This window comes from Strigops habroptila, chromosome 1 (assembly GCF_004027225.2).
Source record: "Strigops habroptila isolate Jane chromosome 1, bStrHab1.2.pri, whole genome shotgun sequence".
In the NCBI taxonomy this organism is placed as follows: domain Eukaryota; kingdom Metazoa; phylum Chordata; class Aves; order Psittaciformes; family Psittacidae; genus Strigops; species Strigops habroptila.
In genome coordinates this window covers 122,851,913-122,924,001 of record NC_044277.2, presented here as the reverse complement: position 1 = coordinate 122,924,001, position 72,089 = coordinate 122,851,913, and the positions used below count along the sequence as shown (strand labels likewise).

Below are 72,089 nucleotides of genomic sequence, written 5' to 3'. Positions count from 1 at the left end.
ATGACCATTGTCATAAATTGTGACCACAACGGATCATAATCCAATTAAAATTTTATTAATTATAGCAAGTAGAATATGAGCAAAAACAGCGCTGGACGACAGGGGAGTCTGCGCTCCGCCACTGCCGTGCTGAGCAGTTCAAACAGTCCCTTTTTATACATCTTTACTTCCGTGTTCATGAAGTAGTGGAGGTACTCTGCGCATGCTTCAGTTGTTGTTAGGGGGTCGTTTTCTACCTCCTGGTGGTCGTTGAGGCCGAAATAAGAAGTCTTTCTCCTTTATCCCATAGTTGACCCCTCATTCACATGTCCTTATCTGGGGTTGTTTGTCCTGTTTCTGTCGGTTCCTGGAAGTCTGGCGGTTATCTCGCGATTGTGGTTATCTTATCTTACTCAAGCAGTGTCCGAGTTTCTGTCTGCATAAGCGATTTCACATCTTTGTTGCCTAACCTTTACATTGAGCTTAACATAAATCTTAATAAACAATATCCTAGTCCATAGTTTTTCACAATCCCCCCTTTTTCTTTTTATCCTATTATTGTTTATTAGACGTTACTTTCATTTTCGGCACTGCGAACAAACCTTTTTCCACAATCCCAATATTTATCATAACACTCACAAGGTAATACCTCACAATTACAAAAGGCATAGTTCTCACGTGGCATAATGTATTCACAGCAATCTTCATCTTCATTAATAGATACACTCTTATATTTTGCCCCAGACCTCGTAGTTAAAATAAGCAGTTTAGCTATGTCAAACCATTCTTTAATAAAGTGTATTTTATGTTTGTTATTGTCTAGTTCATAGGTTTATGAGGGTTTCCATTTGCTTGGGTTATTATCAATAACAAAACTAACGGTATACCAGAAAAAAAAAAGGGTGTCTGTTAATTTTGCCAATTTAAGTATATTTTTACCAGTCCTGGGGAAGTTCGGCCATTGCTGCTTTTGTGTCCCATCGTTCTGGTTCTTTTCTCCACAGTTTGTTCCTCCTCTGCCTCGCCCGTCGACTCGGTTGCTTCGAGCCACGGGGTGTACCATCTTCTCGGCAGCAAGGGAATTCTTCAGGAGAACAGCTGTTTCGGGCTTTCTGCCTGTTTATATAGGCTTCCCACTTTGCAGCTTTAACTAATGGGGCAAAGTAAGACACGGTCAGTACTTCCCTTCTGCATTTTATAACCAAAATTTCAGCTACAAAGGGGACTGGTTCGTTGGAGTGGTAGCAATAATATCGAGGGTTTATTCCTTTGGCAAAAATTTCCCACCACTCATGGGATTCCCGAATAATTTTTTTTGTTTAGACTCTAATTGTTTTAATTTCCACTCAGTGAGAGTTCTTTGGATTTTCCAACACTGTGTGCAAACTCCTATTGGAGGGTATCCACATTCACAATGTGTCTACCATTTATCCTGGCATACCTTACACCTAAAACAAGCAAATGGATAACAATTGCAGTTCAAATCATTACACCCACCTAATTCGTATATCTAGAGTGCATATATTATTTACATCAACATATCTTCTATATTTAATATTGTGAGGTTGCATAAGTTTAGCAATTTCCTTCAACACACTTTGTACGCTTCCATATATAATAGAAAAAAAGAGAAATAATTATAGCAAATATAAACAGCAATACACACTTTATACCGAAAGGTAATGCGGCAAAATAATCAAATAAAGTCTTTATCATTACGTTATCTTTTCAGGGTTATCTTGGTGTCACCTGGAGTACTGATTACTTTCCAGTGGGGTCTCGTCACTGGGCCTTTAATGCGACTGGCATGAGTCCATCCACGCTCCGCAGTTCGGACAGCTGTTTCTGTTGTAAGCAAAACAAGATAAGGTCCCTCCCAATTGGGTTTTAGGGTTTCTTCCTTCCACACTTTAATCAATATCCAATCCCCAGGTTTAACATTATGAATTTTTAAGTCCAACGGGGGTCGTTGTACAATCAGTCCATGTTCCCAAAGCTTGTTACGATGTTCTGCTAATTGTGAAACATATTCATTAATCACACGGTCTCGAATTAAAACATTTGTTTGTGGACTTTCAATTCTATAAGACATTCCATACACCATTTCAAACGCTGATATTCCTACATCTGCTCGGGGTCTGGTTCTGAGAATTAATAGTGCCATGGGTAGGCACTTAATCCATGATAATTTGGTTTCTATCATTAATTTAGTCAAAATAGTTTTGATTTCTCCATTTATCCTTTCAACTTTTCCCGAACTTTGTGGATGCCATGGTGTATGGTATTCCCACTTAATCCCCAAGCTTTCAGCTAGATCTTTAACAATTTTTGACACAAAGTGTCTTGTGCTAACAATCGATCAATTTCTGGTTTTAATCCCCTCCGTCCTTCTAGGGATATGGGATATTGCCTTACCCTCACAGGTATGTGGGGTTCGGAAAGTTGGATTTTAATCGGTGGGATTTTCAGTCTACTAATTGTGTCCGGAGAGTACCAGACATCGGGGTTAATTTGTTTTTGATCATCCACGGTTAAAGGATAAGCAGACACTGTTAGCTCCTGATTTTTCACTTTAATTTCTAATTGCAATTCAACAATTAAATCTCGTCCTAACAGATTAAATTCTGCTTCAGGGACGAGCAAGAGTTCACCCATTCCAAATTTATTTTCAGTTTCGAATACCACATTTTTGATTTTGCTTACTTTAAAGGGTTCTCCTTTTGCCCCAATTACTTGTACCTTTTCAGGGGAAACTTTACATCCCTCAGGTATTTGCTTAATAGTTGATTTCTCAGCCCCAGTGTCTACTAAAAAGGTGAACTCTTGTTTATGGGGACCTATTTTTAATTTTATCAAGGGCTCATGATGACTCCGGTCCCCTAAGATATAGAGCCCCTGACTCTCCTATTCCGTTTTCAATATTCCCTCATCCCTGATCCTTTCTCTGCAATTCTTCTTTATATGTCCCTTCTTTCCACAGTAAAAACAACATCTCTGCTCCTTCTTTACTATTACGTTCCCTTGTTTCGTTCCAGCAGATCTGTGTTCACCAGTTCGTCCTTTGCGATCCTCTCTGACCGCTGCTACCATCATTTTTACTTGTCGCTTGCTGCTCTCTTCTTCCCGCCTTACGTAGACTTTCTGAGCTTCCCTCAATAATTCATCCAACCCTCTATTCTGCCAGTCTTCTAACTTTTCAATCTTCTTTCTAATGTCTTCCCATGATTTTGCCACAAACTGAGTTTTGAGGAGCGCTTGCCCTAAAGGGTCGTCTGGATTTACCCCAGAGTACAGCTGAAGGGCTTTCCTCAGTCGTTCCAGCCACTCAGTAGGGCTTTCATCTTTCTTTTGCATTTCATTAAATGCTTTATTGATATTCTGGCCACGGGGTACTGCTTCTCTAATTCCCTGAATTACTATAGTTCTCAGGTCCTGCATATGAGTTCTATGCATCGGATCCTGATTATCCCAATTAGGTCTTTGAAGTGGCCATTTAATATCTGCTTGGGGTCCCTGGGCATGTTGAGCATCCCACAGTCTCATTCCTGCTCGTCTAATCATATCTCTTTCCTCGGTAGTAAATAATTGACCAAGGATAGATTGCATCTCATCCCAAGTATAAAGGTTTGGTCCCAAAAATTGATTTAATCTTTCTGCCACTCCCAGTGGGTCCTCAATTAAGTTTCCCATTTCAGTTCTTTTAAAATCTCGTAGGTCAGCCGAGTTTAGGGGTACGGAAATATATCCGATCACAGGTTGAGGTCCCCCCATGGGTATTTCCCTTAGGGGGTACATCTGAGCTGCCCCTTTTTGACTTCTAGTTACGCGTCTAGGAAGAGGGGGAGACCCTTGTTCCGACTCTGGTGGGGGAGTGGGCGCTCTGGGGACTTCTGTGGGAGCAGGAGGAGGAATGTAAGGAGGGGGGGTTAGAAGGGTTTCGTCTAACTCTTCCTTCTTTTTCTTTTGTTTAGTTTTTATTTCATTCAGCGGATAAAGTCTAGCTCTCGGTCTTTCTAGCCACACTTCCGCATATTGACTCTCCTCCGGGTTAAGGGGATTTTTATTATTAACCCAGAGGTTTAATTGCTGTCTTACCCAGTCTTCTTCTGACCCATAGACTGGCCAAAAGACATTTTTAGAAATCTTCTTCCCTCCCCATATCTTAGTACAATATTCTATCATTTTTTGCTTATCTTTCCCTAGGGTTCCAGGGGAATATCTCCAATTGTCTAAGATATATGCCAGAGGGGTATTTTTAGGTACAGTGTGTACCCTCCCCATGGGAGTCGAAGGCTTGCTGCCCTTCGCCCCCATCTTCTGGATTATCCACAAACACACACTCACTCGCTCCCCTTATTCCTGGCCCAGTCCCTCGCGGGAGGTGGGAAACGCAGTACTAAAGGGTCCACACTCGCTTGGTTCAGTATATCGAACCTCTCGTTCGTTATAATCCAGGATACCCAATCCCGCCCGAACGGCGAACCCGCGAACAACTTCGCAGTATACTTACGCGTCCTGCGTCTTCGTCCGGACTCCCGTGCACAGAATTTTATGGGATTTTACCGGTCCTTTTTTGCTCAATATCCTAGAATTTAGGTTCGTCGGTAAGGTTGGAGTGAGCTGTTGGTCGCGGGGCCGCGAAATGTCGCGGGGCGCCTCCCCGGAGGACCAAAGCCCACCGTTCCTTATCCGAGTCACGGCACCAGAAATTGTCATAAATTGTGACCACAACGGATCATAATCCAATTAAAATTTTATTAATTATAGCAAGTAGAATATGAGCAAAAACAGCGCTGGACGACAGGGGAGTCTGCGCTCCGCCACTGCCGTGCTGAGCAGTTCAAACAGTCCCTTTTTATACATCTTTACTTCCGTGTTCATGAAGTAGTGGAGGTACTCTGCGCATGCTTCAGTTGTTGTTAGGGGGTCGTTTTCTACCTCCTGGTGGTCGTTGAGGCCGAAATAAGAAGTCTTTCTCCTTTATCCCATAGTTGACCCCTCATTCACATGTCCTTATCTGGGGTTGTTTGTCCTGTTTCTGTCGGTTCCTGGAAGTCTGGCGGTTATCTCGCGATTGTGGTTATCTTATCTTACTCAAGCAGTGTCCGAGTTTCTGTCTGCATAAGCGATTTCACATCTTTGTTGCCTAACCTTTACATTGAGCTTAACATAAATCTTAATAAACAATATCCTAGTCCATAGTTTTTCACAATCCCCCCTTTTTCTTTTTATCCTATTATTGTTTATTAGACGTTACTTTCATTTCGGCACTGCGAACAAACCTTTTTCCACAATCCCAATATTTATCATAACACTCACAAGGTAATACCTCACAATTACAAAAGGCATAGTTCTCACGTGGCATAATGTATTCACAGCAATCTTCATCTTCATTAATAGATACACTCTTACATTTTGCCCCAGACCTCGTAGTTAAATAAGCAGTTTAGCTATGTCAAACCATTCTTTAATAAAGTGTATTTTATGTTTGTTATTGTCTAGTTCATAGGTTTATGAGGGTTTCCATTTGCTTGGGTTATTATCAATAACAAAACTAACGGTATACCAGAAAAAAAAAAAAAAAGGGTGTCTGTTAATTTTGCCAATTTAAGTATATTTTTACCAGTCCTGGGGAAGTTCGGCCATTGCTGCTTTTGTGTCCCATCGTTCTGGTTCTTTTCTCCACAGTTTGTTCCTCCTCTGCCTCGCCCGTCGACTCGGTTGCTTCGAGCCACGGGGTGTACCATCTTCTCGGCAGCAAGGGAATTCTTCAGGAGAACAGCTGTTTCGGGCTTTCTGCCTGTTTATATAGGCTTCCCACTTTGCAGCTTTAACTAATGGGGCAAAGTAAGACACGGTCAGTACTTCCCTTCTGCATTTTATAACCAAAATTTCAGCTACAAAGGGGACTGGTTCGTTGGAGTGGTAGCAATAATATCGAGGGTTTATTCCTTTGGCAAAAATTTCCCACCACTCATGGGATTCCCGAATAATTTTTTTTGTTTAGACTCTAATTGTTTTAATTTCCACTCAGTGAGAGTTCTTTGGATTTTCCAACACTGTGTGCAAACTCCTATTGGAGGGTATCCACATTCACAATGTGTCTACCATTTATCCTGGCATACCTTACACCTAAAACAAGCAAATGGATAACAATTGCAGTTCAAATCATTACACCCACCTAATTCGTATATCTAGAGTGCATATATTATTTACATCAACATATCTTCTATATTTAATATTGTGAGGTTGCATAAGTTTAGCAATTTCCTTCAACACACTTTGTACGCTTCCATATATAATAGAAAAAAAGAGAAATAATTATAGCAAATATAAACAGCAATACACACTTTATACCGAAAGGTAATGCGGCAAAATAATCAAATAAAGTCTTTATCATTACGTTATCTTTTCAGGGTTATCTTGGTGTCACCTGGAGTACTGATTACTTTCCAGTGGGGTCTCGTCACTGGGCCTTTAATGCGACTGGCATGAGTCCATCCACGCTCCGCAGTTCGGACAGCTGTTTCTGTTGTAAGCAAAACAAGATAAGGTCCCTCCCAATTGGGTTTTAGGGTTTCTTCCTTCCACACTTTAATCAATATCCAATCCCCAGGTTTAACATTATGAATTTTTAAGTCCAACGGGGGTCGTTGTACAATCAGTCCATGTTCCCAAAGCTTGTTACGATGTTCTGCTAATTGTGAAACATATTCATTAATCACACGGTCTCGAATTAAAACATTTGTTTGTGGACTTTCAATTCTATAAGACATTCCATACACCATTTCAAACGCTGATATTCCTACATCTGCTCGGGGTCTGGTTCTGAGAATTAATAGTGCCATGGGTAGGCACTTAATCCATGATAATTTGGTTTCTATCATTAATTTAGTCAAAATAGTTTTGATTTCTCCATTTATCCTTTCAACTTTTCCCGAACTTTGTGGATGCCATGGTGTATGGTATTCCCACTTAATCCCCAAGCTTTCAGCTAGATCTTTAACAATTTTTGACACAAAGTGTCTTGTGCTAACAATCGATCAATTTCTGGTTTTAATCCCCTCCGTCCTTCTAGGGATATGGGATATTGCCTTACCCTCACAGGTATGTGGGGTTCGGAAAGTTGGATTTTAATCGGTGGGATTTTCAGTCTACTAATTGTGTCCGGAGAGTACCAGACATCGGGGTTAATTTGTTTTTGATCATCCACGGTTAAAGGATAAGCAGACACTGTTAGCTCCTGATTTTTCACTTTAATTTCTAATTGCAATTCAACAATTAAATCTCGTCCTAACAGATTAAATTCTGCTTCAGGGACGAGCAAGAGTTCACCCATTCCAAATTTATTTTCAGTTTCGAATACCACATTTTTGATTTTGCTTACTTTAAAGGGTTCTCCTTTTGCCCCAATTACTTGTACCTTTTCAGGGGAAACTTTACATCCCTCAGGTATTTGCTTAATAGTTGATTTCTCAGCCCCAGTGTCTACTAAAAAGGTGAACTCTTGTTTATGGGGACCTATTTTTAATTTTATCAAGGGCTCATGATGACTCCGGTCCCCTAAGATATAGAGCCCCTGACTCTCCTATTCCGTTTTCAATATTCCCTCATCCCTGATCCTTTCTCTGCAATTCTTCTTTATATGTCCCTTCTTTCCACAGTAAAAACAACATCTCTGCTCCTTCTTTACTATTACGTTCCCTTGTTTCGTTCCAGCAGATCTGTGTTCACCAGTTCGTCCTTTGCGATCCTCTCTGACCGCTGCTACCATCATTTTTACTTGTCGCTTGCTGCTCTCTTCTTCCCGCCTTACGTAGACTTTCTGAGCTTCCCTCAATAATTCATCCAACCCTCTATTCTGCCAGTCTTCTAACTTTTCAATCTTCTTTCTAATGTCTTCCCATGATTTTGCCACAAACTGAGTTTTGAGGAGCGCTTGCCCTAAAGGGTCGTCTGGATTTACCCCAGAGTACAGCTGAAGGGCTTTCCTCAGTCGTTCCAGCCACTCAGTAGGGCTTTCATCTTTCTTTTGCATTTCATTAAATGCTTTATTGATATTCTGGCCACGGGGTACTGCTTCTCTAATTCCCTGAATTACTATAGTTCTCAGGTCCTGCATATGAGTTCTATGCATCGGATCCTGATTATCCCAATTAGGTCTTTGAAGTGGCCATTTAATATCTGCTTGGGGTCCCTGGGCATGTTGAGCATCCCACAGTCTCATTCCTGCTCGTCTAATCATATCTCTTTCCTCGGTAGTAAATAATTGACCAAGGATAGATTGCATCTCATCCCAAGTATAAAGGTTTGGTCCCAAAAATTGATTTAATCTTTCTGCCACTCCCAGTGGGTCCTCAATTAAGTTTCCCATTTCAGTTCTTTTAAAATCTCGTAGGTCAGCCGAGTTTAGGGGTACGGAAATATATCCGATCACAGGTTGAGGTCCCCCCATGGGTATTTCCCTTAGGGGGTACATCTGAGCTGCCCCTTTTTGACTTCTAGTTACGCGTCTAGGAAGAGGGGGAGACCCTTGTTCCGACTCTGGTGGGGGAGTGGGCGCTCTGGGGACTTCTGTGGGAGCAGGAGGAGGAATGTAAGGAGGGGGGGTTAGAAGGGTTTCGTCTAACTCTTCCTTCTTTTTCTTTTGTTTAGTTTTTATTTCATTCAGCGGATAAAGTCTAGCTCTCGGTCTTTCTAGCCACACTTCCGCATATTGACTCTCCTCCGGGTTAAGGGGATTTTTATTATTAACCCAGAGGTTTAATTGCTGTCTTACCCAGTCTTCTTCTGACCCATAGACTGGCCAAAAGACATTTTTAGAAATCTTCTTCCCTCCCCATATCTTAGTACAATATTCTATCATTTTTTGCTTATCTTTCCCTAGGGTTCCAGGGGAATATCTCCAATTGTCTAAGATATATGCCAGAGGGGTATTTTTAGGTACAGTGTGTACCCTCCCCATGGGAGTCGAAGGCTTGCTGCCCTTCGCCCCCATCTTCTGGATTATCCACAAACACACACTCACTCGCTCCCCTTATTCCTGGCCCAGTCCCTCGCGGGAGGTGGGAAACGCAGTACTAAAGGGTCCACACTCGCTTGGTTCAGTATATCGAACCTCTCGTTCGTTATAATCCAGGATACCCAATCCCGCCCGAACGGCGAACCCGCGAACAACTTCGCAGTATACTTACGCGTCCTGCGTCTTCGTCCGGACTCCCGTGCACAGAATTTTATGGGATTTTACCGGTCCTTTTTTGCTCAATATCCTAGAATTTAGGTTCGTCGGTAAGGTTGGAGTGAGCTGTTGGTCGCGGGGCCGCGAAATGTCGCGGGGCGCCTCCCCGGAGGACCAAAGCCCACCGTTCCTTATCCGAGTCACGGCACCAGAAATTGTCATAAATTGTGACCACAACGGATCATAATCCAATTAAAATTTTATTAATTATAGCAAGTAGAATATGAGCAAAAACAGCGCTGGACGACAGGGGAGTCTGCGCTCCGCCACTGCCGTGCTGAGCAGTTCAAACAGTCCCTTTTTATACATCTTTACTTCCGTGTTCATGAAGTAGTGGAGGTACTCTGCGCATGCTTCAGTTGTTGTTAGGGGGTCGTTTTCTACCTCCTGGTGGTCGTTGAGGCCGAAATAAGAAGTCTTTCTCCTTTATCCCATAGTTGACCCCTCATTCACATGTCCTTATCTGGGGTTGTTTGTCCTGTTTCTGTCGGTTCCTGGAAGTCTGGCGGTTATCTCGCGATTGTGGTTATCTTATCTTACTCAAGCAGTGTCCGAGTTTCTGTCTGCATAAGCGATTTCACATCTTTGTTGCCTAACCTTTACATTGAGCTTAACATAAATCTTAATAAACAATATCCTAGTCCATAGTTTTTCACAATCCCCCCTTTTTCTTTTTATCCTATTATTGTTTATTAGACGTTACTTTCATTTTCGGCACTGCGAACAAACCTTTTTCCACAATCCCAATATTTATCATAACACTCACAAGGTAATACCTCACAATTACAAAAGGCATAGTTCTCACGTGGCATAATGTATTCACAGCAATCTTCATCTTCATTAATAGATACACTCTTATATTTTGCCCCAGACCTCGTAGTTAAAATAAGCAGTTTAGCTATGTCAAACCATTCTTTAATAAAGTGTATTTTATGTTTGTTATTGTCTAGTTCATAGGTTTATGAGGGTTTCCATTTGCTTGGGTTATTATCAATAACAAAACTAACGGTATACCAGAAAAAAAAAAGGGTGTCTGTTAATTTTGCCAATTTAAGTATATTTTTACCAGTCCTGGGGAAGTTCGGCCATTGCTGCTTTTGTGTCCCATCGTTCTGGTTCTTTTCTCCACAGTTTGTTCCTCCTCTGCCTCGCCCGTCGACTCGGTTGCTTCGAGCCACGGGGTGTACCATCTTCTCGGCAGCAAGGGAATTCTTCAGGAGAACAGCTGTTTCGGGCTTTCTGCCTGTTTATATAGGCTTCCCACTTTGCAGCTTTAACTAATGGGGCAAAGTAAGACACGGTCAGTACTTCCCTTCTGCATTTTATAACCAAAATTTCAGCTACAAAGGGGACTGGTTCGTTGGAGTGGTAGCAATAATATCGAGGGTTTATTCCTTTGGCAAAAATTTCCCACCACTCATGGGATTCCCGAATAATTTTTTTTGTTTAGACTCTAATTGTTTTAATTTCCACTCAGTGAGAGTTCTTTGGATTTTCCAACACTGTGTGCAAACTCCTATTGGAGGGTATCCACATTCACAATGTGTCTACCATTTATCCTGGCATACCTTACACCTAAAACAAGCAAATGGATAACAATTGCAGTTCAAATCATTACACCCACCTAATTCGTATATCTAGAGTGCATATATTATTTACATCAACATATCTTCTATATTTAATATTGTGAGGTTGCATAAGTTTAGCAATTTCCTTCAACACACTTTGTACGCTTCCATATATAATAGAAAAAAAGAGAAATAATTATAGCAAATATAAACAGCAATACACACTTTATACCGAAAGGTAATGCGGCAAAATAATCAAATAAAGTCTTTATCATTACGTTATCTTTTCAGGGTTATCTTGGTGTCACCTGGAGTACTGATTACTTTCCAGTGGGGTCTCGTCACTGGGCCTTTAATGCGACTGGCATGAGTCCATCCACGCTCCGCAGTTCGGACAGCTGTTTCTGTTGTAAGCAAAACAAGATAAGGTCCCTCCCAATTGGGTTTTAGGGTTTCTTCCTTCCACACTTTAATCAATATCCAATCCCCAGGTTTAACATTATGAATTTTTAAGTCCAACGGGGGTCGTTGTACAATCAGTCCATGTTCCCAAAGCTTGTTACGATGTTCTGCTAATTGTGAAACATATTCATTAATCACACGGTCTCGAATTAAAACATTTGTTTGTGGACTTTCAATTCTATAAGACATTCCATACACCATTTCAAACGCTGATATTCCTACATCTGCTCGGGGTCTGGTTCTGAGAATTAATAGTGCCATGGGTAGGCACTTAATCCATGATAATTTGGTTTCTATCATTAATTTAGTCAAAATAGTTTTGATTTCTCCATTTATCCTTTCAACTTTTCCCGAACTTTGTGGATGCCATGGTGTATGGTATTCCCACTTAATCCCCAAGCTTTCAGCTAGATCTTTAACAATTTTTGACACAAAGTGTCTTGTGCTAACAATCGATCAATTTCTGGTTTTAATCCCCTCCGTCCTTCTAGGGATATGGGATATTGCCTTACCCTCACAGGTATGTGGGGTTCGGAAAGTTGGATTTTAATCGGTGGGATTTTCAGTCTACTAATTGTGTCCGGAGAGTACCAGACATCGGGGTTAATTTGTTTTTGATCATCCACGGTTAAAGGATAAGCAGACACTGTTAGCTCCTGATTTTTCACTTTAATTTCTAATTGCAATTCAACAATTAAATCTCGTCCTAACAGATTAAATTCTGCTTCAGGGACGAGCAAGAGTTCACCCATTCCAAATTTATTTTCAGTTTCGAATACCACATTTTTGATTTTGCTTACTTTAAAGGGTTCTCCTTTTGCCCCAATTACTTGTACCTTTTCAGGGGAAACTTTACATCCCTCAGGTATTTGCTTAATAGTTGATTTCTCAGCCCCAGTGTCTACTAAAAAGGTGAACTCTTGTTTATGGGGACCTATTTTTAATTTTATCAAGGGCTCATGATGACTCCGGTCCCCTAAGATATAGAGCCCCTGACTCTCCTATTCCGTTTTCAATATTCCCTCATCCCTGATCCTTTCTCTGCAATTCTTCTTTATATGTCCCTTCTTTCCACAGTAAAAACAACATCTCTGCTCCTTCTTTACTATTACGTTCCCTTGTTTCGTTCCAGCAGATCTGTGTTCACCAGTTCGTCCTTTGCGATCCTCTCTGACCGCTGCTACCATCATTTTTACTTGTCGCTTGCTGCTCTCTTCTTCCCGCCTTACGTAGACTTTCTGAGCTTCCCTCAATAATTCATCCAACCCTCTATTCTGCCAGTCTTCTAACTTTTCAATCTTCTTTCTAATGTCTTCCCATGATTTTGCCACAAACTGAGTTTTGAGGAGCGCTTGCCCTAAAGGGTCGTCTGGATTTACCCCAGAGTACAGCTGAAGGGCTTTCCTCAGTCGTTCCAGCCACTCAGTAGGGCTTTCATCTTTCTTTTGCATTTCATTAAATGCTTTATTGATATTCTGGCCACGGGGTACTGCTTCTCTAATTCCCTGAATTACTATAGTTCTCAGGTCCTGCATATGAGTTCTATGCATCGGATCCTGATTATCCCAATTAGGTCTTTGAAGTGGCCATTTAATATCTGCTTGGGGTCCCTGGGCATGTTGAGCATCCCACAGTCTCATTCCTGCTCGTCTAATCATATCTCTTTCCTCGGTAGTAAATAATTGACCAAGGATAGATTGCATCTCATCCCAAGTATAAAGGTTTGGTCCCAAAAATTGATTTAATCTTTCTGCCACTCCCAGTGGGTCCTCAATTAAGTTTCCCATTTCAGTTCTTTTAAAATCTCGTAGGTCAGCCGAGTTTAGGGGTACGGAAATATATCCGATCACAGGTTGAGGTCCCCCCATGGGTATTTCCCTTAGGGGGTACATCTGAGCTGCCCCTTTTTGACTTCTAGTTACGCGTCTAGGAAGAGGGGGAGACCCTTGTTCCGACTCTGGTGGGGGAGTGGGCGCTCTGGGGACTTCTGTGGGAGCAGGAGGAGGAATGTAAGGAGGGGGGGTTAGAAGGGTTTCGTCTAACTCTTCCTTCTTTTTCTTTTGTTTAGTTTTTATTTCATTCAGCGGATAAAGTCTAGCTCTCGGTCTTTCTAGCCACACTTCCGCATATTGACTCTCCTCCGGGTTAAGGGGATTTTTATTATTAACCCAGAGGTTTAATTGCTGTCTTACCCAATCTTCTTCTGACCCATAGACTGGCCAAAAGACATTTTTAGAAATCTTCTTCCCTCCCCATATCTTAGTACAATATTCTATCATTTTTTGCTTATCTTTCCCTAGGGTTCCAGGGGAATATCTCCAATTGTCTAAGATATATGCCAGAGGGGTATTTTTAGGTACAGTGTGTACCCTCCCCATGGGAGTCGAAGGCTTGCTGCCCTTCGCCCCCATCTTCTGGATTATCCACAAACACACACTCACTCGCTCCCCTTATTCCTGGCCCAGTCCCTCGCGGGAGGTGGGAAACGCAGTACTAAAGGGTCCACACTCGCTTGGTTCAGTATATCGAACCTCTCGTTCGTTATAATCCAGGATACCCAATCCCGCCCGAACGGCGAACCCGCGAACAACTTCGCAGTATACTTACGCGTCCTGCGTCTTCGTCCGGACTCCCGTGCACAGAATTTTATGGGATTTTACCGGTCCTTTTTTGCTCAATATCCTAGAATTTAGGTTCGTCGGTAAGGTTGGAGTGAGCTGTTGGTCGCGGGGCCGCGAAATGTCGCGGGGCGCCTCCCCGGAGGACCAAAGCCCACCGTTCCTTATCCGAGTCACGGCACCAGAAATTGTCATAAATTGTGACCACAACGGATCATAATCCAATTAAAATTTTATTAATTATAGCAAGTAGAATATGAGCAAAAACAGCGCTGGACGACAGGGGAGTCTGCGCTCCGCCACTGCCGTGCTGAGCAGTTCAAACAGTCCCTTTTTATACATCTTTACTTCCGTGTTCATGAAGTAGTGGAGGTACTCTGCGCATGCTTCAGTTGTTGTTAGGGGGTCGTTTTCTACCTCCTGGTGGTCGTTGAGGCCGAAATAAGAAGTCTTTCTCCTTTATCCCATAGTTGACCCCTCATTCACATGTCCTTATCTGGGGTTGTTTGTCCTGTTTCTGTCGGTTCCTGGAAGTCTGGCGGTTATCTCGCGATTGTGGTTATCTTATCTTACTCAAGCAGTGTCCGAGTTTCTGTCTGCATAAGCGATTTCACATCTTTGTTGCCTAACCTTTACATTGAGCTTAACATAAATCTTAATAAACAATATCCTAGTCCATAGTTTTTCACACCATCTATAAATAAGCAAACACAAAACTCAAAAAAGGTGCTCAAGTGTGTCTTCGCATAAATATGGGAAATAAACAGCGAGCAGTCGTCTCTCGTTTTCATTTCACCATCCATTAATTTGCCTGTCATCCAGAAAACACTATTCTGAAAGATCTGCAAATCACTGAATTTGATTATTCATTTAAAGATACATGAAAAAAAAAAAAATCACGGGAAAAAAAAGGGAAACATTTGAAACAAAACAAGGAAGTCTAAACACTACAAGCAAAGCTTTATTTTCAAATATCTGAAAACCATAAGAACTTAAGGCATTATGCAAATGTAATGTACATACAAAATTTGAGTTCTTCTATTGTGCACTGTTACTAAATATTCGATGTATATTCCATTTTCACCCAACCAATGTCTTTACTATCTGCCAACATATAATCTGTATTTTTTTCTATTCAAGTTAGTCTGTTAATTCATTCACTTTCTCAGCAATGTTTTTAAATAATAAAAACACTTTACGGTTTTTAAGCGTTCGGCTTATTCTCTCAGGGAGGGAAGGAAAAAAGATACCAGGTAAATTCCCAATTGTTACAGATTTGTAGTTACTGGGTTATTTTTATCTCCTCCCCTCACCCCCCAACATAATCAAACCAAAACAACAAGAACAAGAAAACCCGAAGAAACATCCCCCCCCCCCCCCCCCCCCCAGCTGGTCATAATATGGATTCTTTTAGCCCATAAATGAAAAATTCCCATTCATGTCTTACCTTTTGGTCACAAAAGTCATACAAAAAGTCAATAATTTTCAAAGCCTTCTTACTGTGAACAAGCTTTACTATTTGTTAAAATATTCCTGTTAGTGCTTAGCTTGCTTTGTCCTTATTTCACATGTGTTCAAGTGACGGCTGCAAGATTTTACACTTTAAGAAACAACTTAAACAATAACAGCTTCTCTGATGGAAAGTATTCACGACAATATATTTTGTAGCTTTTTGCATTGTTGCTCATTCATGATTCTGAGCAGTGTTATGAAATGTCTCTTTCCTGCAGTCATTGGGGAGCACGGATAGTATCCATGAACGAGTAAGACTTTTCATCCAACCCAAACATATTTACTTCATCCTGGCTCATACTGCAATATAACTGTGTTAAGTTTGCAGGCTGTGTTGCAAGTTTGCAAGGTGAATTTATGGCTGTGAGTCTAGCACCTCAAAACTTGCCCTAATTAATGCTGTTACTATAAGCTGTGCAGATGCAGAAAGCATGGAGTTCAGCTCGAGCTCCCAGAGTGTTGACTCAGCTTCTGTTAGGTGCAATGCTTGAACAGGGAAATTTAACTTTTTCTCTCAAAAAGAATGCAGCTCTCTAGTGTAAGGTCTCTCTGGAGAATTTCAGGGGTCATCATTTAAATCAGCTTCTTCCTATGAAAGAACAACAGAAATTAAAAAGTTACCAAAACAACCATATTATAGATATCTCAGAAAATGACAACATCCAGAAATACTTAATTCATCTCACAGCCTTCAGAGGGCTCTTTCAAATCTGTTGCCTACCACTGGAAGTTCCTGGGCAGTCCTCATTTGCCATGAAGCACTAATATTGGCTTTCAGTGATGCCTGAAAGCGCCATGTGCGGATTACATCTCTGTTATTTTAGGACTGTGCAAACACATACTGATCTTGTTGCAAGTTGAATATCTTAATAAGAACAATCCATCTGTGTATATTAAATATTTACATGGATATGAGCAAGGCATCTGCTTTTGCTTCATCGCTCCTTTGGAGACATTGCTCAGGTGTTCAACAAGAGAGATCTCTCTCAGCTCAGTCAGAAGCTTTTGGCTGAAGTGCCATAAGTTAGGAAGTGGTTTGCATGCATGCAGTCTTGCTTCTTACAGACAACTCCTTGTTTTTCGCAGGCTAACTGAACTTGGCATCATATACCTAAGTAACTCACACCAAAGCCACTATCTATAACAGAGCTCATGTAAAAGGCTGATTAGGGATTGCGAAGTACCCTATGGAACCAGCTCCAGACAGAACTACTATTAGCTGGAAGCAGCTTTGTAAATAATATGCCTAACCTATTTTCCTGTCTGCTGGTAAATTCAGAGAGCTGGAAGTAAACAAGAAGTCTGGCAGCTCTTCTCATCTGTCAAACCTCAGCTTTTGGTTTGCAAATGCTAAAGCTTCACATTGTCTTTCTGCTTGCTCTGCTGGAAGCACCAAAGGTTGTCAGTGGGACGGGAACACCTACAGCAGCCACAGAGAGAAGACCCAGCAAACAGAGAAGCAGTTCCTTTGGGAGGCAGAGGAGATATAACATTACTGTTTGCATAGGATAACATCTGTGAATATTAAGAGTGAAAAGCATCAGGAGGCATTTGACATTTCTATTTTCTACAGACATAGCCTTGGCTTAACTGAGTGCACTGTTTTCATAAAAGTGTGGTGTTGCGTATGGTCAGTAATGACAGAAGCTATAAAGGTTACTGTGGGTTTTGGCTGCACTATTTCCCATATGTGTCAATATAACAAAGCAGTCAGGAAAGGTAGGGTTCATCTCTGTCGTGGTTTGAGCCCAGCCGGTAACTCAGAACTATGCAGCCGCTTGCTCACTCCCCCCCTTCTTCCTCCCCCCGCTCCCGGAGGGATGGGGAGGAGAATCGAAAGAATGTAACTCCCACGGGTTGAGATAAGAGCAGTCCCGCAACTAAGGTATAACACAAAACCACTACTGCTACCACCAATGATAATAATGATTAGTGAAATAACAAGGGGAGAGGATACAATTGCTCACCACCCGCCGACCGGTACCGAGCCCGACCCGAGCAGTGATCTGGGCCTTCCGGGTAACTCCCCCCAGTTATATACTGGGCATGACGTGCTGTGGTATGGAATACCCCTTTGGCTAGTTTGGGTCAGATGTCCTGTCTCTGCTTCCTCCCGGCTTCCCCTCCTCCCTGGCAGAGCATGAGACTGAGAAAGTCCTTGGTCAGAGTAAACATTACTTAGCAACAACTAAAAACATCAGTGTTATCAGCGTTGTTCCCAGGCTGAAAGTTAAAAAACACAGCACTGCACCAGCTACTAAGAAGGAGAAAAATGACTGCTATAGCTGAACCCAGGACAATCTCACATAACTCCACCACTTACAGGGAACCAATCTATTTTAAAGTAATCATTGATCTGCCTCTGTAGAATTGGTGCAAGTAAGGTGCCAGTAATTTACTCATTAAGTTAGAATTAAGGTGGATGACTTACCATCAGGAATGGTGACTGTTGAATTTAGATATTAAGTTTAAAGTGGACAGATGCTACTTACACAGGCCTAATTTAAGTGAGAGAATTCTTCCTCTACTGCTTCTTGACTTTGATTGGCAGGCTCACTGTAAATAGAAGGACAGCTTTGTGCTGTGGATGAAACCTGGCTCACACATACGAGTTTGCTGATCAGCTTAGTTCACAGTAGATCCCCCTCTCTTGATTTTCCTGTTTTCAGCATTACAGCCACGCGTAGCTTCTGGAGTTAGATCTATTGTCTTCAGTCAAAGGTACAAGGCAATCCCAAGGACTACCATGTAGGAACAGATAAAGTGACTACTACAGTATAAAGTCAGAGAAATTATATTTAAACAGTCTCAGTCAATAGAATACTAGGGCATTCTCATGTGATGTTTTTCCTTTAGAGTTTTTATATCCATATAGGAGTGGAATTAATTTTTCACAAGTACATCTAGCAAGGAATAAAGGCAACAGAGCTGCAAGAAAAATTATGGCTTACTTCTAATCTGTAAATTTCATAAGGAAAATGTTCATATGTTTATAAGGAACATACTGCTTGTTACATACTAACTGGAATATTCCCTACTTTATGTTAGAGGTGAAGTGTTGGACAATTAATCAGTATTAACTGCCATATCCCAAACCATGTCACATCCTAATTTAATTTGTGCAGCATTGTCAGATTGCTCTGGTCGTATCGTAATTCCAGAAATAAAGCTGTGTCTCCAACAGATTCCTGGGCAGAGTAATATTCTCAGCAGTGCAGCTTTTGCTTCAGCAGCCTTTGTGTACTTGCCAAATGATGGCATCAAGCATTTTAATTGCTGAGTTTTCAGCCTTATGGGGGTAAGCAACCCATAAGCATCAAGTTTCCATGCGTTGTGTGCATGCACGGTAACCGTCTATTGCAAATATTTGATTGCATTAATGGATGCAGATGGAGTACAGAGAGTAAGAAGATTTTTTCTCAGAGGACCTGTTCAATCAAGCAGTGTACCCTGAGTACTGCCTCAGTTAAATAATGAAACTGATATGCCACCAAACCTGTAAGATCTTGGGAATTCTAACACAAATTACTGCTTTTGTAATTTTGTAACAATTATAAAAACAGTCCCTCAATAGTCTGTACTAAAATCAGGCCGATATTAAGTGAAGTAGCTTTACAATCACATCTACACAGGGTATATTTAGCTTTATCAGTAAGAGATAAATACATCTGTGGTTCTATAACATGCGTCTTACTACTGTTTTCATTTCAGGTTTCTGTGGATCTAAAATAGAGGTGGATTGGAGGAATGGAGACAGGGAAGGGAAATAGACAGATTACAAATGTTTAAGTCATCCATCCTCTTCCATTAAGGACAGTGGAGAGGCTGCACCATTCGGCATCATGGGGTATAGTCAACATGATACAGTTATGCAGTCTTGAGTCCAGACTGGGTCTCTGCATGGCTCATTGATGCAAATCTTTTTTTTTTTTTTGCTTAGATTCTTACCCTCAAAGTTTCATATTCATCAATGTAATGGGTGAAGAATTTTCTATTTAGATGAGTTTCTTAGCGTGCGGGTACTATTTTTTTTCTATTTCTTCTCTCTCTTTTTTTGAGTCCTACTTGAGAGAAAATGGCAGTCATGGTTAGTTCTTTGCCAAATTGAGTTACTCTTTTTTCATCAACATTTGTTTTCACATTGTTCCTCTTCCTGGTTCCCCCTTATGCTCCCAGATGCATCTCTTTAAAATTCAGAATACTTTATGGGACAGTCTTTGGAAGCCTACACAGCCACTGCCCGAGCTGTGTCATGTTCATGGAGCATTAGAAGCCTTCTCTAATACATATCTCATCCTGTAGTTATCATGTTTGTAAAACAGAGAGAGAGGGAGTGTAATTTCCATTTTTATCAGTGTGATGTCTAGTAAAAATCATTAATTGTAATCATCACTAACATTCTGTGTTAGTAGTCTGTCTGTCTGATACCGGTCTTGAGTTCAGAAAGTCCTACATCAAAATCTCAGGCAGCTTATGCTTAGTGTGCAGCTAAAACACATTCTGCTTCAATGGTCACCTTTGTCACATTTGTTAGGTAGGTGTACTCTGATAAAAAGGCCAGGTACCTGTGTGAGTAAGAGTTGATTTTCATTTATTCATTACCTATTTTCATTTATTAATTACCCTGACATGAAGCTAAGAAGCAAGGAAGTTCCAGGAAGAACTTCAGAGAAAACACTTCTCAGGAAATATAGAAAATGAACTAAACCAATGTAATAGAAGATTGAATGAAAGAAATACATGGGCGGAATAGTTTTAATAGGTGTAACAGAAGGAATAACAACTTAGTACTTATTCTTTCTACATTTTAGAATGTTAAAGAACATTAGCTAAAGAAATGTTAAAAAAATACAAGTAGGTGGTCCAACCGGTAAGGATTCAGTGCACCTTGAAGTGCAACCACCTGAACAAGCATGGGATTCACCCCAGAGGAGCAGTGTCTGAGTGCACATCCCTCCTAGGGGTTACTATCAAATCACTAGTATAAAGCTGCATTACTACAAATCTAACATGAAAATACAACTGGATTTTCATTCTGTCTAGAGGCTAACTAGATTCAGTCTTTAGCCTAATTTTTATACTTTGTGCTACTGAAACTAATCTGGTCTTTTCTTGTGCTCAAATTCCACACTGCTTTGTTTCTCTTTCCCATGATACCATCTGGAAATAGCTTAGGCCTAAAGATGTAGTTTTTGAAACATGACTTATAAGATATTAGAACTCCTATTTAAAGCTCTTTAAAAGTCTTTTCACACAGCTACTTGTCTGCTAGCACTGCTTGGACAGGCTTCGCTTTTTTCTGCTCTAGGAGGAATCTTTTTGCTCTGTGCTTGCACAGCACCTACTCTTTCAGCTTTGTTCGTGACTTGTGCCTGTTGATGCTGTTCAGTTTTCAAAGCCTTGAGTCTGTAATGGGGTCAGCAATCAATGTAGAGCAAAACACAGCCAGGGAAAAAAACAAAGCAGGCAGAACCTTGAGAATGATCAAAAGAACATCACAAAGAGGCTCAGATAATGAGGAAAGTTGGATTTCCTTGCAAAAGAGTGTTCACAAGAATGAAAGCAGTATAAGGAAGGAGTGACATTTTGAGAATTGAAGGTGGGTAAAAATTAGAACAAGAAGGCAAAGCTTTTCTGTTAGAAAAGAAGGTGGGAAGTGAAGCAGCCATTACTGCCTGCAGTAATGCTTGAAACACTGGGATAGGATAGTCCTTGAGACTGGACAGAAGCAAACTTCAATGTCAAGAAGGACATTTGGCTAAATAAAAAATAAGGACAATATAAGTATGAATGGTGAATAAAGTGACATCTCCTACCGCCTATGAGAAATTGGAAGAATGTTCTGCTGCGTTTCAGACCCCAAAGCTCACCAGCATGTTTTCACTTATGTATAATTGACACTATTTTTGTGCAGTTTAGTGTTTCAGAACCTCTCCAAAATAGGAAGTAAAATATTAAATATACATATGTCAATTGGCAAATACTTGACTAGGCTATTTAATACTGCTGGGGGTTGGATGCACAGCAATTCCTTCATTTGGCCACTGAGAATACTCCAGCTCTGCAGAGCGATTTTTAAGCTGTCCTCATTCAGCAGCCTTCCCTTCATTTTCTCAGCTGCTGTTGCTTATTCAGCAGTATTTCAGGCGGTTGAAACTGGGTGATTGTAAAAGCGGCACGTATTTCACTGTGGAACCGGCTATGAACAACCTCTGGAATTTAGAACTTAAAAAGCAAATAAAAAAATGGGAAAGTGTGACTAGTTTATGGGACAAAAGCTAAAATGGAATAGTCAAAGCATGAGAAGCTTTATTTGTGAATGAAGAATTGTAACCGACTGTTAGGGGTGCCTGTGCAAAAATACACTTTTTAGAAATTGTTAAATGTCAGCTCTGATTTTTTCAGGCAACTGATATTTATATACTTGATACTATAATATTCTTTTAGGAGTGAAACTCAAGCTATATTAGAAATGGAATAAGACAGCTTTTATAAAGATATCTCCAGAAGGTCATTTCTCACTGAGCTTGATATAATTCTGGCTCTTTTGAGTTATGACTATTTCCCAGCTTCCTTTGAATGAGTTTGAAATTTGGTGGAACTGAGCATGCAGGAGTGAGGAAAATATCCCTATCTGTTGATTTTGATAGTGAGAGATCAAGCCTTTGGAGGAGGGCTTTTTTCTCCATTCTAACAGGAAAAACTTGCCACCCAATATAATTTCTCCAAAAATAACATTTATTTTCCATTGTATTTTCTTGAGGGCATTTGCAAGGTGCAGCTGAGTACTTTTTGCATTTGAGCACTGAATTACTCAGATCCTATATGAAATAACCAACTACAATGAAACATTGTATTTTAAGGTTTTTTTCAGCTTGAAAAGTACAGCAGGATTTAGTGCAGCGTATCTCGGGTACTCCGAATCGATGTTTTTAGGAAGACAATTTTATTTTAGGAAGGAACATTGTTTTTTATTACGAAGATAATTGGAAGCATGGAGTCTCTGTGGCGCAATCGGTTAGCGCGTTTGGCTGTTAACCAAAAGGTTGGTGGTTCGAGCCCACCCGGAGACGGTTGTTCCCTTTCCCTCTGTGCATGGCAGGGGGAGGTTGGAACTAGATGATCTTTAAAGTCACTTCCAACCGAAAAGATTGTACAGAACCTTGGAAAACAAATTCTGTGGTAGCCTCAGGCTCACTGAAACACGAGTTTGCTGAAGTATCAGCAATGAGTTTAACAGACTTGAAGTATTTCCATGCATCATTATTTAAAGATGAAATTGCATAGAAATAGTTTAATTTAAGCAGAATGTCACAGAGTGTTTTTAGGCTTCACACTGTTCTGTCCTTTGGTTTTGTCTGTATGGTGCTCTGTTGTGTTTCTGTGAGCTCTAATGGGTCTGTGTAATTTTATGATGTTGAAACGTAGATATGCAAAATATCAACATGGGCTACTGTGCACCTCAGGCTTAGCAAAGATTTGTCATTTAGGAATGAACAGATAGCTGAGTAGTTGTGCCATTTGCAGAAATGTTGTGTAAAAGCCTGGTGAGTTGGAATCTGCAGAACAGCTGTTATTGTTTGCTTCTAGCTTTAAATTTCCTGTGTATGGCACACTTTAATAATTGCCTCTAACGACAGGCATATGGATCTAATTCTTTGATGTGATGTTTTTGCTTATGCTTTTAAAAACACTTACACTGAGAGGCTTAACTAAAAGAATATTACTTTCTCTAGAGACCAAAACCAGAACAAAGCTACATGCAATGAAACCACTGAAGCCCATATCCTTCAACAGCTTTCTCTTGTTATCAATTTATGAGTCAGCCCTTGTTTCTGTCATGGTTTCAAGCCCACAGTCTCACAGGGAAAACTGATACAACTCTCTATCCACTGCCCATCTGCCTGTTTTCATGGTGTGTGCAAGAATTTAATCTTTTTGAGTTGTCTTCCTTTCTATAGTGCTGGAGATAAGGATCTAAATAGTAGGAAAAAGTCAATCAAAATGCTGGTTCCAAAGCTGAAGGCAAAAACTCTAGCATACTATCGACATGGAAGCAGGAAGCAGACAATAAGCTGGTAAAGAGGTGAGACAATAGCCTAAACAAACAAACAAACAAACAAATAAGGCCCTGATCTAGGGCAAAAGAGCACCTAATAAAACCAGAAGAGCTCTTGTCTGTTGGCTTTGACAGGGTGCTTCCACTCTGCAAGTAAGTCTTAAAAACATCTTCTGTTTTTCAGAAGATGGCTCTATGCCCTCAAGGTGGCAGAAGAGTACAAACCAACTTGAAAAGGGAAAAGAAATCCCAGCTGTTTTTCAACACAGTAGATCTAGATCATATCAGATAATCAGTTTAAATTTGTTATTTTAGGAATAATAGAATCAAAGAACAGTTTGAGTTGGAAGAGACCTTAAAGATCACCTGGTTCCACTCCCCACTGCCATGGACAGGGACACCTTCCACTGGACCAGGTTGCTCAAAGCCCCATCCCAACCTGGCATTGAACACTGCCAGGGATGAGGCAGCCACAGCTTCTCTGGGCAAGATCATGCTATCATAAATTTCAGAGCTTCAGATAGTAAAAAGTACAAAATAGTACTGAATACCTAAAATTACAGAAGTCTATTTAACAGAGGTGGTTGCAGCAGACTGACAGGTGAGTTAAGGACAGCATGTTAAAAAAATTTGGTTCATTAGCAAGCTCTTAATCAGATGAATTTGCATCTGCTGTTTCTGATTCATAGAACCTGACAGCTAAAAGACTGAATTGTTGGTGCCTTTTCTACTCTGAATGAGACTGCAGTTTGTTGCCAGGAGCTTTCCTGGTTTGGATGGGTGTCCTTCTGATAAGCTAGTATGTTTTTAGGATGAGTTGTAATACCGATTCCTTGGTCAGCAGGTCAGAAGATTTGGATAGTAACCATGACAGTGAATTCAGGAAAAAAAAACCCCAAATTGGAAAAACTCTCTTCAGGGGCCGGTAATGAGTGTCTAAGTCAATAGGTGGTGCACTATGTGTGTGAAGAACTGCTTTTGCTGGGCCCCCAAGGGTCTTAAGGATTGGTGTTCTAGAAAACGTGTTTCATTTCACCCAAACAATCAGTTTCAGTAGCTTGAAAGCAGTAAGAGAAAATAAAATATGTGTTTTTAAGATGGCATCGATAACTATTGGCGTGCATTACATATATTTCAAATGCTTGTGTTCGAAATGGCATGCAAATGTTGCATTCGCTTTGATACTTATATTTGGCTTAATGAGAACCACCATTTCATGAGTAGTTGGAAAGTACACTCGGGCACGGAATTTCCTAATGGAATTTCCTAACATGTAATGTTTAGGAAATTTTGCTCATGTAATACCTGCAGTCAGTCACCTATCTTCCAGGAAAGGACAAATTTCTTCCAGCCCAAGAATACAGGCACACAGTCATTTCTGTGGAAGATCTTCGTTCATGCACTATAGATTACTTTATCTGAACTTGCTATTATCTCAATGTTTGAAGCTCCTTTGAGATTTCTTCTTGTTCTGAATGCAAAGTTCAATCTATTTTAAACCTATTGTTTAAACTAATTTATGCCAATTTAAACTAGTTGCATTACTGCTGATCAATACCTGGTCATAATTAAATTCTCCAGAGACAATCCTTATAGGAGGCAGACAACTTCCAAGGATGATCAAGCTCACTTTACCTGAAGTTTACTCAACATTATATATTCCTGAAATTAGATGATATGAAGGCTCCCTGCCCTGTCTGCTATTCATCTCACTTCTTTTCAGCTACAATCCTGGAGAGAAAGGACAGTTTCTTCGATATTGTATATAACATAAGCAAAATACTTGATTGTGCAGTAAGTTCTGATGTGCTTCAAACCTGCAGGCCACACTGAGTATCTTCTCAATGTTAATAAGGCTAGAAGTTGTGAGGTAGGTGCTAGGTATTTTTTCTGGCTTAATTTCCAAAGGAGTCCGCTTCCATGGTAAAGGTGTGGAAACAGAGAATAATTTGGGTGTTACCAATGGCCTGGAAAGGAGGTGTTCTCTGCCTAGCAGGACATGCTGTGGAACAGATCACAGAGAGCAAAGGACAAATCAGAAGATGACAAGAGAGCATTTGCCCTTTGTAATTTCCTTTCTAAAATTCAAGTGTTACTTTAACCGTGTTTTATTTTTTCATTCCCAAGCAGCAATAGTCCACCTCCCAGTCCTAACAATAACCTTCATATGTCCTAGTCGATTACACAGTCTGAGGGATGTAATTTTATATTTTCAGTCATAAAGGAACTTCCTGGCTTGTAAATAATCTACTTGAGAAAATAAACTTTTAACATCTTAGAGCATTATTTTCTTTTTAGAACAACATCAAAAATTATATTTTGAAATACTAAGACAATCAAAATATTAACACTTTAAGAATCACCATGGTCCAATGCATAAATACAGGTATTTACCTGCAGTATATTCTACTCACTTAAGAAAAAATGGGCTATATTTTATCATGGCAATTCCCCTTTTACTAATTCGGCACATAGCCATGGGCACAGAGCAGCTACACTTCGGGCCATGTTTTGATATTTGCCTCTTTTTCCTTACACAGTTCATTGCAAGTGTGAATGAAACCCTCTCTTTGGAAACAGTTTTTCGTGCTTATACCCTTTGTGCACCATTTGGAGCTGCCTTCAGACTCTCAGCTGCTAACCTTTGATGTAACCTTTGGAGTGGTGCTTTCTTCAGGTTACAGGGAACTCCTGGATATTTTCCTCATGCTTCCCTTTGGGGGATCCTGCTGACTAAGCCTGTCTCACCTCTCCCCTTACCTGCTTTTGCTATTGTCTTCATGGTCCTCTGTATGTTCTCCAAGCACCTTCATTGATTCCAAAAACATGGCTGTTGGAACTGCGGTTCATTCAGGGTTTTCAGAAAAGCATTGTGTGATAGCAGTCTCTTAAAAGGCCTCAGATTAAGAGCAGTCTTTCCTTCTCATGGTGTTTTTGTGGTAGTAAATTATTAAGGTTAGCAACAGCTGTTAGTTCTGTGTCTCATACAGAACTGAATGAACTGCAAGGGCCTAACAAATCCTGATCTTCCTGACAGGACAACTAAATTTAGAGATTCTTTGCATAGACTTCCGCATATCATTTCAAGAGCACACAGGCACAGTTCTGCTGATTACAGCACAACATCAGCCAGCACAGCTCTCCCAACAGCCAGCAGCTTCCTGTCTTCGAAGACAGAAGCTTCAGTTTCTTTCTACCTTTAAGTGAGATGATCCTTCTTCCAGCCATTAATCCCACTTAGCATTTTGAAAAAAGGAAGGGATTATTTCTGTTCCTGAACTTCTCATACTATGAGGCACAGAGTTACTAAGTTCCTTGACCTCTCAAAAGGTGGTGTTGAAACGAAGAGTCAAGTAGACAATCACACCCTTAAGACAGTTGTAGGCAGTCTTCGAATGCTCTAAGCAAATGTTTTACAGCAATGGGCCAAGATAGCTGCAATTACGCAAATGTATTGTAAGTTCTGGGTATGAGTATCTGCCAATGCATCTTAGCAAGTAACTTAACTCATTAAATAGTTTCCTTTGGAACACTGGACATGCTTTATTTTTTTTTTTTTCACAATTTATTTAAACATCTCACATATACAAAATACATTTTCTTTCTTTTCTTGAGAAATGATGATTTTTTTTTAACCCATTGTAGGAGATGGAAATGAGATTCAAAAATGGGAACACCTGATTTTGGAGGAAAAGGACAAAGTGAGGAAAAATTATCCACATGCTTAAGCTGTGGGTGAGACAGGACATTCTAAGTTTTGAGACAGACTTCGAAGAAACAGAGAAGTGATACTCAAACGCTACTAGCACCATCAAAGTTCAAGTATTGGAAAGATTGGTAATAATGCAATTAGCACCACTGTATTTTGAGTGGAACTGAAAGTACCTCAGAGCTTATGGAGAAGCACCTACAGAAAATGTGGATCACACTTGATTTAGTGTATGAGGTAGTTTAAACCTTTGGAAGTCATGGTTTTAAACTTCCTCTGTGGAAGATATTCAAAGGCCACAAGTGGTGCAAACTTTCATGATTTTTTTATTTTGGTTTTTTTTTTCTTTACAAAGGTTGACATTTCCCAAAGCAAGGTGTTAAATCTTGAAAGACTTCCAAGTCCTTTTGGGGCTGTATTAAATCTCATTGCACAATGCTCCAATCAATTCTTCTCCTTCTCTTTCGCCCAGAGTTTAAGCAAGTAGATGAACAGAAGAAATGGAAGGAGTCAGCTTTCATTATAAAAGAAATGACAAGAGAATAATTTGGGAGAGGCTTTAAGTTAATTTTAGTTCATTCATTTGAAACAGACTGGGCCAATGTCCAAACCGAATTCTTGGTCAGCGCCGCCAATATCCAAAAGTGCAATGTCAAGGATGGGCAAGCGAGATGGCTTATTTGTTCTGTATTCAATGATTGTTTTGCCCCATTGGTTGTCCTTTCTCTGCAAGAGAAGATTCATCACAATTATTATTGTATTGTTCAAGTATTGAGAATTGCTTCACCTGAATGGATAATTTCTGAAAGAATTTCATACCAATTTTGCTGCCATTGTTTGCAAATTAGATACCCATATCCAAGTATTTAGAGTGCTGATACAGAGAAAATGTTTACTTTAATCTTTTGAAGTCATATGTGTGATGGTCTACATGAACTACCTTATTATTTGCTGGTGTTAGATCCTCAGAAAACCCTGCCCCAGTTTTTCAAGACTTACTTAAAGATCCTGCCCCTCCTACAGCTTGTGCACTGTTTTCTTACCAACCTTCAGCTTACACAGAATTTGGGTCTAGTCCCTCCGAAAAGCTTTTTCTTTTTTGTTACACTGCACAGTACAAGGCAGGATTTGTTTGTACCCTAGTCCCTCCCACTTGTTAGAGACCTGGCATAGCTGGTTTTTTGAGCTGTTTATCTTCACTGGGTAAAATTTTGCTGGTCTGACTAATGCTCTTATTCTGAATCAAAGCCTAATCATGTGCTTAAACATGGGCAATCATAGTGCCCATGGTTTCTACATTACTTACAGAGCAGCCATCTTCAAGAACACTGAAAGTGAATCTGCTGTTGCCTTCAGCTCGTAGTTCAACATCGTTGGATCCCTGTAGTATGACAGCCTTTTTAAGGTTGCCAGTTTCCTCATCCATATAAGCAATGCTGTTCTTGCAGTGGTAGGTGATGTTCTGGGAGGCATGGTTGGCCAGCAGACGCATGAAGGCAAGTTGGGTGGCCATATCCTTTGAAGTCACTCCTTCATCATTGTATTCAAACTGAAAAACAGAAAGGAACTCAGTCAGTGGTACTGCTGGGGAAAGGTGGATGTCTGTAATGAAAGTATGTGATATTTGCTGTAGGAACATTAAAAAAAAAAAATCATGTAAGTCTGCAATTGCTTATCTATTGCAACTCCAGAGGTAAAGAGCATCAAATAAAACTAGTAGGAATAGGCTGAAAACTGGACATGAGTGGATGTAGCTACATTGTAGAACTCTGATCCAAGATAGGGTGTTAACAGTTTATGTGGATTCAAAGACCAGACAAGTTCAAGGAAGAGAAAATATTGTTTCCACAGATGTACAGACACAATGCCTGTCTCAAGAAAAACCTGAATTTTTGTTTTTAGTCCAATAGTGTCTGTAGATATTACGAAAATTTACTTCATTCTTACATTTTTGTACAGCATCTACTTTTAGCCATTGTAAGAAACAGGACTCTAGACTTTTTGACCCAGTGAGATCAATCTTACATTCCTCTATTAAAGATCTTGGACACTGTGATTTCATCAGATTAACTCAATTTAATTTAAGAATTATGTTATTAGATCTCTTTAGCTTTAAAGAAGCAATTTAGTTGCAATTGGCTGGTGTGTCTAATACGTCTAATGTGCAAGTAAACTTTTCTCGTTTTTAATTACACTGGCAATTCTGAATGTTACGGTGGCATACACTCAGGACCTGTGATGTGTAACATAAATGTCTTTTCAGGAACAGTGTCACATATAAAAAAATCTCAATCAAAAGAATAAGCAAAGATGGTTTTTTTTTTTTTACTTTTTCAGGCAGTTTCTGCACTGTCTTCATACTAATGTACCATATTTCAGTTCAGACTTCCCTTAGCAATAGCCATTGGTCATGCTGAATTGATCATTTGCAGACACCAAGAAAAAACAGATACTGAGAAATCTTTTTAGCAAACTGCGATCCAAACTGGAACTGTAGCTCTGTTCCCTTGGGATAAAAGGTAGTTCTCTTTTCCATATTTCCCTTCTAAGAGTTCAATTTATATGCTTTCTTTCTAAGAGTCAGTGAATTGGGAATTCTTCAGACAGCACTGTAGGAAACACTCATCCTCCCATCCACCACTTACCTGGCTGCCACCATTGATAGTTTCACCAAACCATACATGCTTCTTGTCCTTGGGATTCTTATTGATGTACCAGTTCTTGGCAGGAATATTGTCAGGGTTGGCATGGATGCAAGTCTCACCAGTGGCAAAGTCACAGTATGCTCTAATGGCATCCGCAGAACACCCTTGGTTAGGATCAATCCAGTAGAAGCCTGGCATGGAGGAAAGAAACAGGTTGCTCAGCTTAATGTTTGCATTCAGTTTATATTCACTTGTTTGCTATAGGAACTCAGAGAGGCTACAAATATCACAACTAGGTACAATATTAACGTCATAACTGGGATAAATGCATATATTAGATTGTTAATGTATAAGAAACTGTATTTGAAAGCTAAGGTAAAGTATTTTTGTATTATATTGAAAAACATTGCAATAATCATGTAACAATAGCTATAAAGAGCTTTTCAGAAATCTATTTTCAGTGGAGGCAAAGAAAACTTCTTCATGGGTCATTTAGTATTTTCACTGGGTGGCCAAGGATACCATTCATCAAAGAGAGCTAGTGAGCTGGAAGGACTCCCTGAGCCAGAAGGGGCAAACATCTGGCACTAACATACCGCTGCTCCATTCTGGGTGGCTGAGCCTTAGGTCACGGCAGGTGCGAGCTGGGTTCTTTCTGGAGCCTTCTGGGGTCAGCAGGGTCTCAATTTGATTGTTCAATGTTTTCAGAGTGGCATCAACTTCATAATCCTTGGGTCTGAGAGCAGGCTGATCAGCCCGGTAGTATTCTGCATCATAGCCAACCTCATATCCACCACCATTGGGGCCAGGAGGACCAGGGGGACCAGGAGGACCAGGAGGACCCTAAAGTTTTTCAAAAGCAAAAGCCAAGAAACATTCTTTAGACATACGTTTCATTCGGTGAAATGCTTCCACACCTGAATAGTCCTGCTTAACTCCTAGCACCCTCAGCTCTAATCTGAGGCAGCATATACGGATTTGCCCCGTGGTGACTACAGTAGGCTCAAGAAGTGGAAGATGCAGAGTGTAGGACTACAGCATCTTATTTGTGTATCTGCTCTCTGGCCATAAGGAATGAACAAGGACTTAAGGTTTAGGCCTATTAGGGAAATGTTTAATGTTAAAAAACAACAGACATTTGGAACTTCTTTTTTTTAATTTTTAATAACTTTTTTTTTTAAACAAATAAACCCACATCTTATCCTAAACTGCTAAGCTTTTGAAGTGATTTTCTTGTAACTGTGACATAAATGTGTTAAATCAACAAAAAATACATTGTACTTACAGCAGGGCCTTGGCTACCATGAGAGCCACGTGCACCAGCAGGGCCAATAGGTCCAGGGAGACCATTGCGACCATCTTTACCAGGAGGACCAGAAGGACCAGGAGGACCCTAAAGGAAAACTTGAACAGTTTAATGGCAGTAGAAAACACTACAAATAGCGCTTCATATAAATGGGAGTGCACATATATATTGCACAATAGGGATGGGAGAGTTATTTGAATATGCTCTTTAATTCACATACCCTTGGGCCAGCTGGGCCATTGTTACCAGGAGGACCTTGATCACCATGTTGGCCCTATTGGGAAAGGCACATGCATAGTCATTAAAAAAACGCAATGGCATACATTTGTATTTGCATGATTCAAGAAAGAGCTATAGTCTGCATGTGTATTTGTGCTTGGAGAATAGGAATCTGGGGCTAACGGCATTATTAGTTGAGTTGAGGTATAAAAGGCCTGTTTGGGGAGGGAGGAGAGAGAGCATAAAGAGGTATTTAAGGTGATAATCTATAAAACTCTTTCTTTGTATTGTTTCTTCAGATTTTCAGAGAAAGCTTTAAAATAGAAGTCAAAATTCCTAAAGGGGATACAAGAATTTAAGTGGGAAAAGAAATCTACAAATTACTTCTGCTTGTCTGCGATACAATGGCTTTACAATTTCTGGCAGAGATAAGAAGTAATATTAGAAGACAGGCAGAGCTTTTTGAATTCTGTGCTAGCCAAATGCAGACGAGCTTCAGGGCAACTATGGTACAGTTCTAAATAAAACTTGGCAATATCTAAATTGCCTAAAAAAAAAGGGCAATATCAAAATTCGCCATTTTATGTAGGGAGTGTTGAGTGTTAAAGAGAATCTTACAGCCTTTGAAAGATGGTGCAGAGTGGAGTAAGTGGTATCAACCTGCTGGGTTGTGCATATTTCTTGGGTTTTTTTTCTCTTTATATTAAAAATCCTGAAAATCATTTACTTACAGCAAGACCAGGGAGACCCTGCAATCCATTGTGTCCCTTCAAGCCAGGCAGACCTCTAGGCCCCTTATCACCAGGTTCACCTTTCTCACCACGTGGACCTTGTGGGCCCTAGGAAAGGATATAAGTGTCAGAGGAATAAAACAGAGGCTTCAAGCATATGCTACTGTCAAAGCAAGGATTAAGCATGAGCATTCTATGTTATGCCCAGGGTTTCCCCTGATACATATATGTACCTCCTGTTGACACACCCAGGAAGAGTGTCAATCCCAAAAGCTTTGGGATCAGTCCCATAAATGAAGAATGCCGATCGAGATTCTAGGTCTATAAATATTTACAGCTCCTTAAGCACTACTTTTTGGGCCCATATCTTGAGCATAGTCATGAGTCCTTATTAATAAAGCATGTTTTCTCGCACCAGTGTGGTAATGGATTTAGAAATCAGACTTACAGCAAGACCTCTTGGACCAAAAGCACCAGCAGGACCGACAGCGCCAGCAGGACCCTGAAATAGGAATAGAGAATTATGTCACTGCTCTATACTATACCTAATAAAGGTTCCATGCTAAACACATCTCTGCAGAAAGCAAAGTAATTATTCACATACTGTAGAGTTTTGATGTATAATGTATATATATGATAGACAAATGTTAGTCCTGTGTCAATCAAAAACATTAAGGTCTCATCAACTTACAGGTTCACCACGGTTTCCAGGCTTTCCAGAAGGACCAACTTGCCCATGAGGACCAGGAGCACCCACAGCACCACTGGGACCGGGGTTACCAGCAGCACCACGCTCACCCTGGGAACAAAGGAATGGAAAAGGAGAGACAGTGCATTATTACTGACTGACACATTAGATTATTTCTTCTATGATTATGAAATACAGAAAAGAACAAGTTACCTTGAAACCAGGAGCACCGTCACGGCCTGGAGGACCATCGTTTCCAGGATTGCCCTGTTAAAATACCATGAAAAAACATTAAAATCCATCAACCTTCATGTCACACAGAACTGTGTGTCAGTCTATCTGTCCCAGTGACAGTAAGAAGATACTGAGATGGGATAGCATAAACCTTGAAGATAACCAACGTCTCCTTATAGATGCCAGTCTCAAATCCCCTAGATAATACTAATGTTCTTAGAAAAATATGATGGTATTCAAATATTTTAGGTTTTACAAGTTCAGTATAGAAGAAAATTACTGTGTTTTGCTGTATTTCTCTAAAAGAAAAGCTCAGGACAATAGTGGTCTTCATCTAGCTTGCACTCTTGTAAAACTGAGGCCTACTTTTTAGGTGAAAAATGCCAGTGGTGAGAAAAGGATTAAAACAGTAGTCACAGCTAAATTACTTTGTTGTGGTACTTCACAAGCTTAAATGGCTTCCTTTGTGAATGTTAATTTCACTTCAACTCTTTCACTGTGTACACTAGCAAACTTCTTCCTTCAGAAAATTCCCACAGAACAGGAAGTTTGTTTCTTTTCAATTACTATTTTCTGATCTCTTTGAAATCCTGTAAGTCTCAGGACTTGCAGGAGCCCTACATTAACAGTGCTTTAGGTTATCAAATTAGCTTCCCTGATAAGGCTCAGAGAAAGCCTGATATAGTTATCCTAACAGGAGACAAGACAGTGTGTTAATATTTTACTTTAACTATTCTTAAAGTGTAAGTCATGTGTAACCACTATATGGATGCCCTTATTCAAGGTGAACTACTACCTTGGATGGTTAGATTGGATAAGTAAGTTTATTTGCTGCTCTGAAGAGCTGATAGCAGGCCTCTGTCCTCCAAGTAAGCACCCATGAGGCAGGGCATTAGATGGAGCAATTTGTTCTGCTCCAGTGTTCCTACATTCCCCCTGCAGCGCAGGACTCAGGTCCTCCACTGTGTCTTAACCTGCATGGACCTCTGCAGTTCAGCAGTACCCGCTACACAGGCAGGTCATGTTTTTAGCCTGAAGACATACTTTACATCTTGTGGTGAGGGAATGCACATTGGGAAACGTTATGTAGCTCAGCCACAATGTTGAAGAGCATCTGTTTTGCTAGCACTCCAAAACAGTGCTAAGTGTTGCACAAGTTCAAGAACTGAATTGAAACATTTTGTGTGATATTCATATGCCTTCTGAGTGGGCCTTAAATTAAAAAACATTTTGTTTTCAATAACACAAATCACTAGATCCCTCAAGTAAATGTGACTGCAGTTTTTATACTTACCTGAAAGACATGTAACATGTAACATCTAACATGATGTTTAAGAAAATTTGCTGGGAACAAGCTTTCCTGAATTATTATTCTCTCTAGCCAAAACCTTATCTTCTGGGATGTATTTTTTTTTGTCTCCAGCTCCAACAATGAGTTAATCTTTTCCCCACTCCATCTTTACTGGCAATTAAGTAAAAATACAAAAGATTCTGACAGTGACTCCAGGAAGTATTTCAGACACAACTTGTTCCTTGAAGAATTTGTCACCTAGTTGGGGACACAGAGGGGAATCCACCTTTATAATAATCCTGCTATAATTCTCTCTGAAGACACCATAAGGTAGAGGTTTGCTGGCAGAACAGCTTCAAGTTGCATTCATTTTTAGTGTGTATTTGTCTTTGGCTTACAATAAAACAAAAGCAATACTGAAAAGGAAATAAGACATTGCTTACATCACGACCAGCTTCACCAGGAGCACCATTTGGACCAGGAGAACCCACAGGACCAGAGGGACCACGGGCACCAGGAGGACCAGAAACACCGAGGGGACCCGGTTCACCCTAATACAGGAACAGTGGTAACAAAATGTGACATTATAATACAACACAAATCAGTCTTACAGAACTTCTGGCCTATATCTAAGAGAAACATTTATCTGCAATCAATTCTGGAAGTGAAAAAGAACCAGGACACAAGATACCTAACTACACCAAATACTATCTTCATTCTCAATTTTCTACCTTTTCTTTCAGAAACCTCTGATGTCATTCAAACATATGCTCGTCTGCTGACACAAGTCTTGTTTGTCTTCAGCAAGCAATAATTTCTTCCACTGCTCTGTTAAGCCCATATTCTGTCTGCAGCAGCAATGGAAACAGCAGAATCTACATCTCATTTTCTCTAGCTTCCCATAAGAGAAAACTTCAACTTTTTTCTTTACATGTATCTGTTTAAAGCAGTTAACTAGTCATATACTCACTGTTGCTCCAGAGATGCCTGGAAGACCACGTTCTCCCCGAGAGCCTGGCAGACCAAGGATACCAGGAGCACCAAGAATACCCTGAGGACCTGGGGTACCGGGAGGACCCTATGACATGAAAACAATATTATTTATATTAATAGAGAAGAATTAAGTTCTATTCCCCTGCATATTTCTCATTTCCAAGGATCTCAATGTGTGTCAGTGATAGTTCCTGCATGGAAGAAGTTGACGCCAAGCAACAAGGCTTTAAACTCCAAGGCCCAAGGTCCGTAAGAAGCTAATGCTGGTTATACTCCTTTCACATCCATTTTCCAGTGAAAATGCTGTTTCTGAACAACATTATACACATGCTTTTTCCTTTCCCATTCAGTAACAAGGGGTCATGCATGAAAATTGGAGTATTCAGTCAGAGAAGATGACTATGTGAGGGAATCTCATACTGCTGGTCATCTGAGACTGATCACGAAACAGCCTTAGAAGATATCTAGGTGGTATCTGACATGTCCAAATAACCCTTAGGATTCTTTAATGACCATTTTAAAGGTAAAGTTTAAGTGACTTTTCTGTTTCATTGCAATTTGAGCATCAAATGTAATCAGATTGAGTAATCAGCCTAACAGATTACCCTAAATTTTCATCCTAAGTTTCAACTACTGACTGTAAGTTTTCATAATTGAAACTGAATTAGAACATAGAAAATAGAAGATGTATTACTTTATACTGGACATTAAAGAGCAAATTTTCAGTTGTCACCTACAAAATTCTAATGTATGTGTATGACAATGACACTGAAGATTTCATTCTTAGCTGCAACTTCTGCAGATCCGGCAGAATTTCTGTAATTTTTTATTGAGAATTAGTAGAGTGGTAATTCACATAAGGCCATACTTCCATAAAACAGAAATGTGTCTGACTTTTTAAAAGCCAGTAATTCTGGATGTGCAAGCTTAAAGACACTAAAAAGTAATTAATTATTTGCATAATTATAAGCCAGACAACTTTAACTTTGTGATCTCCACAAATTAAAGTTTCTGATGCAGAAATGACTTGTGATCGCTCTAAATGGATGTTCACGTTTCTTTTTTTGCTCAATTCAGAGCTGGAGATTCTGCTTCCCTTTCTCAGACTAAGTAGTAATTTCTTCTGTAGTTAGCCTTGCTGCTTTCATTTGGGGAAAGATGGGAAAGGTGTTGGGAAAGATGCAACAGATTAAAACCTGACCCATAGATCAGGTTCACTTTTTATGGCATGTTTGTCAAACATGTCTATAAACAATTTCTCCAGCCTCAAGTGGAGCTTCTATTTAAAAGCCTTGCTAAATTTGTGGACAAAAGTGAAAAGCCCTTCACAAATACCAGGAGGATCTTAGAAGCCATAACATTTAGAAGAAGAGAAACATTTTTAACAAGGTATGATACTCAGTAACTTACAGCAGCACCAGCCTCTCCAGATGGACCTTTCTCACCAGCAAAACCAGGTGGGCCAGCAATACCTTGTTCACCAGTACGGCCGACTGGACCAACATCACCACGTAGACCTCTAGCACCATCTTTGCCAGCTGGGCCAGGAGGACCGGGAGGACCAGTGATGCCCTAGGATTGAGCATGAATATGATATTATGATATAGACCCATTAATTGGGGAGAACAAATTTCTTTTTATGTTTATTGTTATATTATCCCTAACCATGCAACTTGAGACTTATCTCTCATTAGCACTTCTTTATTAGTTACTTACAGCAGGGCCAGGAGGACCAACTCTTCCAGCAGCACCAGGGAAACCAGTCATACCCTAAAAATAACAGTTAAAAGGAAGATTTGGTTTAAAGGAAACAATGACCTCCTGAAAAGCAACAATGTCAGTGCCAAAAGCCTGAAGACTTACGGGAGGACCAGCATCACCACGAGGGCCAGCAGGACCAGCAGCTCCAGCAGGACCCTATGTATGAAAGATTGAAAAGACAGATGAACCAGGCAGTGTTAATAATAAGGGCTCAGACTCACTCTCATGAAAGTTAAAGGCAATTTTGCTTTTTACTTTAATACGAGAAGGACTGGGACCAAAACCACAATTCCTGTCCTGATACTACAGTAATAAATTCTCACAGACATTTTGTATCAGTATTCTAGTGACTGAGAAGAGCTGCATAAGGCATTTATAATTCAAGTGAATTTGCCTTGCAGATGTTACATACATCTAAGCAAATCTGAAAGTCAAAATGTGAAAGACATAGTAAGGCAAAGAGCAGCAAGTTCTCTGCACTGTAGGACTAACACAGCCACGTAGTGCAAGGGCCTCTATCCTCTATTGGAATCATACAATAAGATCCCCAAGCCATGTTATCCTGCAACACTTTAAAGTATTTGAAATACCAGGGCCTGACTTTTTGTATCATTTCAACCAGCTCCCCAATAACAGGCTGCATGCACGTGAAGTAGAATCTTTGTTCTACAAAGTTGTTAGCACATGAAAAGCCTATGTGCAAGTGGGTGCACAGACAAATTTGCACATATACTTCACATGTATACTTCAGGATGACTGGGCCGGAAAAATCAGACTGTGACAGCATATCCTGTCTTCGAGAGGAAGGTATCAGCATCCTCAGCTCAGAATTGAATCACCCCCTGAATGGTCCAAGATAGACTGATTTTGCTGATCTTCAGGGCAAGTTGTAAGTTAAGTTACTTTTTTCTCTTCATTTCAGTTCCTAACTCATGATCTGAGCCCACATAAATAGATTGACAAAGTTCATATATGTGTGAAAATCAGCATGGCGACTTTCCTCACAGCCCAGTTTGAATTTTTGCTGCTTCTTTTAATTACCTTTTCAAAACTCAAGGCCTTCAGGCTAGCACATTGCTTGCATAACACAGTTAAGAACTATGCATTTCACAAAGACACAGTTCACTTACTGGTGGTCCAGAAGCACCAATTGGGCCAATAGCACCTGTTGGTCCAACTTCACCCTTGGGTCCTCTAGGTCCACGCTCGCCTTTAGCACCAGGCTGACCAGCTGCACCCTATGGGCAGAATAATACAGAGAATGAAAAGTTGCAAATGAAATAGAGGAATGGCCTGGCAACAATAAGAGTAGAGTGCAAACAATACTCACAGGAGGTCCAGCAAATCCATTAGGACCTACGGGACCAGGCTCACCACGTTCACCCTAAAGGGAGGACAAAGAAAAGAGGACTGGTTGGAATGGGCTTTAATAAGGCATTTTTCTGAATATCACGTCTTTAACACAGGAATTGTAGGAATTGTAGGAACTGTGACTTACAGGGATACCACGGGCACCAGCAGGACCAGCTGGACCAGCAGGACCTCCTTCACCCTAAAACAGAGGGAAGAAAACGTTATGACACTGTGGAGGAAGGCCTCACTGCAGTCAGGACAGCAGTGGTCTTGTGGTACAGACACATATAGTGAGTCTCTCCCAGTGGAAAGGGTGTTACTGAAAATGCTTTTGGTTTGACTCACCCTGTATTAATAATTTCTAACAATACTCAGACAGAATAAAGAATCATTCTGAGCTAATGCGTGTTCGTACATTACCGTATCAAAAACTCTTCTCACAGTGTAAGGAGGACTGTGGAGATTAGCATCAACTGGGAAGAATTCAGACAAAGCCTAAATCAGAATTTTCTCCCCATATAACCCGCTGCCACATAGGTGTGCATCCCTTCCCTGCCCTTTCAGGAAAAGGTTTGGAGCTATGGCAAACTTCACTGAATAGTTCTACGGTCCCAATAACTCTTGCCTCCAAAATCTGAAAATCTTTTAAAACTCCTGCACACTAGAAAGATTGAATTATTTTTCTGGAAATCCTCATCTTGAATATTCATGTGTAGATAAACTGTACAAAGACAAGACACTTTTTCATTCAAAGAGCAGACTTACCCGTTCACCAGCACCACCAGCAGGGCCAGGAGCACCAATAGCACCAGGGAGACCCTATAGATCAAGAAACAGGACACCATTTCTAACAACATGTAATTATAATTTTGTGTGGCTTTGCTTCTGCCTTTAGAATTAGCTGTCTGGGCTGAGGATAATGTCACACTGAACAACTGTCATTTCTCTGCTTGTGTGCATGAAAAGTAATCACTTTTCTCTCTCTCACCCCAAATTCAAGCATCCCTGAACAAGGGGAAACAAAATCATATTACATTGTATCAAAAGTGAGCAGATATAAGGAGAAATGCAATACGGTGGGAAATTTAAGTCCTGAACATCCCTTTCAGCCACTTAAGTTTGGAGGTGTAGCAAGGTAAACTCAAGAAGAACCAAAAGATACCTACACGTGCACCATCTCTTCCAGTTGCACCAGTATCACCTCTCAGACCTGGGGGACCCTAGAATACACAGAGGAGAAAAAAAGTCTTATGTTGGTAACAAAAACAACAGCTTGCATGAAAGAAGTCTTGAAATGTTTGTTGAGTATCCAAGTATTACTTGCATATAATATGAGATGCTTATCATGCTAGGTTTTTTGAGAATGGACTTTACTATTTCGTTGTTATTGCTGAGTATATACTGACTTGCAAAATGAGAATTTGCAGAAAAAGGGGCCTGACATGCTTTCCAGAATGGTAAGCCTGCTTCTTTCCCAGGAAACCTACTTAGTTTCCCCCAGGTGGCAAGAATTTTGAATGTAATAAAAAATTTGAAACCAAGACGATGTACATTCCAAATTAGGAATGTAAATTCCCACTCAAAATCCCTTTTCTTTTGGTCAAGAAGTAACCATATACAAAAATCCTTTTGGGTATTCATGTTATATGTTCTATTTGAAGCAGGATAACTACTGTTAAAAATGATGTCATATAAGTCACATAAAACACTGTATGTTTTTTATAACAAGAAGTTATATCCAGGCCATCACTAGTGTCAAGAAATCAGACTAGCACTCTGTTCTATCTCTTTTTTTTAACACATCCTACTCTTCTAAATTTATCTGCATGTCAGTAAATAGTGTTTTATAAAAAGTTGCAAGCAATTTTCATCTTAATTTCCTTACAACTCCATTTATGCTAAATGGCCATGGATTTTTTCAGTCAACAAAAATAAAGCAGTTCTAGAAATCTCAGTTTAAATAATGAACAGAAAAGAATATGAGATGAGATGTACATAAGATAAAAATCAATTTTATAGATAATGGATTAAGCAGAGGTAGAAACAGGACATGAAAACAGACTTCACAGCTTTATATAAGGGTTTATGTTGGCTAAAATAGAAAACTGATATAATAATGAAAATTTTGTAACTTGTATTTACTTGTTTCATAGTCAAGTTTCATACTTGTTTGATTTACTTGTATCAAAGTCACTGCACCTAGAGCAGCCACAGATTCGATCAGAGACTCAGTCCTTTGTGATCAGCAGGCCCATGTCTACTATAAAGTTTGTACTCAAAGACAGCTTTAGTATTTCTTTGGTAAAGATAAGCTCATTGTTAACCAATCCTGTAAAGAACTAACTGCACTTAAACCAGTTCCAAATGCTGAGCAAAGATCAAAATACAATCTTAGAAAAGACTGTGAGTCTGTTACACCAATAAAACCTCTACTTACTGACTACTAAATAATACAATTTCACAGTAAATAGAAGTTGCACTGGGGTAACCTGCAGGGTTTTTAAGTCAATGAAATTCAAGCATCTCTCAAACCTGCGCCTGCAGTGACAAATCAGGTTGTCCACTTTACCTTTTCACCCTTGCCTCCTGGAACACCAGCAACACCTCTCTCTCCTGGGATTCCACCAGGGCCAGCAGGACCAGGACCACCAGCAGCACCAACATTGCCAGGCTCACCCTAGCAGCAACAGTTAAAATCATTCACATAATTTGGAGCAAAATTCTGTCATTACTGTTTTGCCCATCATTCCGCTTGCTTGCAAACAGTGAGAGAAGTAGTATTTTGTCTTAAGCTATTATACTTATTTTACTTTTTCAGCTAGTGAAGATGCCAGATGTGAACACTTTCTCCAATTCTGTTGGCTCCTGAGGTTTTAGGGTGTCCCATATTCCAAACTAAATTTCTGTAGAGGACTACCCATGAAAATCTTGAAAACTAAGACCATATTCAGTTAGCATCAAGCCAATGTTATTTTGTTATATGACTGCTCATTTTTGAGCTGATTTTTGAGGGAAATATTACTAGACACAAGAACTTCCTGTGTATAAGTAAAGGTGGGTATAAATAGAAGTCCGCATGAATTTTGGCCAAAATCTCAGACCCTATCTCAAAACAGAATAATGGTATATGCAGCTGACAAGCTGTATTCTAACTGAGTCCAAACTGGAATTCCCTTCCCATCATCTATAGTGTTAAACATAAGAATCTTTAGTATTAGTGTGGACTAGCTGGGTTGGGGCTTTACCACTTGAAGAAATGACCCAGGAGCTATGGTATATATGTAGCTACCTATTACCAGTAATCATTTATGCTCTTAGGAAAGAGGGTCTTGAATTGCCTTCCTCAGGAATTCAATAATAAGGCAGTGGCAGCTGGAAAAGGCATACCTTGTTACCATCAGGGCCTGGTGGGCCAGATGGACCACGGCTTCCAATGGCACCAGCGGGACCAACAGCACCGCTCTCACCAGGAGGACCACGTTCACCCTGCAGGAGACAGTCTGATTTGAGTTCTTCCTTGAACTGTTCTGTAGCTTAGAGGTTTAAAAGCACTGACTAGTAGCAATGACAATGCAATCCATTTTTATCTGAACAAACCATTAGGAACTGTAATAGAATTGTGCAGATATTAACTGAAGTGGTTGTAAGAATTGCCTCTAGCTTTTGACACAAATATAGCAAAGTGAAGAACTAAAGTCTTGCATGATGATAACAGCTGACAAGTACTTCTTGAACATGGATGTTGGCTACTGTGCTCACTGGTAACAGCGTCTTTCATCCTATTGTCAAATGGAGCTTCTGATATCAGTTAGAGGGCAGATAATGGATTCTAGTGAGATTAGAGCCATAGTAATTGGCAAATGACTATTTTTGCAGTGGCAAATGCCTAGTGAATATTGGAGAATAAAGGTGACACCTAATGCCTGCTAATGTGACCTGTATATTAATAACAGGTATAAGGATAAATTCTGAAACAGAGGTCATCTGGAGACATGGTAGCAGCCAGAAACTGGGCTTAAATGCACAATAGATCTGTCAAAGATAGAAATATCAGTTTGGTTTGGGCTGGGATAGAGTTAATTTTCTTCCTTAACTAAAGACATACCAAATTATCCCAGTGTGATAAAGCTGGACAACAATGAATAATCTCATAAGGCGTAATGCATACTTTTAGTTATGATGCAGAATCTGGGAGTTTGTTTGAGAATCTATAATGTGGTCAAAGAACCGACTCAAGGAGAGATAGCACACTGCTAAAAAGCACCAATGATGCAGAAGGCTAATTTATAGTGTAGTGATGTTCCCCAATTAATAGATCTTGTAATTATTTTTACATACATTTTGTTAATGATAGAGGCAGAAAAGGAAGAAATATATTTATGAAACATGCAGATATCACAAAGGTGGAAGCTCTTGTCATCAGGAAGAAGGATTGGCATATTTGTTTGTCTTGAGAAACATGGAAAAGTACATAGCTACTATTATCATTGAAGACACTATTAAGAAAGTCTGTGCTAGATCTTAAATGAGTTACTCACTCTTGGGCCAGCAGGACCAGGGACACCAAATTCACCATGAAGACCCTAGAAGAGAAGAGCAGATGTATTGATAAAGCTTATTTCTAAAGCAAACTTATTAGCTTAAATTGTGCTTTGTTTCCTAGCAGTACATAGAAATGCTTCTCAAACTGCAGCAGCATATTGAAAATCTTCAGACTAAACCCAGTCTTTTAGATCAACAGAAATAAACCCTTTTCATATAGCTGCACAATATTTCAAAGCACACACGAGATAATAATTTCTCATCTGAAGAAAGAGGTGAGAATGAACTATTGAATTTCAAGCTCATTTTTCAGGTTCATGCAATGTAAACTCTTGTACAGGGGCACAGAGAGTGGTACCTATAAATGTTAAAGGTGGTTATGACACATAGGATGCACAATTTGCAGATTACATCACATACTTTGAGCAGAACTTAGAGCTTAAATTACCACTGAACTACCTCAGTTGTATACCATTGTCAATTCACTGAAATCAATTGAGGTGCAAAAGCGTATAACTGGAGTAAAAGGTTAAATTGAACCTTGAAGATTTTAAAAGAAATTTGAAGTAAAATATTTTTCATGTACTATCTTGTCTTCCAGTGGAGGGAGCATATTTTAGGCCTGAAAAGCAAAGGACCAGCTTTGCTCAGTTTCATACCAGAACTTTGAAAAAAGTAGTATGTTGCAAATTCCAATGGACCTTGATCATTTGTGGCTCACTTTAACAAAAGGGGCTATTAAACTTTGCATATAACATGGATTGCTTTGCTTTGGCAAATGGATCCAACAGGCTCTTGCTTCACCACATGTGCAATTGTAAACATAATGCTTATGCAATGCCTGCCCCTGCTTGTGGAATACTGTATCTGTCACTCACCCTTTCGCCTGGTTTACCAGCTTCACCAGCTGGACCCGAGGGACCTGGCAGACCCTAAGTGTAAAGAAACAAGAATGCAAATAAAGTTCAAGCAGAAGCTCTTAAGGTGCTTGGTAAACCATAGATAAGATTCAGCAAAGAACACAGTTACCTACCTGGAAGCCAGGAGGGCCAGCAGGACCTTGTTCACCCTTTCCACCTTGGTTGCCCTGGATGGAATGAAAACCAAGTGATTAACTTGCAAGAGAAATACAGCAAAACAAGTTCTAAAATTGGAAGTCTAATTAATGAAAAGTAACTCACAGATTGGATCTGTGTGGAGGCTGTTACTTACAGTGACTCCAGGAGGACCTTGAGCACCGTTGTTTCCCTCTGGACCAGGAGCACCCTAAATGTGTTCAAGTAGAAAGTTGTTATCAAAGTTTTGGTTTTTTATAACAATATCTCTCTAAAGTGATTCTGTGCCAAAACTACAGGTTTCTGGCTGTGCATTTTGAACATAACCATTTAATTGTAAGAGCTTCACTGTCAAAGGGTACTAAAGATGCTTATAATTTTAAACGCTGATGATTTTTTTAGTTATTGCAGCACATTCATCCTTAAGGAAACTTCTTTTGGAATTACAGATTATAGGAACCTTGCTGATAGCATTTTTACTACAACAGACCAATTATTTGGTCCCTTAAATGGAAAAATCAGTAACTTTCAACTGTCAGTAAGAAGTTGGAAATTTACAGGATGTATTAGAAACCATACACTGTCCTTAAAAATCTGCACAGGGAATGCTACTTTTTCCTCTTCATACGAAGCTAATACCCCGTAATTTATTACCCAATTAATACCCAAGAAGGGTAGTTTTAATTTATCCCTTAAGTAATAGTTCCAACTGGTATGAAGCTAGACAAATGCATTCCCAAGTGCATTTCTATTTCATCATCTATTCATGCTTACAAAAGACAATGCTACCTTATTACAGAGGTTTAGAAAATCTACTTTATTCTATCTGGAGGTTGATAGAGAAAACATGTCCACATACCCGTGGGCCAGCAAGACCAACATTGCCTCTTTCACCAGGTTTGCCAGGTTCACCCTGAAGTTGAAAGAAAAAGATACAAAAGTTAACCAACACTTCCTGTTAGATTCAGTTTAAATCAGTGTCTAACTGACTTCATGTTAGATTCAGTTTAAACCAGTGTCTGTACTAAACAGACACTGATACACTCCTTGCCAGGACATTTATTGTTATATTTCTTTAACCCTAATTAAAACACCCACAAGCTTCATCTGCTTTGTTGAATAGCTCACAAATAAATGTCTGTCTTTGTTTTTCAAAACTCCATTCCTTTATTTTTTGAGATCATAATTGATGACACTCTGCATAGTATACCATGCAACACACTATATATATGTCTATATGTGTGTGTTTGTATAGCAACACCACAAATCCAGGAGATTATTATTGTTCTATGTGGTCTCTGTGTGACATGTCAAGAGCCCCACTGCACAGGTAGCTTTTTTTCTAAATTAAGTGAGCTTTGGATTGTGCTCCATAAATAACAATACTCTGCAACTGAAACTTAGGCTTGGTGGCCAACATTTACGGAACTTTTACTGAAATGTATATACAGAAATGATAAAACAGACACGCAAAAATTATAATACAGATATACATTATTCTAATAATTTCAATGTCCAAATATTCCTAAACTAATTAAATTGGTTGTCATTTGTTGTTTGATTGTTCATCATATTTTAGAAAACTGGAAAATAATGTAAAACAGAACTCTTGGATGCGATCCAATAGGCAGTACAGGAGGACACAGGAGGATGTGTTTGATTGTTAGAGTTAGGACCTACAGATTAGTCTGGCAATACCTTTATAGTAATAGAAAGTTTTTGTGTTGTACTTACAGTGGGACCTTTTGGTCCAGGGAATCCAATGTTGCCAGGCTCACCTCTATTACCAGCTGGACCAATTGGCCCAACCCTACCATCTGCTCCAGGGAAACCCTAGAGAAAGAAATGATACTATTAAATGGCTGAAGTAATTTAATTAGAGTTCAGGAGAAATGTGTACTGACAGGAACTAAATGCCATTTAACTTTTAAACACTGTTTATACATTGCATGCTCATGCATTCCTCCATTTTTCTCCTTTTTGTAGAACTGTGTATTTCTTCTTCCACTTCCAGGACATAGGCCTGATCTGAGACCCACAGAAATGAATGGAAAGTTTCTCACTGATCTTGTGAGTAATACGATGGTAAAATCTTGTTGGTTTTACACAGCGTTGTGTTAGAGCTCATTGCTGAGATCTCTGCTTTTTAAAAATCTCATTTTATGTCTATGTTTTACATGCAATGGAGAAACAGAATGAAAAGCAAAGTACTTACAACAGGACCTTCCTTGCCAGCAGGGCCTGGGCTTCCAGGCTGACCTGGGAGACCCTGAGAAAGGAAAGGTTTCATGTTTTTAGAAGGAAACCAACTCACTCAACAATTAACCAAAATTTTTTTCTACATTTGTTCACACACACACAGACACCAAGTTACCAATATAGATTGTGGAAACAGGGCTGTATGTACCATCAAATTTACATCTAAAACACACTCAAGCTTAATTTGGTAGTGTTTGCTCCCATGCCAGTCAAAATCAGTATAGGTAAATGCCTTTTTCACTCAGATAAACTCATTTAGGCTCTACTTTAGCAGAAAATGTACTTAAATGTTTGTAGATGCCTAATAGTTCCCATGTGCATTGAAAACTCTTTCATTTTACAAGGTGGGGTAGAAGAGAAAGAGTAGATTAAAGAGGACGAAGGACAATGGCATAGACATAATCTGTCTGAAGCCAGCACCACTAAAGTTGGATGGTTGCTTTCAGTAAAATCATTTGCAAAATAAAACTGAAATAATTGAGATCAGCCATCTCACATCATTTTAGCAGGGTTTGCTTTTCTTCCAGTTAGTTAAAGAGGACACAAACATACTTCAGCTGCGATCTCAATGATCACATACCGTAATAATCACAAGTGGAACCCCCTCTCAGAAGTCAGTGCAGTACCCAGTACAAGCGAGCAGTGCTCCATGATAAGGCAATCAAATGCTACCACATACAAAAGAAACTTATTTCGATAAACATTTGGATGTTTCTTAATCATTTCCTCATGGATGCTTTTTCAATAGAGTAGTGGAAGTGTCCTAACTATGGCTAGCGCACGCTGAATTTTTGCAGTTGGATTTCTGAGTAATTTTGTCCCTAAATTGTAAGTAATTTTCTTTTTGCACAGTTCAAACTTACATCACAGAGTTCAAACTTACTCTTGGACCCATAAGACCAGGCTCACCAGGACGGCCAGCATCACCATTAGGACCCTTAGCACCAACAGGTCCACTAGCACCACGATTACCAGCAGGTCCCTACCAAAATAAACAAATGAAATTAGGCAGAGGTAGCAAAAAGCATCACATATATAAAAGAAGATGGTTTAGAAATAGTGACCCAGACAAAAATCTTACCATGACACCAGCTCTGCCATCAGCTCCAGGGAGACCACGAGATCCAGGCACACCCTGCAAGTGAACACAAAACAAATCTAGAAAGGGAAGGAAATAAATCTGTTCCTGTAGAGTGGATAGAGCTTGCTAAATTTCAGCCTTGCAAGCAGGTCTGCTGAATTTGAGCTAAGTACAGGTCTACGCACACACCTCAGTGTAAATGTGTATTGTGAAAAAATATACTTCCTTTAGATTTCTTCAAGTTCTAATCTGCTTGTAGCAGAGTATTTTCAGTGTTCATTGTAATCTAATAATGGCCCTAGCCAACAGCTAGGATCCCACAACCAGGCCCACACAGTTTCATCTTCACTTCTCTGTAGAGAGTTACTGGCTTCCCTATGACTCTGTAAACCCTACCCAAGGTGCAACACCGAATCTTTATCTCTACCAAAAAAATCTGGTGGAAACACTGACATTTTCCCTATTATTTTCCTGTGAATTCTTTCCATGCATGAAACCACATGCCTCCTGAAGTTCATGGAGTGGTTTCCTCACCCACTGAAAAGGGTACTAGGGACACTTGAAGACACTGAATTGAAACCTTTTGCCTCACATTATGTGTGAGCCAATTATCTATTTTAAACTGTTAAACCCATGACAAAGCTTTAAGAGTAATCAAAGATAATTCATTATTATACAGTGGATAAATCAAAGCAACATCTAATTACTTCAAGGATAAGACAGTAACCATCATTAATACAAAGCAAAAATAGGTGTGGTCCCAACCACAATTTGATTAAATTGTTCCAGAATTGCAAATGATCTTTGCTTAATAGCATTAATGTAAATTTAATTACTCATAATTACTTCATTTGCCTTTGTGATTGCAGCTTTATTTCCTTTTTGCTTTTTGCTTCTACTTCTGGAACATTAAAAGAAAACTTACTCTTAGACCAGCAGGGCCCGGGGGACCAGCAGAGCCAGGTTCACCAGTGCTGCCTCTCTTGCCTTCCTCACCACTAGGACCAGGAGGGCCAGCGGGTCCAGCAGCACCCTATTTCAGGCAAACAGAGAAAAAGAAGAAATCAGATGCTGTGTTGCAGATACTATCAGGCTTTTTCATTAAAAAGAACTTCCTGTGTTGCCATACTTACAGGCTCACCCTTGTTACCACTTTCTCCCTTGGCACCAGCAGGGCCTGGTTCACCCTAGAGTCCAAAACAAAAAGAGATCATAAAATTAAGCATAATTTCAAAAATCTCTCTTCTACCTCGACAGCTTTTCATGAATCCAACAACTTTTTAATCATGCAATGCCATGTCTGCCGCTATTGTCATACATGGTCAATGAACATAACTGTATTTCAGGCTTAACAGGCATGAAAACAAACATTAAAAAGATGCTTAGAAATTACAGTAATTGACACATTCAGGGCTGGTCCCTCTACTGAGGATACCCACTGAGGACCTGTTTGTGAGGCTGCTGCCACATCTCTTTTGATACAATCAACATTGACAGAGCTTAACAATCCTTGCACTCAAAGGGAGTGCAAAGTGAACCTTTTCAGTCTCAGCATTTGAAGCAAGCAGTGAGACACAGAAATGAACTACAATGTTTAATTACAGTGGAGCAAGAAAAAAATGTCTGCATTTAATAGAAAAATATATCCAGAGGAAATCTTTTACAACGAAGGACACTGTGACCAATTTTCAAATTAAGACATACAATACACAAAGTCACTTACCACAAGTCCTCTAGCACCACTAGGACCAGCAGGGCCAGGAGGACCAGGAATACCACGGGGACCAGGCAGACCAGGAGCTCCAGCAACACCGGGAAGACCCTGTCCAGCAGAGGGGAAAAAAGGTATTATGAGCCCATTATCTTTTCTGTTGCATTAACTGAATTGGTTTTGTTAGAGCAAACAAGCGTGAGTATGGCTGTACTTACAGCTGCACCTTTAGCCCCTGGGAGACCGTTAGCACCAGGGTTCCCCTATTAAGAAAGATAACAATACTGGTTAATTCAGAGTCTCAAGCGCACTCATCCGACAATAGATGCGGTCTGGCAAGTTACTCACCGGAGGGCCAACAGGACCACTAGAACCAGGAAGTCCAATCTCTCCTCTTGGGCCAGCAGGACCACTAGGACCAACATTACCAGCAGGCCCGATTTCACCCTGTTTGAGAGAAGGACAGAGCCCTCTGTCAGTGTACACAATATTAGGAGTGTTAGGGCAATAGTGGAGCAATCCTATATTAGCCTGACATTAAGAAGACAATCATACATATATATACACACATACATATATATATTCCCACTTAAGAGGCCAGGAAATCAAGAGGCTGAGGGCTTTTATTGGATTTTAAAGGCACTGAAGCTGGGATGTCTAGCTAGGTTCCATCAAGGCTGATGGCTAACACAGGAACAACAGGTGCCCAGCATATCTGAAAAGCTTCATTATTGCCAAGGTTTATACAGAAGGTTGATCTAGAAAATCAGAATTCAGATTCCAGTCTTATCTGCAGTCATATGCTTCCAGCATTGGCCTGAGATGCCTCATAGTGTATGAGACCTAACTGACTATTATCTTGCACCTTAAGATGCAATTTGCACTAATGCAAAATGCAAAATGATGCCTGATCAGAGAGCTGTAGGATGGTGTTCACAGTGGAGTAAATGACAGGAAAAGGCTCTTGGTTTTACTCTCGGAAGCTTGTATTCACTAAGTCTACTATAAAACCCTGAATATTATGACAACTTCTCTTCTGCAATTCTCCAAGCAGTCAGAGTTCACCCTAGACACATAGGCAGTTTTCTCTTGAAATTACATGCTGTAACCACACTCATATCTGTGCCAGACAAGACATCATGGCTTCCAACAGTCTTGCCTTTTGACAAGAATAACCAGAATAGGATCTCAATTTTTTCTCATCTTCCCTTGCAGTCAATATTGAGAGATCTAACAAATAATATCCCATCTTCTTCTAAAGGTAGATCAAGGCAAGAGTTTTGTCTGCTGTGACATGGAATTCATGTATGTTTGTAATGGTGAAAAACTGTATCACACCACATCTATGTGCAGTCAGCTTTGAGCTTCCTGGCAAATGGTCAGTGAAATTTGTAAATGCAGTATGAGGCGTACTATCACCCCAGATCCTCTGTCTTTCCCTGGACAAAGTAAAATTCAAAATAATGAGACTCTTACCCAGGCAAAAATGCTAAGATCTGAGCAATAAACTGAATTATCTAAGTTACATTCTGCAAGAGCAAAATGGTACTGCCCTAAACCTGAGAAGTTTAAATGAAATTTCTTCATTGTAATTTCAAGAACTTAGGTTGGAAGGAGCCTGATACTCAACTACAGCTTCTTGGTCCCCCGCTACTTCCGTAAAGTGATGTAAACTGCTACTTTGCTTATTTATTATGATCCATGCCACCCTTCGAAGGTGTGTACAACTGCACCATATAGGAAGCAGCAAAAGAAAAAAAAAAAAAAAAGAGGTTATGTGTCTTCCTGAACCTGCCTAAAAATAACTTTCAGCTGTGAAATAACTCCTGTATTGTAAATTAGAATTCATAGCTGAACTTCTCCCAATACCGTAGGGATTCCTCCTCATCCTGATCTGTAACTGATAAGGAAGCACTCCCCTTTCAGAGAGGGTGTGTTTTTGCTACCTAGCAATACTAGTTACTATATTTCATCTTCACTATCAAATGTACCAGTAGAAGCAGATGTTCATACCTTAGCACCAGGAGCACCTGGGAAGCCTGGAGGACCAGCAGCACCAATAGGACCCTAGGAAATTAAAGGGAAGTAGTTAGGTAAAGGTATTCAGTGATGACAGAAACATTTTCCATTAAAAAGATACATTTCCACACATTACCATCTCAGAATATCAGTTACCTTTTGCAGCTCCAAATTGCCAAATTTGGTTCACTACAAACAGTTCAGAGCAGTTAAAAAAAAAGAAGTGTGAATTAAGCAACGATTTGTAAAACCTTGCCTTGAGGCCAAACACCTGAATAAGAATAAACAGAGAATGGGCGGAGGCAGGCAAGATGCCTTGCTGCACAGTCCCACAATGAATGAAGAGGAGCACTGCATCCTGCAAATATAAACCTTAGGTGGCTGTTTCCAACACAGTTACTGTGCAGGAGTAACTGTGTACGCTTTCGTAGTGGTAGTCCTTCTGGACTGCTGGCCACACACAAGAGCCTTGGACTGACAACAGAATTTTCCTTCTTCACACATGCGCAGAGGGTTGGTAAGATCTCTGCACCACTTTACAAGCCATGTTTTGCACAACTTATATTCAGGTCAGTACTAGCAATTGGATCAGGTTTAAAAGCAACTTAGGGCAGGAACTGATTCCAACAAGCAAATTGATTAGAAATCTTGATTCATGCCCAGATTATACATTTTGAGGCAGTGAACACATGCAACCTTGATGCCCTTTGTTATATTGTATGGGTTGGGGTTTTTTTAATGTCAAAGGGAATGAATGGCATGTCAGCTTGAACAGGGCCTTCTACTGATTCTGCTGTATCTAGCTACGGCTGTGAGATTTGTAATTATGATGGGACAAGCTTCCTAATGTACAGAACCCAGACATCACAAGAGAAGATACACTGGTGGATTCATAGCCTTTATTATTCTTTAATGCACACAAAGGGATAGTTTTTATTCAATTATTAATGAATTATCCAACTCACTCACAGCCTTTGGGGATTGATATCTACTTCTTTGTAAGCTAACATATTTAAATTATAAATACTATTATAAAACTGACTCACAAATCCAAGAGAATTAAATGGGTCAGCTGGTACAGCAAAGAGGAATTGGCTTCCAACATTCTATAATCTACTGTGTTTGTTATAAACTGAGCACCTAGAAATCTCACTGGTTTTACATAAGCAGAGTTAAAAAAAGACCAAATGCCCTTTAAGATATGTATGAAAACATATACTTCCAAAATTTCCATTGCAGTGACTCTTCTTATGTTTTAAATTCCCAGTGGCAGGGAGAATAAAATATTATTTGTTTTAATTTTTTTAAAAAAGAGTGATAAGTGCTATGCAGAATGTTTACAGCATTATAATCTAAGTATGTGTAAAGTAACTTTAGCCTGGCATAGACATCGGGACCAAATGCAACTCCCTGCTCCTGTCCGTTCAGAGTAACACCTCTGCAATCAGCAGCTCCTGAATATTTTTCCTATAGTAAATCAATTACCTTCAAGATAGCTAAAAAGTTTTGGTTCTACTACAAAGCATAACATCAGATCTCAGCTATGAGGTCTCTATTTGCCTGCAATTACAATGCCCAATCACATGTATTTTTTAAATATCCCATATGGGAGAACTGAAGTGAAATTCATACCTATGCTAACATCATACTCCAGTAAAGTATGACAGATGTTTCAAGCAACAAGGAGTTAGCAAAGTTAACAGAACCAAGTACAGCTTCATCATTCATTTAAATTTTGAAAGCACGAAGGAAAAACTATTCTGGGCTATTCCTGATTTTTTTTTTTACAGCTTCAAAAATATACCCTTGTACACACATTTATTTCACTGAAATAAATGAGGTTTACTGAAGTCAGTGGTATGCTATGGCAACAGTAATTCCTATTAAAGGGGCAAATCTGCATTGGATTAGCACTTATTAGTATAATTATTGTTTGCCACTCAGATCAGGACAGTTGGATCTTACTGGCCTTTCACACTACCTCACCTAACTCAGGTATCAGGTGAGTGAAAAAGGTTAGCTCCTGTTAGTCAGACAGGACAGTGTTGCAGGTGCAAAGCTGTGTCCTGGAGTGCATGTAATAGTTTCAGGGTGTATGTAATTACAGTCATCTGCGACATGTGCATGGTATATATTTGCTGAAAAGTATAAAGCCTCTTTAGTTTTGGGATGAGAACTGTTCTGTTAGACTGCTGGAAATCAGAATTCTGATCACTGAGCCTTTCCCTATGAACTCACCAGTGCAAATGAGAGAATACTTGCTTCCTTTGCTACAGATCTATTATACAGATGTATTTTCTATAAATCCTGAAGCTCTCAGGATATTGTCTGCAAAAGGTTTATATTTTATCAATTCTTTTTGGATGAAGCAACAAAGAATTGTGTTAAAAATGTCCACACAATCAACTTCTCAGAAGCCTGAGAATTACTCATATCAACAGAAAGAGACACAAGGCCCAACGGAACCAGACTGTCAAAGATCAAGAGTGAAACTTACAGCAGGTCCAGTGGGGCCAGCGCTGCCATCACTTCCACGAGCACCCTGTGAAGAGAGAACATCATAACAGAGTTTGAAAAGAGATCTGAAGATCAGAGAATGCCACAGTAGATGGCTGGTCATGATGACAGAGAGATGGGAAGCCACTTACAGCTGGTCCAGGGGCACCTATTCTTCCTCTCTCACCAGGGAGACCACGAGCACCCTGAAAGCAAAATTAAATCAACTTGTTTAATCCATTCACTGAACAAAGATATACAGATACGCAGCAAGGCAATTCTGTTCTAAATATTCTCATGCTATTACTTTAGAGTATCTAGCTAGCTAGAATGTCACCGATGACAAAAACTGATTAAATGCTGGATGAACCATATCTACCAGATTATTATTTTCCACAGCAGCAGTAAATACTTACAGGTTGTCCTGGGGTACCGTTTTCACCAGGGGCACCAGGTTCTCCCTATGAAAAAGAAAGTTTGCAGGCTTGAATTTCTTAAAGGATGCTTTGGACAAATAGCACAACACCTGTCTTTGTTTTCTGTATCACCTGCATCACAGTATACAATAACTGCACACCAAGTCCTGAGGTGCAGAGACGGTGACTGTCCCTGTGCACACTGGAACATGACCAGCTAGAATCCTCTCAGAAGGGGAGGGCCAGAGCAAGTCACTTCACTTACCCATTTCAGCTTCCCTTATCCCCTTCCTTTATTCTGATATTTCTCTGTAGCATGCACCTAAGAGATAGGACCTGGATAGTCAACTACCAATTCAGATCAATCAGCAACTGTTTTTTAACTAGAGAAGAAGCAGAATGATGCTTTATTTTGCTGCAAGTTAAGGTGACAAAGTTCCTGTCAAATGGCTGGAAATAAGGATCTGCCTCAGGTATTTTTAACTTAGGACCAATAATACTGAAATATGACTGACAGCCATTAAAATACAACTCCTGTCCCTTTAGTACTAATTGTTCTCAACAAGACTGCAGTTGGTCTAGGCTGGTCTATAGTGACAAGATTTGTCTTAAGGCCCTTGTATCCTGCACATATCTGAATGCACCTAGTCTTAAATGCTGCAAACAGCACAAGTTTTTTGCCTTCATCACTGCTTTCAGCACAGTTACATCACGAGTGACCTTGATTTATTATGCTTGTGTTTTGCAGTCAGATTAGCACTCTTTACTAATAACTGTTCTTTCCTTACTTAAGTGCTTTATCTGCCCTTAATCTCCAATACTGGACAGACCGAGTGTTTGCTATCTCTTAACCAAACTTTTTCTGAAGGTTAATAACTTGCAGTGATATTGGAGAATGTTATGTTATAATTAATAACTTTCTAGGCAAGTAGTGCTAAGCTCTTAGAAACAAGCAAGAGGGAGAATTAGTATTTGAGTTTCTCATTGTTATATCAAAAGTTCTTGACTTTAAATCTCCTGTGAATAAGCCAGCAGCATTAAAATTTCCTACAACCCAGTACTGTGATAGTGTTTAAGAAAACTCCTATTAGGCACTGAGGTGGAATGGGAGAAGAAGAAGCCAAAAGAGGAAGAGTTTTATAGAGATGTTTCAAGACCATATTTAAAAAAATGTTTTTAAGGATAGTGTTCAAATGTGCACTAATCTGAAGAAGGTAAAAAGGGAAAAAGACTGTGAAGATCAAATAGCCTTAACTCGGAAGAGCACTGCATCTATCCAAATTTTTAGCAGACTGGAGCATGTCTCTCACATGGCAGAATTTTGTAGAAAAATTACATATTTTCATTTTAGTGTGCCTTAAAACACCATGAAAATGCAAAATACAATCCACAGAAAGAGACATCAAAATCAGTCTTAAGTGCTGCTGGACAGTCAATCATTAGGAGCCCAGTTCTACAGCTCTTACTCACTGAAAGTACGAACTTGACTAAGGACTCAGGAATAAGGCCCAGAAATGATTTCTTATGTTAAGGCGCTCATATTTGCCCTACACAGACCCAATGACTTCTAGATAACTGCAGCTGGGCAATATTTAATGACAACATGGAAGATTGATTGGAGGGGACTTCATGTGTCTTTTTCTAGGAAAAGCTACAAATGCATCCTACATTTTCAGATTTCATCTTTACCTTGTTGCCAGGAGTACCAGGTTGTCCCTTTTGACCATCCAGACCATTGTGTCCCTATATTAAGCAGAAAAACAAATATGAATATATATTTTCCCACAAGTGGCTATACATGAACTCTTAGTCTTGTAAGGTAAAGCCTTCTTCCCACACAAAATTATTTCCTAATATAATCTTAAGATTTAAAAAAAAAAAAAAAAAATCAGTCATTCATATCAGGAGATAGTAAAAACTTCAAAGAGGTTCACACACTCTTAACTTTGAGGGTATCTCCAGGGGTTTTCAGCATGCTGAAGTGCTGTCAACTAATCAGGGAAAAAGTATGTAAGTACTCACCCTAATTCCCTTAAAGCCGGGCAGACCAGGAGTTCCAGGGAAACCACGAGCACCCTAAAAACACACAGTGCATGAATGATTGTGTCTCATATTATATACTGCAGTTAAAAAGAAAGAAAAACAGTAAGTCTTTCAATAAAATTAATTAGTAGATTTGGGCTGTGATAATTCAAGTGAGGAACACAGTCCATTCCCTAACCTCCCAGGACCAGACTTGTTCCAAGACTAACAGTAATCAACCTGATTTTCCAGTTCTGAATCTCAGAAATTTCATGCATTAACATGTGATAGAACAGCTGTTTTAGCTTTCTATACCAAGGTGTCTCCTCACCCACTCCTGTGTAACTCCTCACTATGCCAATTCTGTTACTAAATACAATAGCTTTACTTGGGGAGGGGAAACACAAAACAACTACATAACTATATGATATCCCTGAAGGTACAAATTGAATTTTGATTAATCCAATAGGAAATATTACTATACAGTTAATGGTGCAATTCAGAAATCCTATCAGGTTTCATTGACAAAACTGTTTTGCATTGTATACAGCAGATTCCTACATACCTGAGGGCCAGCAACACCCCTTTCACCAGGTCTTCCAGGTTTGCCAGGGTGGCCCTAAAAAAATGCAGTAAAAATGCAATAAGAGGGAAAGCTTATTTTATGAAATAACAACATAAACCATTTTAAAAAGAAAAGACATTGTCAAAGTTTCTCACATTTTCAATAAATACAGAGACCTTGTTAGATTTCAAGTTTCCTTCTCCCTGTATTCAGGAAGCTAAATAATGTATTTGGAGAGGTTTTGAAGTTATCAATTTTTCTGTACATGTCCAACATACGGCATCTCTTGTACTGTAAAATAATTATTTCAGGGGGTTATTTATTCTATTCAGTATTAGAGAACAATGTAAAAAATTATGGCCAATTGAATGCTTCGCTTAATAATAACCTAATGTTATAGCTGAATCACAGCCCCAAAAGAGACGAGAAACATTCAGTAACCACTTACGTCTTCACCAGCCTTTCCTGGAGGACCTGGGGGACCACGAGGACCCTGGGGACCCTGTTAAAAATAGATTGAGGATTACTTAAAGCATCAGTCTTCAGATAGGTCTTTTCACTGGTTTCTGACTTGAGCTGGGGCATAGCTGGAGCATAACTGACTTTGCACTTTATGATTCTAGTCCGAAGGAGTCTGAATCTGAGTGTTCAGCTCTGCTTCTGCAACAGGATCAAGCAGGAATATCCAACTGAAACATTCAAGGATGTGAACTGGATAGGAGAAAGGGGTCTAAGCATTACAAGCCTACTTTGGTGTCCTATTTCTGCTTCTAACAGTGTCTGTATGTGAAACCTGTACTTACTGTTTGACCAGGTTCACCAGGCTCACCAGGAACACCTTGAAAACCAGGAGGACCCTACAAAAAGGAGATAGATTTTGTTAGTGTTTGAAGAAGCTATTTGTGATTTTACAGGTATGACAATGTAAGAGAGATGAGACTGTACTTACAGGGGGTCCAGATGCTCCAGGTGGGCCTCTAGGTCCCATTAAACCCTAGAGGAGAAAAATTATAAAATCTTTCTTTTAAAAAAATCACCATTATATAAACTCATCTATAACACCAATTCCTGTTATTCCTAGAATATTGGTAAGCCTCACAGTTTTCAGTGTGCAAGGTCTGAATCAAGTCAGAGGAAGTTAAGAGTACTGCATGAATTTCCACAGGCTGTCCAAGTGCAAGTAGATCTTCTAATGGATGAACTAGCACAGAGATGATTTAGGAACATACCATTATGGCTAGGAACCTTGCAATCTATTCTGGCTTGTTAGTAAGTGCACTGGTTCATTCTTCTATGTACCTTCTCCCTTCCTGTGCATAAACTTCAAGAGTTTAAAGATGAGGATCATAACAACAGTTAAGAAAGACTGTATTTTTGGGACTACCAATTTCATCATGATTTTCAAGAAGAAATGTTGGAGAAAAAGATCATTAAAATCATAGAGATATAAAAGGGAAAAATAAAGATATATAAATGGCAGTATTACCATGAACTGGGAGGTTCACACATAATTTTGGAAAGAAATCAAACAACTCTTGGACATATTGTGTATACATCTATTCCAAAGAATGATCAACTTCTATTTAAATATTTCACTGTTTTCTGATTTTATTAAATTCTCTTCATTTCACCTACAAAGTCAGTCAGTAACATACTCTTCGCTGAATTTAGAATTTACATACATTTTGAAAAAAGGACCAAAAATATCTTTTAAAAAGGAAATTTCCATAGATTACTGCACTTTTTTAATAGTTTCTTAAGCTTTACTAAGCAAGCAAACAACTTTTACTGAAATTTAATGTAGGCTCCTATTGTCCAAATGAATGTTCTAAGAGATGTGTCAACAGAAATCATTATGCTTTTAATACTTTCTTAAGAACCCTTTCAGATTTTCTCATTACAAAATTAAAATCAAACTTTTCAATGGTTTATGTAGCTTTCCTGTAAGACTGAATGATTTTTATTAACGGGAATAAATGCATATTAAATACAAGCATTTACTTATGTAAGCTAAAGCAATCTTGTGGCTATAAAAATATGCAGTAATTCTAGTAAAAATAACTAATTGTGAACAGTCTGAATCATATGTGCTGCATAAGTCCCGTGAATCTCTTCACAAATTATATTCCATAATTGTTTTTCCCTCCTTTTCTATCTTCCCAATCTCTCACATTTCCTTTATGAAATTTAAATGTTCTTCACAGTAGGTAGATTCTACTGCTGTTGCTATCAGATGAAACCTAACTGACTCAAAAATTGGAACTTAGAAATTGTGACACCTCAAATAAACCCTCACCTACATTTTCATATTTATTGCCAGATACTGAGGGCCGAACTTGATTAAAGATACCTCTGTTTTCCTAAACTTAGTATCTAAACAGATGCCAAAATATTTTCAAAAATTCATTTAATATTACACTATTTTCAAGAATGGAAACAAGCACTTGACCCAGAGTAATCCTGGGCAGCCTTCATCTTGCTGCTCACCCATCAGATGCATTGTCTGTGATGTCAGTAAGTATGGTGAATTTAACCCATATTCTGCTACCTATGCACACTGAAAATATATCTGCTAACATCAGGAAGGGTTAGAACTTCATGTAGAAAGGCAATAGACTCCTTAAATGTCCATTTGGACATAGCATGCAGTCAATGACAAAGATTCCTCCTACAATAGCCTTGTAGCAAGTACTAACATTCAGTTTTGGAGAACCAAATGCAGTGGCCAATTTCCTATCAAGCCTGTGCAATCCAAGGATATCAAAAGGGTGGTACAGCCATGGGAGAAAAATGGTCACCAATTGGAGCTGAGCAATTGAGTTACCTTCTAGACCTATGTCTGCTTTAGACAACAGCTTTACAATTGATCTCATTCCTAAAACACAATCTGTCTCATTATGGGTAAAGTAATACGATATCAAAGTACATGTCTGATGTATGATCTGATATCTGATATCAGATTATGAGATTCACTTATTCATAAAAGTATGGTCGACAGACAGAATTAAAGCACAAGACGCAGAAGCGCTATATTCAAGTTAAACATACAGTGCCAAGACCATATTTCAAGTCCTAAGACTATATTTCAAACACTTTACATTGTCCTTATATCTAGGAATCAATTCACAGTCTGACTCGATATATGATCAAAACACTAATTTTAACACTGTGCTTTGTGTTATTACAGCTGGATTAGACTCAAAGGAAAACACCAAACATGTTATCTATGCAAGTTATCAAGTGCTAAATCATATACCTACCATAGGTCCAGGGCCAAAATCAGCTGCTTTAGATGGATCATATTGAGCAGCGAAGTTCTGAAGGTGATAAAAAGTTTGAAATTAACATACTACAAATTTTACTTTAAAAAATACTGATAATTATCATGCTACATCTGTCATCAGACTTGCTATACGTTATGTTGAAGCAGCCTGTGCAAAGCTCAATAAACACGGTCCTATAATAAATACAGTTCTATTTACTTGTTTCCAGAAAAACTTGGTTGTACAGGGAAGGTACATTCACAGAGTGGCCTCAAATATCTATGCACTGGTGATAGAGAAGTATTGCAATAGCATGAACTGAAAATTAAGAATGTAAACTCAGTGCTCATTTAAAATTGAAAACTTTCTTGAAATCCTCAAGTCATTCTACCGAATTTCCAATGAGGGAAGTTATGCGTATTTTTTCACTGCATTGCTTAAGTAAAATCCTTGTACCAGCCCTGATGGGCTACCGGAGGAGGTGGGGCTTTCACCTTCACAAAGATCTAAGGAGCATGCAGCCTCAGAAACACTGCACTGGATGTTTGATCTTCTATCCATATAAGTTTTGTAGGCAAATAAATCTAGTACATTTACTCTCTTCACTAAAATGGAAAAAAGTTTTATACAACACAATCAAAAATCCTTTTCTTGCTTTTTTTGTTCTATTAGCATACTAAAATAATAGAAACCAGTGAAAGCAAATTGGGGTTTGCTAATAGGAAAATAAATTATTGTTATTCATATCGAAGGCAAGAGAGTATTCTTCCATGCAGGAGGATTTACTAAGCTTGATCCATAAGACATTGTCTATGTCTTCATGCTCCCTATGCAAGCTAATATCAAGTAAAGAGTTAAAGCCAGCACTCTGCAGAGAATACATGATAGACACTTCTGCAAAAAGTGTGTATGCGACACAGTCCACTTAGGTTCTGCAGCACGAATACAGATAGAAATTAAAAATTCTAAAGGAAGATACTCTAAAATTCTAAAGGACTTTTAAGTATGGACTTTTAGCTTAAGGGTAGTCTTCAGCTTGTTCCAGTACAGTTGCTGTCTCTTGAACCCAGCCGCAAAGTGTTGTTTCTTTTCCCCATCTGCTGAACAGCACAGGTTTCATTTAGTTGATTCCTAATCCATACACATTATGGCTGTACGAATTTAACGATAATTAACATGGTTGATTTGCTCCTGTGCATAAGTCCCTGCTGAATACAGAACCTAAATTTGCCATGGAAAATATACATCCCAAGGAGAATTTCATTGGAACTGGGACTATCAATTTTTTGCTGATCATGAGAGAATGTTTCCTCTACTTTCCTCCAATGCAATTTCAGTGTTTTCTGGCAGATGTACATTTAATCTTAGCCACGAAGCACAGATTATCAGTTTCAGTAATAGAAAGTTTGGATGCCTTACTCCGCCAAGACCTGGAGGACCAGGGGGGCCTGGAGGACCTGGTAGACCATCTTCACCATCTCTGCCTGGTGGACCTGGTGGACCCTAGAGTCCAAGAAAAAGGATTATAAAGTGAACATTATAAGTGGCTAAAGAAATCGTTGAAGCGATAAACTCATTAACAGCCAGGCACCTTCAGTACATACTACAGCAGTACTATATATGCACTTTCAATAATGAGAAAATAAGCATAGACTGAATTTACATTGTCTTGTCACACCTCAAATCAGATATTAACTGTAGTTTCATATTTGAGATTTATGGGGAAAATATTGGACCTGTGCTACCAAAGTGTATTCTCCAAATTGGGAAATTTCACATTAAGCAACCAAATTTTGGACCCATAAACCTCAAGTAAGCCACGTGGACCCACACAGACTGTCAGATTCTGCTAGTGAGAGCCTAAAATTTGACCAACAGGATTGACAGAAGTCAGCCCTACTGGTATGAACTAACATAGATCCACAGTAAGCTGAGGACCAGTTTTGAATCAGTCTATACTATTTGCTGGTACATTTGCAAATTCAATGACAATAAAGCAGTGCTCTTCTATGGATTTTTGATGCTATCACTCTGCTACCACTATCAGAATTTCTTTTACAACAGCCTAAAATTACAAGCATTCAGCAACATTTGCCTGTACATTCTTTTATCCTTGATGCACAAAGCTATTCAAGTTTTGCCATCGTGGCAATTGAGGTGAGATATTTCATTTGGTCTGTATTTTGGACCCAGTTCAGTGCTAGATGAAATCCATAATAAAAGTCTTATGGATTTCTAAAGGAGCAAGATCAGGCTTGCTGTCTTCAGGACAAAGCATGCATCTCATTTCATTAAATAAATTTAGTTAGTGGTAGACTAAAGCAAATATTCAGCTGACCATACGAATACACTCTTCCTAATAGTTCCCTTTATGTTTGTCAGCATATTATGATCTAAGAAATCTTTAAGAGCTACCTATGAGTACAATGGCATTTTCATTTTCAAGATACAAACAAGACACACGATAATTACACACTGCCCAGATAAGGATGTGAATTTCAGAATACCATTTAAAAAAAAAAGCAGCAATAAAGCAGAAGCAAATCAGAAAAGCAGCTAACAGCAAAATGAATGAACATTACAATTAAATTATTCAATTGTCTTTATCTATGGTTACTTTTACAGTAGCCTTTAGCAGTCCAGTATCTGCTTTGACTAATAGAAGGTAGATGACAAACACCTATCTGCCAAGAAAAGAGCTTTTTCAAGCCATCTTTGGAGGCACAGATAATGAATGATCCTCGAAGCTAGCTTTGTCTATCCAGGTTTGATGTAGAGAGCTTATCCGTACACCACATTGCTCAAAGACTACATCTTCACGTGTCAACTTTCCCTTCTGCATTTTCATGCACTATTTCCACTGTGGGTGGTGGAAAAAAGTTTTTCAAATCACCACTTGAAGTTCTAGGCTGCTGTCTGAACTCAACCACATCTGCTCAGCCACAATGACCATAATGAGTTCGGTGGGGTATTGCTGGAGCAGAATTTGGTAATAGGTAACTTTGTTTCTTTGTAATGAAATTGTACATGGAAGCTTCTATGGGTACATTCATTTAATCTCACATCAATGCCTAAACTTAGTTTTTTCCTACTGGTCTTCCAACAGCTGTTGTTCAAAGATCACAAACAAATGAACGTCAATCTAATTCCTTACCCTTTCTCCCTGTGGCCCTTTGTCTCCTCTAGGGCCCTGCGAGAAGAAAATAAAACTTAATGAGTTACTATGGAAATTTTCCAGGATGACACAGGGAAACAGATACATTAAAATAAGTAGTGTACATGAGAAAGGGAAAGCAGACTGCACATACAGGTCCAGTTGCTATTTTCCACGGACAGTATATTCTTTTTCCACAGTAAGCTACTGGAAATACATAAGTCACTGCCATTACTACGTCAGTTAAAAATATCACTGCACAGTCCATAGAAGTACTTGCAAAGTTGCTTTTAGTCTCTAATGAGTACTTGGCTCTAATTTAACACTAGTGAATTTTAGACATAAAATAGAATTTACTTAGACTTTTAGACCTGTATGGATATTGCTTTAGTGTTCTATTAATGTAAATCTTTCCAAAGGAAATCTGGTTGAACAAGAATGCCACTTTGATGCAGTTTAGTTCTTGGTAGGCTTAGTTCTGCTCTTGGGTAAAGCAGCTTAAATCCAATATTTGAATTTACTCTGGTGTTAAGATGTTACACCGATTGTTCCCTCCCTTTTACTTCATACTCATCTCAGTGCTACTGCTAAATACTGGAAATAATGAATGTAGTCAGTTTTCCTTTCATCCAATATTCAACCAAATATTAATCTGCCTAAGAATGCCTGATATCATCTCCATTCCCACACAAGAAAAATAAAAATGCTTACCTTCCGCCCTGCAGTTGCCTGGAAAATATAAAGAAGATAATTAACAAAAGGATACAGTTTCTCTCAATATTTTAAACTAAAATAATATACAAACTTAGACTCATCTTCTTACACATTTTTCTCTTTCAACTGTTTTTTTTCTCTGTACAGTATATTTCAGTATACAGTATATATTTATATAGATATAATAAATATATACAGTATATATTTCATATACAGTATATTAAATTTTTATATGGTTTTAAATTACTTCTTATAGTAATTTAGGAGTAATTTAGCTAGGAGTTCATTATCTAGCAAAGATACACGTAACTACATTAGAACATTCAGTTCTGACAATTTTATATATATTACAGCCTACAAAACTGGCATAAAAAAAAGTCACACCTGAGTTCTTTCATAATCCTCCTGTGCAATGAAATTTAGATTGTAAGACTGGCTTTAAAGTAGAGTCATCTCCAATCCAAGCCGCCAGGTATAATGCCCAAACACCACTGCTCCGTTACTTTCTCCTCATGGTCTTTACACCTATGAAGGCAGTCTCTTAAAAAGGCCGTCCCACTTGAGAAAGTGGGGTGGGTACCTTTCCAGGCATCCCCTTCAGGATTTAATTGGTATCTTTCCATGACCATCTTGGGAATTAACCTTAATAAATAACACTGCCATGAAAGAGAAGTCTAGCCTGTTAATTGAAGATGAGTGTTACACATTAGATAAAAAAAAAAAATAATTATACTGACCTCACTCACATCTGGAAAAAGAAGGGAAAGAAAAAAAAAAGGAGATAATTAGAGTGTGGACTCAGTTATTTTGCAAGTTTTACATTTCAATGCTTTTAAGTCAAACAGCAAATTTACTTTTCTTACTGCAAGGAACATTTTCTTAATGTAATTTCTCACTTTTAAGGTGATTATCTTAAACTGTAAAGACTCGCAGGTAAGATTGCCAAACTCAAAACTGACTTGCTAATGAAATTAAAACAAGTAATATGTTTGATATGGTAAAAAGGCAGTTACCTTCTAGAAGCCTGCTCTAAATATGCTTGAATGTATCTCCATGGGAAAAATTGCATATATGTATTTTCACGGGTGTGCATGCAACAGATGAATGAATCCAGACAGGCTGACATGTGAAGATATTAAATTACAGGAGTAATCTTAAATGTTAATGTAAATGGCCCCATCTCACTTTTTATGGGGCATGGTCCTATCCAAACATACCTATTTCCACAATTTCCTGTAAAATGTCAGCGTGCATAACAGAGAACAGTTTGAAGCCATTAAACACCAAATGGGAAATAACTTTCTCTCTGCATGTTATGTACTACTAAGTACACTCTTGTTAATCAGTTGGAGATACTAATTTTCAAAAATCTTTTCTGAATTTCAAGCAATCTATTGCTTGAATTAAATTTAAATTAAAAATCTATCTTTGGGCTGAAACTTACCATGGTAAGGACGTCTCACACCACACTTTAATGTCAGCAATTCGGCTACCTAGCCAACAGGTTTTGGGATGTTTTTCCACAAAGTGTCACTTTGGCGATATACGATCACACTAAATTCAGATGGTTCATGCAGTCCAGCAACAGGTAACAATATCTGAAGTGCTGAACCCAAGAGCACTGAAATACCACGGCAACACACCGATCGCCTCTACTAACTCCACATTAAATTAAAACCATTACTGCCCCCAGGTGATGGTGACACTGGCGACTACAGGGTCTTATTTGGGTAAAACCGGGGTTGGTGAGTGCTGCGGGATGCCCACACGAACCATTCCGTCTCCTCAGCCGCTGCTACCGCTGCCCGTCACCCGGGGAGTGAGGGAGGGAGGGATGTCCCCGGGGGAGCGGCCGCGGTGCGCCGGGACAGGCCTCAGCCCGGCGGCCTCGTCAGAACAACCCCAACGCGGCCGGCGGGGCGCCGGGGGCATCTTCCCGGGAGCCCCCAGGACCGGGCAGCGCACGGCTGCGCCCTCCCTCCTCCCCCCAGGAACGCGGCCAAACCCCAGGTCAAAGCCAGTCCCGCGGCGGAACGGCGGCGAGAGGCTGAGGGATCTGCACAGGATGCTGCCGGCAGGGAGGCCGGGGAACGCTTCGGTTCTCCGCAAGCCAACCGCATGGGGCGCGGTTCTCCTCCTCCGCAGCGTGTGCGTGTGTGCAGCTGCGTTTCCCCCTCAGCGAGTAACGGGGACTAAATCCTTTTCCCTGCACTATTCGTTCCCTGCCTCCCTCCTCCTGCCTCGTACGGTCTTTCCCTTTCCGGACACCGCCGGGAGGCCGGGCTCAGTGAGCGGGAGCCACCCGGGGAGCCGCCGACCGCTTTCCCCGCTCGGGCCGGGTCGAAAGGCGCTGCAGCCAGGGGCCCCGTTACGCCGCCAGGGGGCGCCGCTACGCGCACCGGAACGCGGCGGGGCGGCGGCAGCGGCGGGTCCCGAACCGAGCCGCCCGGCCTCCCTCCGGAGGGAAGGGGCGAGGCACCGCTCTCCGGCTCTGCCCGGCTCCCCGCCTCGGGAACTGTGCCCCAAGTCCCGCAGAAGCGTAGTCTGGGTGCAGCCTTAGTCCTTCCGCTCGCCGCAAACACTCTCCTCCTAGCCCTTAAGCAGCTGCGCTTGAATTAGGGCTTTGCATTCTCCTTTGGATACGAGCCCAACTGTCTTTTTGGGGTTTGGGTAAGGAGGGGGGTCCTCGTTGGCCTTTTGCCACCCGTTTCTATTTCTGAGAGAAAAAAAAAGAAGCTGGATTCTGATCCGGGACAGAGGTGGCAGTTGTTAAGAGCTGGTCTCTACAGCTTGGGAAGCGGCAGCTCCCCGCAGGCTACCATCCGTAGGGGAAGAGGTCTGGACAGAGCGCGGAGGGTCAGCCCCTCTTGACCCCCCTGTCAGGGACAGTCATCTCCTGACACCCCCCATGCCACGAGCAAGCTGAAAGCACTTACGTTGGCCTGTTGCTAGGTATGAAGTTACTGCAAGCAGCAACACAATCCGCGTATCCACAAAGCTGAGCATGTCTAGTTGCAAGACATGCAGACTCCTTGTGGTGCAGAGCCCCCGGGTCGGTGGTTAGCTATTACCTATGGGACGCAGGCATACAGTCTTGAGTAACTCCAACCTTAGCAGAAACCTGCTGCCCGGGATGCTAAATTAATCAAGACCCGGTCCGCCCTATTTATACCACAGGAGGGTCCCGGGGCCGCGAGTCACCGGCGCCGGCGCAGCCAATGGGCGCGCGGCGGCCGCGGAGCCCGCGCGGCTCCCAGGCCGTCACGTGCTTCGTGTCTCCAGCCCGGCGCGGCAGCCTTGGCAGCGGAGGGGATGGGGCGAAGGGGAGGATGGAGCGGGGGGGGGGAGAGGCGGCGACAGTAAATTGGTTCCATGCTTTGAGGACGTGGACACTTTGAGGCTTTCGGGAGGAAAATCTGACTCCTCGCCTCATTTTTTTTTATTTAAGTTCTTTTTTTCCAGCGTTCCCCCGCCCCTCGCCCGGCTTTTCCGGGCTGCCCGGCCCCGAGCCTCGCAGGGCGGCCGGTCGGCAGCGGTCGGGAGGGCGCTCCGACGGCTTTCAAAGCAGGAGCTGTCCAGGGCCTGCGGAGCCTGCCGCCCCGCTCCCGATGGCGACGGGGAAGCGCCCCGGGGAGCCGGGAGGGGGCTGGGTCCTCTGCTCAGGCTCTCCCGCAACCGAAGGCAAAAGGAGACGCTCGCCCTCCCCAGAGGTGCCGAGGCGCGCCCAGCACGGGGAGCGGGCAGCCTGTCACCCCGGCCCCTCGCATTTCTCCTTGGGAAGCAGCAAGCAGCGACAGCCCCATCGGCTGCTCGCAGCCCGTCCGCATCCCGGCGGTTCGCTCTCCCCAGGGGGGTCTCTCTGGCCAGAGCCGCGAGTGTTTTCTCCCCGCTTCGTGGCCGCTGGGCGGCATGAGTGTGTGAGGGGCAGCTCAAGGAGTCCCTGCTGCCGGCTGTCCCGAGCCCTTCCCGCCTCCCAGCCCGTTCAGCTCTCCGGCGCAGGGAGGAGGATAGGCGCTTCCGGCAGCTCCCTGCCCCTCCTGCCACCCGCGCACCCAGCCAAGGGGAAAGCTGGAGGGGTTGCTTGCCACGTCTGTCTGGCAACCGGCTTCCCCCGTCTCGGGGGGAGGGGGGCGGTGGGCGAGGCGCCGGCCGCCCCACGGCACTCGGGGAGGCCAAGGGGGGATGCGAGGAGCTGCCCGCACCGTGGCCCTGGGGGCCGGCAGGGACTGGCTGCCCCTTGCGGCGTGCAGCGGGGCCCTATTGTTGGTTCCCAGGCGCCTCTTCCCCAGAAATTGGGGTCGGGGGCTGCAGTCACTTCGGGTCGCCCATCTCGGCCCCGTCGGCCTCTGGACTGCGGCGGCTGAGCGGAGCTGACGTGGTCCCGCCGTCCGGGCCAAGCGGCGGCCGCAGCCAGCCCGCATCCCCGCCCAGGGGCTCCTCCCGGGCAGGCGGCCGGCCCCCTCCCGGGCCCCCTCTGCTCGCTGAAGGGAGTCCCGGGCAGAGGTAACGGCGAAGACAAGTGGGAGCCCCGCCTCAGAGCGGGTCTCCCTCCCCGGGGCGGAAGCGCCGAGGTGGGCGCCGCGGTACGCGGGGCTCGCCCCCTTTCCTTCCCCCAGCCGCGGGATGTGGGTCGCCGAGGAGGCGGGTCCTGAGCGGTCACAGCAGCGAGCCGCAGCGAGACTCCGCTGCGCTGGCTGGGGAGCCGCGGCGGGGACAGCGGGAGGGTAACGGGGCCGGGGGACAGCCGACCTCTGCCCACCCCTGGGCGAAGGGGCCGTTTCTGCCGCAGCCTGTCTTTGGGGAGGTGCGGGGGGTGTATCCAGCCCTCACTTATAAGCTGCCTCCGTGGGGGGACGTGTACAGGAAGCATGGAAGAGGTGGGACAGGGGTGTCCATCTGAGAGGGGACCCCACGGAGGTGGTGTCCCAAGAGCACTGCCAGCATCAGGCACTGCTGAAAGCAGTAGCCCTGTGCCACGCTTCTACGCGTGGTGGGGAGAGCCAGCCTACTAGCCTGGACAGCCTGCCTGAAGCCACCTCCCTGTACGGGATGTTCCATTACCGTCAAGAGTGCACATGGAATGGGTAGCGTGCATGACAAACAACACATGGAACTAAACTGCACGTAAAACTAAACCTGCACTTTGGATAAGATAACCTCCAGCATTAGGAAAAGACCATTGTGGATGGGGCTTTGAGCAACCTGGTCTAGTGGAAGGTGCCCCTGCCCATGGCAGGGGGTGAGAACTAGATGAGCTTTAAGGTCCCTTCCAACCCAAACCGTTCCATGATTCTGTGGGAAGGTGATCCGACAAAATATGTCTGACCACAAAATAGGAGCCCAATGGATGATGACACATTAAACATGGTAATAAAAGTATATAGCATAAACAGTCAAAAGTAGTCTCTCAGATTATCTTTCATGTGAATGGTATCAATTTAAATCAAGCAGGATTTAAAATTAATCTGGGCAGCAAAGTTAACTACTTTAAAGTTTATACCAGCATAAACCTAAAATAGCTCAGTGACCTTCAAACAGGTTGAAATAACAATTAAAATTAGACCCAAAGCACTGAAGCTCAAGTTTGAATGTTTCCTGACAGCTCCACTTCCAGTGAGTAGTGTGGATTGTTTTGTTCTTTTGGTTTGTGTTTTTTTTAAACCTCTCCCTTGCAATCAACCATTTGACTCTATAGCCAGAGTTTTTCTTTATTTTGTCAAACGAATTTTGACTCTGCTGCCTCAGTCGACATTTATTGACTGATTGTAATAGTAACTAGACACTTTTTAGACAAAGTCTTTTCTAATTGCATACGTATAATGTCAGAGAACCATTGCTTGCCTACTTTTATGCACATTTTCAAGAAATGATAGTCCTTTTCTACTAATGGAATACTCTGATGGTGCAAGAATGTGGACACATGTATCCTGACCAAACCAAACTCAACCACCATTCTCCTCCATCCTACCCATAAAGTTTCAGACAGGAAAGATAAGGAGATCCCCCAGAGAAGGACCCCCTCTTTCCCCGAAGATGAGGATTTTCATTTACCACACAATACCGTAAAGCAAGGGGCTGAGGGAGACACATAACCAGAAGCTCAGCAACACACAAAAGGTATTGAGCTGGTATGAAACTACAGCTCCTAGGCTTCAAAAGTGATACAGGATTGGTGCCTGTGGTAGAAAAAAAAAAAAAAAAATAGTTACAGAATAATAATTCATTGTCATGGCTCTTTTCCCATGTCTACAGGTCTTTTTTCAACAAACCACCATGTTGAAAAAAACATAACTGAAGTTCTCTAGGACCTTCAGCTTTGACATAACAGTCTCAGATGAATACCTCCTATGGAGCCCTTGGCCATTTTCTTCACTAACGTTCATCCGTGGTCTCCATATTTTAAGGAAAGATGAGGAAGGAGAAAGAGGAATCTCTTTGCCCTCTAGTACCAGCACTAATTCAAGCAACACCAAATGACTTCAGGTTAAGTGACAAAGGCCTATTAAGTTGATCTTCCTGCAAAGTATCTGTAGCATACACAACTTCTGTTGGGAAGGTAAGGTACATTGCTCATCTGCCCTATCTAAGCATACAAAAGTAATCTTAGAAACCTGGGGAAAAAATAAAAGTATTTCCAAAACAAGGGAGTGCTTGATGAATTTGGTTCTGTGGGGTGAACTCAGATTTAACATTTTTTCCTCAAAGTACAATTACTGCAAATGGTTGCTATTAGGCAAATGTCTTGACTAGTACAGGGACTCCTAATTTAACAGAAGTAACTTGACAGCTTTTGGAGCCATTAGCATACCAGAAGCGGTTTGATCAGCCAGCTTTAATAAGGAAACATCTAAGAACTCATTTTCCCTTTGGATCATATCTATTTAAAGGAACTATTTCACACTGAAGCCAGTAATGCCTGTGGCACAATTTAAACTAAAACTGATGATGATAAAAAATAACCTCTAGAAAATTTGCTGTTAGGGCAAGCTTTGAAAGAGATGAGCTTCCAGGTGATGTTGAAGCAGATTTATTTTTTATTATGTTGAACTATTTGTTTGAATGCAGACTTAAAATTCTGAAAACTGTGACTGTTTTTAATACATATACTGGGAAACATTTGCCCTGCCTACTCCTTCAAAACTTACTCACCAACCATTGAGCCATTATCCAGCCAAACAATTTAATACTGTCTGGCCGGTACCATATTACAAGAAAACACAGAGCAATGCCAGAGTCTGGAGAAAGATCTGCATCTTTTTAGGCTGTCCATAGACCTCATACCCCATGGTGGATAACTAGGCATGGTGTGCACTCAGATCCTAGTTCTTCTCAGGCTGGTACGAACGGGAGAACCACGGTATTTGTGGTTGGAGCAAATAGTTACTGATTTCTTTACATCTATTCCAACACAAAGCTTCACACATTTGTTCAGGTAATGGATGCATGCCCAGTCATATAGCAGTAAAGGATGAGCAACAGAGCTGTGTAAGGGAAGTAGTTTCCTAGTGGGACTCCTTTGAGTACTAGAGCTGGCTAAGTGACACAATCTGGCTTTAGGCTTTCTTTTATAGGATGCATGGATATATGAGAGTCTATGCAGTGTAATTTAATGCAGCAGTAGCTGAACTAGATAGATTATACTGGGAGACTATTGTGTAGACATATCGACTTGATTAGAGCTAGCTTGATAAAACTGTTTATGATTCTGCACTTCCCATCTTTCCTTGGTTATAGTCAGTATCTTGCTCTAAGTAACAAGGAGACTGGTACATTGCCAGTGGAGTAAATACAGAAACAGTACAGTGTATCCCCCTCACCACAATTCATTGTTCCATGTTTACTGCTTTCTCTCTGACTGCTTATTTAAAATGAAACAAAACAAAACAAAAACCTAACAAAAAAGCTGTGCTATACTCTTATAGGAAAATCCTGTGGAGAGACAGACGAGTCAGTGCAAGGAACTTCTACCAGTGCTCTGCACCCTGGGTTGAAGGGCCAGGTATGCTAAGCTCCTGTGGTCAGGACACTGTTCCCATATAGGTCTAAAGGTATACAGAGATCTAAGAAAATGGTACAGGTACATGAAGAGTCATGACTTGGCTGGTCCATGGATCATCATTTAGAGGGAGTCTGTAGAGTGCCAGTAAATGGTATGGAAGCAGGAATATTTTCTTTCTGCAAATAGCTCATAACCATTGACTTTCAATACTTCTTTTGTATTTTAAGTCATTTTTTCAGAATCATTTAAAGTGGCTTTTGAGAAGTAGTCCAGGAAATTGACTTTTAAGGAGAAACAAACAGGTTCAATGTGAACAGCCATGGCAGCTGCTTCCTTTAGTTTCTATTCCCCAGTGGCTGTCTACACTTGAAATAAATCATCATTCATTATTCTCAACAGGAGTAACGGTCATGGATTCTCAAAAAAA

At 40.6% G+C, this 72,089-nt stretch overlaps 1 protein-coding gene, 1 long non-coding RNA gene and 1 other non-coding gene across 3 annotated transcripts; 1 reads left to right on the top strand and 2 right to left on the bottom strand.

Moving 5' to 3' along the window:
• Positions 1-10,993: 10,993 nt before the first annotated feature.
• On the bottom strand, positions 10,994-14,123 carry LOC115613627. The gene is made up of 2 exons (XR_003993454.1): positions 13,855-14,123; positions 10,994-11,189 (listed from the first exon to the last, which is right to left on the bottom strand). It is a non-coding gene; the product is annotated as an uncharacterized LOC115613627 (long non-coding RNA).
• Positions 14,124-22,376: 8,253 nt separating this feature from the next.
• On the top strand, positions 22,377-22,450 carry TRNAN-GUU. Its single transcript has one exon. It is a non-coding gene; the product is annotated as a tRNA-Asn (tRNA).
• Positions 22,451-27,448: 4,998 nt separating this feature from the next.
• On the bottom strand, positions 27,449-66,847 carry COL1A2 (collagen type I alpha 2 chain). The gene is made up of 52 exons (XM_030480918.1): positions 66,600-66,847; positions 64,401-64,411; positions 63,661-63,678; positions 62,950-62,985; positions 61,215-61,298; positions 59,793-59,849; positions 57,482-57,526; positions 57,336-57,389; positions 56,981-57,034; positions 56,533-56,586; positions 55,968-56,021; positions 55,635-55,688; positions 53,946-53,990; positions 53,682-53,735; positions 53,531-53,575; positions 51,028-51,081; positions 49,363-49,461; positions 49,233-49,277; positions 49,027-49,125; positions 48,437-48,490; positions 48,229-48,336; positions 47,304-47,357; positions 47,106-47,204; positions 46,179-46,232; positions 45,698-45,796; positions 44,823-44,876; positions 44,121-44,174; positions 43,942-43,995; positions 43,787-43,840; positions 42,905-42,949; positions 41,754-41,852; positions 40,936-41,043; positions 39,533-39,586; positions 39,132-39,185; positions 38,512-38,565; positions 38,344-38,397; positions 38,144-38,251; positions 37,116-37,169; positions 36,969-37,022; positions 36,663-36,824; positions 35,230-35,337; positions 34,703-34,810; positions 32,948-33,001; positions 32,738-32,845; positions 32,495-32,548; positions 32,047-32,154; positions 31,317-31,370; positions 31,076-31,183; positions 30,387-30,633; positions 29,791-29,981; positions 28,452-28,694; positions 27,449-27,871 (listed from the first exon to the last, which is right to left on the bottom strand). Exons 1-52 carry the CDS (start codon positions 66,667-66,669, stop codon positions 27,725-27,727), a joined length of 4,092 nt encoding a protein of 1,363 aa, XP_030336778.1. The 5' UTR covers positions 66,670-66,847; the 3' UTR covers positions 27,449-27,724.
• Positions 66,848-72,089: the final 5,242 nt, after the last annotated feature.

Coding starts and splice junctions, on each gene's coding strand:
- COL1A2 (XM_030480918.1), bottom strand. CDS start 66,669: ATGCTCAGCTTTGTGGATACGCGGATTGTGTTGCTGCTTGCAGTAACT. Junction 38,398..38,511: donor CTGGTGCCCGTGGTATCCCT/GTAAGTCACAGT, acceptor TCCTCCCTTTAG/GGTGAACGTGGTGAGCCTGG. Junction 37,023..37,115: donor GTGGTGATGCTGGTCCTCCC/GTAAGTCTTCAG, acceptor TGTTATTTTTAG/GGTATGACTGGTTTCCCTGG.